This window comes from Phocoena phocoena, chromosome 2 (assembly GCF_963924675.1).
Source record: "Phocoena phocoena chromosome 2, mPhoPho1.1, whole genome shotgun sequence".
Classification (NCBI taxonomy): domain Eukaryota; kingdom Metazoa; phylum Chordata; class Mammalia; order Artiodactyla; family Phocoenidae; genus Phocoena; species Phocoena phocoena.
The window spans coordinates 73331980-73383580 of NC_089220.1; the positions used below are offsets into that span (position 1 = coordinate 73331980).

Here is a 51601-nt window from a genome sequence, read left to right on the forward strand (position 1 = left end):
CTAGCTGACCACAACACCCTGGGACTGGGTCTTGGTCTTGCCAGCAGACAAATCACTACCAAGGGCAGGAATGCAGACTGTTGGTTGCTTCACACCTACCCCAGCCACCTCCCCCACCAGCTGAAGCCTATGTGAAAATAGCAAAGCTTGATGGTTCAGAGCCAGGCTTGGAGGTCAGGTCCACACACGCTTGGGCCAGGTACTTACACTATCCGTGCTTCCGCTTCCTTACCTATAAAGAAGTAACAAAAGCAGTACCTATCTCCTTAGGGTTGATGTGAGAATTACGTAAGCTAATCCATATTATGTAACTCCTACACGGTGAGCTTTAGACACGTGTTAGCTGTGATCTTAAGGCAGCTGGGGGAGAGCGGAAGCTTAGGACCATAATGTCCTCCTCAGCACCATCTCCCCCAACCCTCACCGTCCCAGGCTTGGCGGTGGAGCTGGGAATCCGGTGGGATAAGGGTGAGACGCCAGCTTAGAAGGCGGTTGATTGTGGGTTCCTAGAAGGTGAGGACTCCTTCCGTGGCGCCCTGCATACCCAGTGACAAGGAACCTGGCCGTGGCACCCGAGGAACAGCGCTAGCTTCCCTTCGGCACCCCACCGGCACCCCCTCCCCCGAACCTGCCCCGGAGGGCGGGACTGCAGAGGCTTCCGTCAAAGAAGGAAGTGGTCCAGGCAGTGTAGAGAAAGCAACCCGGGAAGCGGAATCCGTGCGGTGGCCTGGAGACTGACCCCTCTCCCGGCCCCCAACCCCAGGGCACAGTGGGGCTCACGGGGGAGGCTGGAGATTGAACTGACCAACTCGAGCTGAGTCACGGGGCTTGGGGGGTGGGGCGGTGTGGGGAGCCGCGCGGCCTTGGGGCCCTGGCCGGCGGGTGATGAGGCCCCCTCTCTCAGGCACAGCGGTACCTCAGCCCCGCTGGTGCCCATCGAGGAAGTGGAGAACCCCGAGTTCATGGGCAAAGGCGGATTGGGCGCTGTCTTCCGGGCACAGCACAGGACTTGGGGGTTTGGAAGTGGCGGTGAAGATCGTGAACTCGTGAGTGCCCCGAGCCGCTTGGGGGCGGGTGTCTGGTCTGGGAAGCTGGGCGGAGGAGGAGGGGCCTCTGCGTGGCAGGGCCTGAGTGCGGAAGGGAAGGATCTTCCCAGGAGGGAGCTCGGCTCCAACCCGCGGCAGAGTGCCGGCCGGCGATATCCAGGGAGGTGAAGACCGTGGCAAGCCTGTGTAACAATCATGTGCTACCCCTGCTGGGGGTCACAAAGAAACTGGAGTGGGAGTACGTGTCTGCGCCGGCTCTGGTGACTCAATTCATGGAGAACGTTTCCTGGCGGTGCTGCTACAGCCCCAGTGCTCAAGGCCGGGGCCGCTCCTCGGCCGCCTGCTGCAGGACCTGGTGCTCGGGATGTGCTACCTGCACAGCCATTACCCCATGCTTCTACACCGGGACCTCAAGCCCCCCAACGTCCTATTGGACTCAGAGCTGCATGCCAAGGTCAGCGCATCCATTACGCAGCCCAACCCCTGGACGAGGTCCTGCCCCAGAGCTGCTCCAACCCCACCCACTGGACAGAGGACCTGCTGCAACCCTGTCTTCTGAATACCCTCAGCATCTCCCTCTGGACCCAGTGCTGCCCAAGTGTCAAGGCTCATCCAGGAGCTTTAGCCCCTGCCATACCAGGCGATAGAAGCCTTGGCCAACATGGTCAGTTCCATGGGTCCACCCCACGGGGCCCTCCAAAGACCCGTGGCTGACCTAGTCCAGGAGACTCAGACCTTGACCCAGCCCCATGGAGCGGGGACCCAGACCTCCAACCAGGAGCCTCACTGGTCCTACCATTCCGCTAACCCTCCACACCCCCTTTACAAGGCTGGGACCAAAATATCTGCGCAGCCACAGAAGGGCCTGCGCCTTCTGTGGGGGAGAGGAAAGGATTCTGCAGGCTGCTAGGCCCTGTCCATCTCCTATCTCCTCCTCCTTATCTCCTTCTGCAGCTGGAAGATTTGGGCCTGTCCACGTTTCTGGGAGTCTCACAGACAGGGGCAGGATCTGGGGAGTCAGGGAGCACCCCAGCTTACTTGGCCCCAGAACTGTTGGCTGATATAAACTGGAAGGCCTCCATGGCCAGTGATGTCTACAGGTAAGGTACTCCAAACATACATCCCCAATTTCTACACCTCTCTGGGTCCTTCTAAGGGATGGTATATGGAAAGGAGTCTTGTCAGCAGTTGGGTCAGGCCTCAGCTTTATGTCTTCTGCAGCTTCGGTATCCTAATGTGGGCAGTGCTAGCCAGAAGAGAAGCTGAGAGTAAAACTCTAGGCAGACTCTGGGATCCTTCACCTCAGGTGCCCCCTCCCCAAAACCCCCAATCCCCAAGCCCTCCTCTTCCTGTTTACCTGCTCAGACGGCCCTACTCCCTCCTCACATCTCCTACACTCCCTGCCCCTTTCCGTGATGGCTCAGGTGGCCTTCATACTCTGAATGTCTTCTCCTCACACCCACACCCCAGTAGTGGACCATAAATCACTGCAGCGGGAAGCAGTGTGTGAGAGGCAGATCCGGCCTGCATTGACTGAGCTGCCCCAGTCTGGCCCTGAGATCCTGGCTTGGAAGTACTGAAGGATTTAATGCAGCACTGCTGGAGCCATGAGGCCCAGAAGAGACCCTCCTTCCAAGGTGCGCTGGCCACTTAGCTGGCAGTTGAGGTAGGCCTGGATCTGTCAGCAGGGGCTTTTCACTGGAAAAGAAGTTTTGCTCACCTGCCACCCACTCTGCCTTCTCTCCAGAATGCCGACCAAACACCCAGAAAGCCCTCGATCTGGTAAAGAAAGGAGATGTCTGGTAAAAAGATGAATGCTGCAGTCTCCACAGTGAGTGCCCAATGCCCTCACCCCACCTAGGAGCTGGGCAGGATGGCACAACGTGGCTCCCTTGACCACCCAGTGACTCCCCACTGACCACTGTTCTCTAAGCTTTGTCTCTTGTCCCCAGTGTCCCCGCCCCATCCCTGAGTTCCCAGGCAACAGATATGAAGCAAGAGACTCCTCCCTTGGGTTTGCTCTGGCTCTCCCACCTCCATGCCCAGCCAGCTCCCCATCCTTGCAGGTAAAGGAGTTCCTGTCCGAGCACAGGGACAGCAGCAGGTAGTTGTCTGTCCTCAAGCCAGGCCCGGAAAGTACAGAAATGGATGGCCCTGGGGGAACCACAGGAAGCCATGATTCCATGGTCTCTGAAATGATGAACCTGAATCTGGAGGGGTACCCCAGGTCTGTTCCTGAAAAATGTACAAACCTTCCCGAGAGCATCAGGGCCCAGAGAGGGCAGGTTCAGCCTGCCCTGGACAGCAGAGACCTCTTCAGATTCAACAGCCCGACCTCCTCAAAATCCAGAGACCTTACCTGTCAGAAACCAGAAGCCCAGCCCCACCTCGGCTTGGACCCCAGGTCCTGGACCCCAAGGGTATCAGGTGAGACATTGGTAGGACTAGGGGATGCACTAGGACTCCTGTGAATCCTGTCCCCTTGTTAGGGGAGACTTGGGGTTGAGGGGGTCTGCAGTAGGGGAACAAGGCCCAGGACAGGGGCCCTGAGAGCCCTGTGTTGTTTGCAGGGGGCTGAGATACGTGACACCAACTGGCCTCCCAGGGCGCCAGGGCCAAATCCAGTACCAGGTACCCACTCCGCACTCCTTCCTCCTTCCTTCCCCCTGCTCAATTCTTCCACCATCTTCTTCCTCAAGACCAAATATAGATCCAGGGTACTTGGGGAGGGGAATGAGAAAGGGCCAGAGGCCACCTAACCCAACTTTCTCATTTTATAAATGAAGAAACTGACATCCACTGAGGTCACACAGCAAAGCCTGGATTTGCCCCTGAGCCTTCTGACTTTCCCCAACACCAGCTCTGTGAACCCCTGAATTCCATTCCATTGTTGCCATGTATGCCCAGAGGGTTTCCCATCAGAAAAGACCCAACCATCAGAGTCTCAGATGTTAGTTGCCACTCCTCTTGAGTTTCTGCAAACCCAATTCTGAAGGTGCAGCCTGAAGAGGAAGGCTGAAGACACACCTTGACCCAGTCACTGGCAGGCCCGGAGACCCCACACCTGCATTTCCCCAGGGTGAACACGAGGTGCCACTGCCTCTCCACCCTGCCGCTCCTCCTCACTTTGAGTCTCCAGAGCGCTTAACCCTCCCACCGTCATCACTCTTTCTCTTACAGGGCCACGGTTTCCTACCGTACTTCATAGCCAAGGGGTACGGATTGGAAACAACAACCATATGATTATACAAGGAAGAACTGCCTCATCCGTGCAGGGCCTGGCACCTCGGGGCATGGATAGGGGCCCCCAGCTCACCCCCCAAGGAATAGGTTCGAAAGAAGGACGGCAAGAACCCGAAGCCTGGAGTGGGCCACAGGGCTAGTATCATAATAGCAGGAATCGAAGCAGCTTCTAAACTGCCTCCTGCACTTGAGGCAGCTAGCCTAGACTTTCTCTGAGGGCCATCAGGCCTGCACCCGAACTGTCTTTGTGACCCCAGGAGTCAATGAATGTGGTGGAATTTTAACCAAAGCACCACCGCGACGAGGCTAAAGCTTCAGCCAGGGGCGGGAAGGGACGTGGATGAGAGGCGGGGGAGCTGACATGGAGGGAGTAGAAGGCACTTCCGTGTCTGGCTAGGGCGGGAAGGGGGATGCTGAGGGCTGTAGGTGGGCAGAGTTGTGGCACACAAGGTCAGGGCCCAGCTGGCGGCGGCAGGAAGGAATCCTGGAGGTCTGGCTCCTGGGCAGCTCTAATCTCAGGGCAGAGCACTTCCTGTAGAGCAGGCCCAGACCCCACCCTAAACCAAACCCTGAGGACAGAGGCTGTGGTCCTGCCACCACCTTTTCCCTGGGCTGTGGAGACTTGGCAGTGGAGTCCTGGGGAAGGGGGCTCGCCATGGGAATTCGCAGACCCCAGCACATCTTTGCCCTGCGTGGTGCCCCTAGTCTCTCGTACGTCGGCCCCCATACTACCACCTCCCTCCGCTGCATGCACACATTGCATCCGTGGAGGCACTGGAACCCTTTGATTCTCAGCTGCTGTCTGGGAGTGGACAGCGACGGCTCCACAAAGCTACACGCAGATGTGCCCCTCCCCTGGAGCTGGACACCACTGGAGTATGGACCACTCAGATACGGCCACACCGCTGCCATCTAGGCTGGAGGAGCAGGGAATGACCGCCTCCCATCCTAACCTAGAACCTAGCCCCCGTATGGCACCATGTTCTTCTTCCCTGCATCCTTACCAGCCTTGGCTCCAGCCCGCCCTCAGTCTCCCCACATCCAAGGTTCTGAACCCATTTTGACATTTGACGCTTGGCTCAGCCCACCCCACCCCTTGCGTCTCCCCCACGGTCCGCATTCCTCTCCCTTGAAGGGGCAGATGTGGGGAGGCTGTGGAGTTAGGAGAGACAATCAGAGTGGGGGAGGAGGTCTGCGGAGTCCGGCTAGGGCACAGGAAGGGCCGGGCTGTCCCACCGGGGAAGTGGGAGGGCGCCGAGCCGCCGGGAGGGAAGTGCCTGTTGCCCGGGGCTCAGAGCTAATAGCCTAGCAGCCAGTGTGACTCCGAAACCTGCCCTGGGGTTAGCCCGTTCAGCTGCGGCAGTGAGTTGGGGGAAAGGAAGTAGCCGGGGCTCCTTTGCTTCAACCCTAAATCCTGTGCCCCTGGCTTTTGCTAGAGCACCTCTGCAGTCTGGGTTTGAGGAAGGAGGAGCAAAGCATTGAGCAGTCCCTTCACTGCCAACTGGGAGAAGGCAAGGAGGTCACAGGGAGTGCCCTGGGAGGAGGTGGGATAGCGAGGTCGGGAGGTCCGGGCGCAAGTGGCTTGGACCTGGTGAGAACGGCACAGCTGGGGCTAGCTGGGGCCTCAGACAGTAACCCACCCTGGCCCTCCTCAGCCCCAGGGGTCACCCCAAGGCGGTATAGCTCTGGGCAGGAGAGACCATGGCCCGCCTCTTCAGTCCCCGGCCGCCTCCCAGCGAAGACCTCTTCTACGAGACCTACTACAGCCTGAGCCAGCAGTACCCACTGCTGCTACTGCTGCTGGTGATCGTGCTCGTCGGGCTCCTGGCGCTGCTCGCTGTTGCCTGGGCCAGCGGCAGGGTGAGTGGCGGGGGAGGTGCAGCGAGTGGGGCTCTGGTGCAGGGTGCCTCCTCAGGGACAGCGGGAGGGTCATTGCCTCAGGGGCATTTTCAGGGTTGGAACTTGTGGGTCTTCTTTTCTTTTGTTTCGGCCGCGCCTTGCAGCTTGTGGGATCTTAGTTCCCAACCAGGGATCAAACCCACGGTCCCTGCACTGGTAGCACGGAGTCTTAACCACTGGACACCACCGGGGTGGTCCCACGTGGATCTTCTTTTCGATGTGCTTTCTTGGCTGGGACCCGGGAAACCAGTGCTAGACCTTGCTAGGAACTGCAGTGACCCTGCACAAGTCACTCTGCCTCTCTGGGCCACAGTCTCCGGGTCCACACAAGGAGATAGCTGAGCCCTCGATGCTTCTAATTTCCCTGCGGGTACTGACAGACCTCAGACCTTACAAGCTTCTGTGATCTACTGGTCCTAGAATAAATCCAACACCGGAATTTCCAGTTTTCCGGCGGTGGGCTGGGGGTGGGGGGTGGGGTGGGAATTACACTGGGCCCCGTGGGAATCTGCTTCCTGGTTTTCTTTCCCTTTTAGGGGCCGTAGGGCAGTTGTACCCACAGAGTCCCAGAAGACACTTTACATCCCACTCTCATTTAGTTCCAAAATGAACCCGTTTCCAGTTTCTTTTGTGGGGGGAAAGGGGATCTTCAGTTCCACTTCTGGAAGTATCCTGCGTCAAGTTTTCTTTTCACATTTCGGAGGCAAGGTGGGAAAACCACTGGATGTGACCAATCCTTGCCCGTCCTCCTCCAAGTCCAGGAAGAGGTGGGGACAAACGGTGGAGACCGGGGTGGGAGTGGGGGGCTTCTACGCCTTGAGGTGATGGTGAGATCCAGCTCCCAGGCAGGCGAGGGAGGTTCTGGGCGCCCCCCTGCCCAAGCTCTGCTTGAGGGTGGGGTGGGGTGGGGTGGGGGGCGGGCGGGGCCCGAAACTCTGAACCTTGGCCCCGGGCAGGGAATCTCCCCAGCAAATTGGCCAGATTTGGATACACTCATGCCTAAGTGCCTTCTGTGAGCTGGAATTTCTCGCTTGCTTTGGGATCCCGGGTGGGGGTGGGAGGGGTGCTTTAGTTCCGAGAAAACTGAGTCTCAGAAAGCTCCTGGATTCACAAATGGCCAATATGCGGTTGGAGCCAGGTCTTCTGGGTAGATGGCCCAAGGTTCAGTCCCCCTGCAGCATGCCAGTGAGATAGTAGGTTGAATCACAGGAGACTGCTGGCTCTCATAGCACAGGGAGATCAGGTCGGTGCTTTGTGACCACCTAGAAGGGTGGGATAGGGAAGGTGGGAGGGAGGGAGACACAAGAGGGAGGGGATATGGGGATATACGTATGCATATAGCTGACTCAGTTATACAGCAGAAACTAACACAGCATTGTAAAGCAGTTATACTCCAATAAAGATGTTAAAAAAGAAAAAAGAGAGAGAGGGAGAAGGCAGCATCTTAAACTCAAAAAAAAAAAAAAAAACAGATTATCAGCAATTTCATGTGGTTCAACCTAATATGAATGGCAAGTGAAGGTGCCCTGCCTGCTTTTCTTACTTGGGTTTGAAACAGTTTTCAGAACGGGTCTGAGGGACTGCCCACTCCTCCTCTCCTTGGACAAGCTCCCCAAACTCCACACGCCAATCTTGCCTCATGTACCCCCTCCCCCGCAGGAGCTGGCCTCAGACCCGGGCTTCCTGACCACTATGCTGTGCGGGCTGGGCGGCTTCTCGCTGCTGCTGGGCCTGGCTTCCCGCGAGCAGCGACTGCAGCGCTGGACGCGTCCCCTGTCGGGCCTCGTGTGGGCAGCGCTGCTCGCGCTAGGCCTCGGCTTCCTCTTCACCGGGGGCGTGGTGAGCGCCTGGGACCAGGTGAGGCAGGCCGAGCAGTGGGGAGGGGACTCCCGGGCCTCCGACGCGCACTCAGGCCCCGAGGAGCAGCGCAGCAGTGTAAGCGTGCAACTTCCCGCGCCCGTCTCCCCCAGGTGTCCTTTTTCCTTTTTGTCATCTTCACCGTGTACGCCATGTTGCCCTTGGGCATGCGGGACGCCGCCGCCGCGGGTCTCGCCTCTTCACTCTCACACCTGCTGGTCCTCGGGCTGTATCTTGGGCCTCAGCCGGACTCACAGCCCGCGCTGCTGCCGCAGGTGAGCACGCGCGGAGCACAGGCTGCGTCCGAGGCTGGCTCCGCTGGGCGCTACTTGCTACCTCTGGGCATTCACCAACCGTTTTGATGAGCTGTGACTCCAAGGCACTGCGCAACGCTGGGCGCAGGGTACAAACACAGACCCCGACCGTGCCCTCGTGGAGCTGGTACAGAGCGCAGCGCCAGAAGAGGGCTCTGGGCCCACGGGGAAGGGAGCTCGCCAGAGGACTGGGGTGGTGGGGACAGATGTGGATGACGGAACCATCGCAGAGAATGTAAAAATTGGAGCTTGAGTAGTGCTGTGCTGCGGCGCGGGTGGGGATGGTGGAGTAGTATTCCCAGCAGAGGAAACGTACGTGCCAAGGTTTCTAGACCTAAGAGGCCGTGTTGGTGCAGCAGCCAAGAGTCTGCTTGGGGCGGGGGGAGGAGCAGTGCCCCCTATGGGTCCCACAGTGTGGCACCCGTTGCCTCGAAATACTTCGGTCTCTTAACTGCAGAGTTCTCCTCAGCCCTCTCAGAGACCAATCCAGCTACACACAATAGCCCGCCGACCCCGGGGTCCAGCGCCCTCTGAGGCTGACCCTTCCCCACAGCTGGCGGCAAACGCGGTGTTGTTCCTGTGCGGGAACGTGGCCGGAGCATACCACAAGGCGCTGATGGAGCGCGCGCTGCGCGCCACGTTCCGGGAGGCGCTTAGTTCCCTGCACTCCCGCCGGAGACTCGACACCGAGAAGAAGCACCAGGTCCGCTGGGCCCGGGAGGCCGGGAGGGACCGGGGCTCGGAGGGGGGAGTTGTTTAGATCGCACAACCGGGCTCTGGAAGCTGAATGACTTTGGGAGGGTCGCTTGACCTTCTGTTTCCTCCTTTGTAAAATGTGGCTATCACCCACCTTGGAAGGCCGCTGTGAGGCTCAAGCAAACTGAAGCTTGTGAAAGCATTTTAGAACGTTGTGATACTAAACAAAGGGCTCTAACTCCGGTATTGGTGCTGGAAGTTCAGTCCCTAAAGGTGATCAGTGCAGGGCAGGGGTGGAGCCAGGCTGTAGGTGGTGGGGGGAGGACCTGGGCCAGCGCCCTGGGAACACCTCTGGGGCTGGGGAAGTCTGTGGGCTCCTAAGGGTTTGGGGGGGCTGAGGCTCCTGGTTTTAGGGGTAGGAGTGTTGGTGCTTATAGTCACCTCCCCCAGGAACACCTTCTCTTGTCCATCCTTCCCGCCTACCTGGCCCGAGAGATGAAGGCGGAGATCATGGCACGGCTGCAGGCTGGACAGGGGTCACGGCCAGAGAGCACCAACAACTTCCACAGCCTCTATGTCAAGAGGCACCAGGGAGTGAGGTATAAGGAAGGATGGCAGATGGGAGGGGACGTGGGCTGAGACCCCAGCCCCACTGACGCAGTCTGCTCTGCCCAGCGTGCTGTATGCTGACATCGTGGGCTTCACGCGGCTGGCCAGTGAGTGCTCCCCTAAGGAGTTGGTGCTCATGCTAAACGAGCTCTTTGGCAAGTTCGACCAGATCGCCAAGGTCAGAGGGGGCTTCCTTCCCCACCTTCAAACTCCCCACCCTGGAGAGCCCCTTCCGAGGGAAAATCCTGCCTTATAAGATCCCAGTCCCACTTCCAAGTCCGTGTGGGCGCCCAGATACTCCACTGCAGGTAGGAAACCCTCTCACATCTCCCCAGGTATGGAACTGCTCACTGCACACTTCAAACCTGGAGAGACCTTTCAACATCCTCACAGATGCCCCAACCACAACACCCCCAAACAGGCTCTGAGCCCCAGCATAGGTGTCTCTGGACACTGCAACCAAATCTAGATAGATTTTTCTGATGCGCTACCATTAGGAGGCCCTTCCAAGGGAAACCTCTGCCCTCTGCATCCTCAGCCCAGCTATCTTCTCAGTCCCCAGGGATGCCCCTAAGCAACTTAATCTTGGGTGTCCCCCCAAAAAAACTCTCAATCCTGAGGTGACTTTCATGTGCTCAAATCTGGATACACGCTACACATGCCAAAGATGGAGAGAGCCACAGACATCCCAACCTTTCAGAAGCCCTTCTGAGAAAGACACCCACATAGGAGACCTCAGCCAGCCCCGTATCAAGTTAAGAGAGCCCCTAGATCTGACCTAGACAATCCCAACCTCAGAAGTTCTTCAGGAATGCCACATTTGCTCCCACTTTTCCCCAACTCCCTCCTGCCTCCTTTGACCACTAACCAGGTGACCCCCTCCCCCTGTACACCCTTCCCCCAGGAGCATGAATGCATGCGGATCAAGATCCTGGGAGACTGTTACTACTGTGTCTCCGGGCTGCCGCTCTCGCTGCCAGACCACGCCATCAACTGCGTGCGCATGGGGCTGGACATGTGCCGGGCCATCAGGTCAGCTCGGGTGGGCAGGATGGATGTGGGGTGGGGGCGGGTAGGGTAGTGGAAGTCATCCCAGAGAGAGGGAGGGGTGCTGCATGGGTAGGGCTGAAGGCAGCGCTCCGACTGGTCTCCACACACTCTGCTCAGGAAACTTCGGGCAGCCACCGGCGTGGATATCAACATGCGTGTGGGTGTGCACTCGGGCAGCGTGCTCTGCGGGGTCATCGGGCTGCAGAAGTGGCAGTATGATGTCTGGTCCCATGACGTCACTCTGGCCAACCACATGGAGGCGAGTGGAGTGCCAGGGTGAGAGCTGGGGCTCCAGCAGGCTATAGCAAGAGCCCAGTCAGGCCTCCCACATGCCTGGTTTTCATAGTTCTTTAAAATGGGCACGTTCCCAAGTGGGGCTCAGAGAGATCCTGGGGTACAGGGAGGGGAGCTGGGAGACACCTCCTGTAGCCCAGGGCCTTGCTTGAAGTCAGACCTCCAGGAACGATCCTCGAAAGAAATGAGAGATTTGGAAGCCCTCCCTTCTGATTCCCACTGCCCCCTCCTTCCAGACGAGTACATATCACAGGGGCTACGCTGGCACTGCTGGCAGGGGCTTATGCTGTGGAGGATGCAGCCATGGAACACGGGGACCCATACCTTCGGGAGCTAGGGGAGCCGACCTACCTTGTCATCGATCCCCGGGTAAGAGCCCAGCCTGGACCCCATGGGCTGGCCCACCCTAACCATCCACAGCCAACGGGCCTGATCTCTTCCATGCCAGAGACTGAGCTCCTATGTCCTGAAGTGTGTATCGTGGGGGAGGGGACACAAGCCTTTAAGGGGTGTGGGGAGAATGGGGAAGGGTCTGTGATCTTGACTCTCAGCCCTCATGTGCCCCAGGCTGAGGAGGAGGACGAGAAGGGCACTGCAGGCGGGTTGCTGTCCTCTCTTGAGGGCCCCAAGATGCGTCCATCACTGCTGATGACCCGCTACCTGGAGTCCTGGGGTGCAGCCAAGCCTTTCGCCCACCTGAGCCATGTGGAGAGCCCTGTGTCCACCTCCACCCCTCTCCCGGTACGTGCACCTCCTTCATGAGCCCAGCACTTACGTAAACCCGCCCCCATTGCCCACTTCCAGCCCCTCCCGCCCCCACCACTAGTGAGTCACTTGACGTCACGAGGTCCCGAACTTTCTGGTCACCCTCGTTACTGGTTCAGGACCTTCCTTGCCCTTCTTTCCGGAGAAAGGGCAAAGATGACTGCCCTCAGAGACGACCCAAGATCCCACAGACGCTATGTCCCTTGCTACCCAGCCTCTACTCAGGAAAGCCCCTTCCCCTGGTACCCTACTTCCTCCTCACTCTGAGGCCAGTGGTGCACACCTGTTCCCACCAGGAAGTGTCTCTGTTTAGCTCAGTCCTGCGACTGCACGCTCTCTTCTTCAGTCCCCTCCGGGACCCAGAAGGCGGGGCCAATCGCTTGTTGCCCCTACTCTCCAGCACTTGTACACAGATAAAATGAGGTGACAGTGAGAATCTCTCATGGCCTTGAAGAAGGAAATCACCATGAGTGGGCGGGAGGGGGGAGGGAGAGAGGGGAGCCGGCCTACCCCTCCTCTGGGGTAAGTTAGAGCAGGGCCAGTTACTGGCTGACCTATACATAGCACTTCAAGGTAGTCAGTGATTCATTCACCAGCTGCCGGAGGAGCCTGGATCTCCTCCACCAGCCGACTCTTGAGGTTGGTACTTGATGACAAGCGGCCAGAACCCCCTCATGCAGGGACCCAGGCCATGTCCCTAAAGGCTTGCCCTGGGATTACATTCCTCAGCCCGTTCTCCTCCATTTTACCCTATCTGCCCAAAACCTGTTCAGCATTCCCAACCACCTATCCACAGATCTTCCCAGCATCTTCTCTACTAGGTAGACCAGCTTGAATCTATGGGGTGACTACAGAGTACCCTTTCTGTGTCCCATCCCCACTCCTCTCCCATCCAGCAGGAAAGCAGGCCAGAGATCGGTGAACAGCGGGGAGCGGGGAGGGGGTGGACCTTGGCAGCAGTAGCTCGGCGGCTGAGTGCTTAATTTCAACCCTCAGCATGGGGAAGGGAGCTGTCAGAGGGCTAAGCTGGCAGGATGGAGAGGAAGGAAGAGCCCAAGACCCAGCTGACTGTTGCAGGATGAGACCTCCCAGTGGGGGTGGGGTAGAAAGGGGTTTGCCAGGAGCCCAGGGGCTGTAAGACAATATTGGGTACAATCCCCGAGGTGGGGAAGCCCCCCAGAACCCATGCCAGAACTCCCCAACCCCCCACTGGCATGCAGGCTAAGAAGTTCAGGGCAGAGTGGGAATCCCTTGCTCTAAGGTATCTCCTGAGGCAGGACCTCACCAACCCAGAGACTCCCTTCTCAGCCCCTGATATCCCAGGGTCTCATTCAAATGTTAGGGATCCTGAGAATCACACTTAGCCTACTATTAAACAAGGCGGAACTTTGGGGTGGTGGGGTGCTATTTGTGTGGTGGCTACCATCCATCCATTCCTTCCTTCCACAATCTTTGAGCACCTACTATGTTGCAGGCACTAGGTTAGTTCTTGAGAAGACAGAAATGAATAAGACGTTTTCCCTGCCTTCAGATAACTTATAGGCATGGGGCCCGGGAAGGGGGGCGCAGGTAGGTAGTCTGATAAAAGTGAGGATCAGGCATAGATGGCCCCACGCCTAGAACATACCTCTCAATCGCTCTCCGTCTCTCCCTCTCTGCTCCTCTCACATACACAAGGTTTTGGTTTGGGGGATGATGTGGCCCCCTGTGACCCTGCTTCCTTCACATGAGCCAGGCGAGTGGGGAAGGACGGTCACCACACATCCTCACCCCCTTCCTCGGCGCTTGTCTTCACCTGCTCGTGTGCTCCTTCTCACGTCTCTGCACACGTTGCGTATTCCTTTCGGTGCAGAAGAGACTGACTGTAACCAGGTTTGTTTCTCTTCCTCTTTCCCTTTCTTCTCCATTTTCGTTTCCCTCTCTCACCGCCTCCCAGCTCAGCCTGACCATCACGAAAGGTCAGAGGAGATTCAGAGTGTCCTGCGTTGCCATTCCAGTTTCAACTAACAGGGATTTTGGGGCATGGGGTGATGGGCAAGTCACTGCCTTTGGAATCTGTTGCGGTCCTTAGGGAAGATGAGACAAGGAATCAACAGCCACTCGTGCCTACAGAGGATCCAGGGTTGCCTCCTAAGTGATAGAAACTATGAGGAAATCAGAGAGTATAGAGACTCTGGGAGTCTGAAGAGTCAGGAGGGAGCTTGAAGAAGTAAATATGGTTCGAACCTTCCCTTGAGGGTAGGTGGGATTTGGTAGAGACAGAGGTGGAGATGGAGGTAGAAATGGAGATATACAGGGAGAGATAGAGATAGAGAGAGTTCATTAGAGGCAAGGGAAGCAGCCAGGTCAAATGCTCAAGTGAAGGCCGGGTGTAGGTAATGGAATGCCTCACTGCAGAGAGGCTCCACCACGGTGGAGGACGCTCACCATCTTCCATCTTCCCCCATCCCTGTGTTCTCCCTGCAGTCAAGGCCGGGTGTAGGTAATGGAATGCCTCACTGCAGAGAGGCTCCACCATGGTGGAGGACGCTCACCATCTTTCATCTTCCCCCATCCCTGTGTTCTCCCTGCAGGAGAAGGCCCTGTCTTCCTTCAGCCCCCAGTGGAGCCTGGACCGGTGAGGAGGCCTGAACAACTTTGACAGTGGGGCTGTCCCAGTGACCTACCTCCATCCTCCCTGGGGGGGCTTCTCCTGCTTTGCCCAGATGCTTTTGAGGATCTCCCTGGTGACAGGCTGGGCTCTCACTGTGCAGGAGCCGTACCCCCCGGGGACTGGATGATGAACTAGACACCGGGGATGCCAAGTTCTTCCAAGTCATCGAACAGCTCAACTCTCAGAAGTACGGAGAGCGGGAGAGGGCTGGGAGGGCTGGAGGCCTGGGCTCATGTGGTAGAGGAGGGGTGGTAGGACCTGGAAGGAAGGGAGAGCCTTCCCAGCTCTAGCCCTTCCACTCACCGGACCACGCCCTCCTCCCTGCCCCTTCCTCTTCCGGGCTTACTGCCCCCACCCTCCACCAGACAGTGGAAACAATCAGAGGACTTCAACCCATTGACACTGTACTTCCGAGAGAAGGAGATGGAGAAAGAGGTAGACTGGGGGGATGTCACCATAGGACTTCCCAACCTCAGTTCCTGCACCCTGGGGAGGGAGCAGGCCCTGTGGTCCCACCTCCCCTCCCCAGGTCTGCCCAGTTTGTGACCCTGGTGGGTGAAGGGCTCATACCCATCTATTGAATTACTGGGTGGTGATGGGAGGGAGGAGGGCAGCTCCTTGGGGAACAGGTAGAGGCTACCTGGGGCAGAACTGGAGGGGGGACAGTGAGGCTGGGGACCCACTCCTTGCCTGGGACTGACACTGATGGGCAGCACTGGTGCCCTGTCTCCACCGACCCCCGCCCTTCCAGTATCGGCTCTCTGCACTCCCCGCCTTCAAATACTATGCAGCCTGCACCTTCCTGGTCTTTTTCTCCAACTTCATCATCCAGATGCTGGTGACAAACAGGTGAGGGACACCGAGGCAAGGGAAGCCCTGATTCTCAAGAACAGAACCCCTGGCTCTTCCAGACCCCTGGCCCACACTTTCTTCCCTTGCCCACTTCCCCTCGGCTCAGGGCACTGAGCCACAGAGGAAATGGAAACATGTGGTCTGGGGAACTGGTCATCGTAGCCCTCATCTTACTATCTTACATCCTGTGGACTTTCTGTGTACCCCAAGCATTTTCACATACCCGTCTTTCAATTCTAGCAACAGTCCCATGAAGGAGGTTTTGTTCCCATTGAGAAGTCCAAATCTCACAGCAAATGAGCTTAGAGAGTAGGTCCTCACTCCCAGTTCACTGCTAGGAGGGGTGAGGACTCATTCAAAACTCAGCCAGATGAAAGAGCTTTGGCCTGAAAGCGCAGAGACCAGTCTGATGCAGCCTCGGCCACTCCTGTGAGTCCCCTGTCCCCTTCCAGTATTGCCCCTACATTATCCCAGTACTGTCCTTGACCCCCTCAGCTTTCCCAGATCATCAGCATGTAATGCCTTTCATCAGCCTAGACCTCGTCGGCAGCCGGTTCAGATCCCCAGGACCACTTTTCCCCATGTCTCCCAACCAGACTGAACGGCACCCTCCTAGCGCCCAGAGAACCTCTTCTGGTTCTTAAAGGCCTCGCTCTTGTCTCTCTTTAGGCCCCCAGCTCTGACCATCACCTATAGCATCACCTTCCTCCTCTTCTTCCTCCTCCTCTTCGTCTGCTTCTCAGAGCACCTGACGGTGAGGTGGGCTTGGGGGCAGAGTGGCGAGCTGGGGCCCTGACCACGACTTGGCCTGCAGTGGGTGCCCCAGCCCCACGGCTAAGACTCCCATGCTCCCTCCACAGAAGTGTGTCTTGAAAGGCCCCAAGATGCTGCACTGGCTGCCCACACTGTCTGTCCTAGTGGCCACACGGCCTGGACTGCGAGTTGCCCTGGGCACCGCTACCATCCTGCTCGTCTTCTCCATGGCCATTACCAGCCTGGTGAGAGAGACGGGGCCCTATGCGCCCCCATTAGGGCATGCCGGACCTGCCAGAGGCTGAAAGAGGACCCCTGGATTTGGGAGGACTGCTGGACTAAAGCCAGGGGATGCTGGAAATGTTGGACAAGTATAAAAGAAAATTATAGTCGCCCACGACCTACCACCTGGGCATAATCATTGTTAATAACACTTTGGTGGATATCCTTCCTATCTTTTTTCTATGTATGCAGACCTTCCTTCCTTACCTTACTCACTATGATTTTGTAAGCTGAGTTTGGCTGATTTTTCAGAACTTAGCATCGTTCCTAGAATTCTATCCCTGAAAAGCACCTTAGGAATCATTCCCCATCCAAGTTACAGAAGCAGAAGCTGGGGCCCAGAGAGGTTAAGTGGCTGGCAAAAGATCACACAGTGGATCCATGACAGACTAGAGCTCAGGACACCCTCTCCCCCAATCCCTGCCCCCCCCGCCCCCGCCAGCGAGGACCCCAGTGCTGAGGCTCCCTCACCAACCAGAGATAGCAGGCTCCACCCCTTTGGAGGAGTCTGGCCACGACTCATCCCTGGGTCAGCTGCAACCCGGCACAAGCCACCACTGTGCCCAAGGAACTGCCTGCCCGCCTCAGCTCCTTGTCTCCTTCTGCAGGTCTTCTTACCGGCAGCATCAAACTGCCCTTTCTGGGCTTCCAATGTGTCCTTCACAGCTTCCAACCTCTCCTGGGAGCTCCCTGAGTCCCTGCCTCTCATCAGCGTCCCCGTGAGTATCCCTCACAGCCCTGAATCTCCTTCTCCAGAGCCTTCCTCCGCCCCTCCCCCACCCCTTAGTTGAAGAGCACTTCATCCTGTGGACCGGGACAGATATAAGTCACACTTGGCGTGTGTGTGTGTGTGTGTGTGTGTGTGTGTGTGTGTGTGTGTGTGTGGCCGACACCCTCTACCCTCCCGTTAGGACTGGACCCTGGGAGGGGCAGGACAGGAGGAGCCCTGGGGCGGCCCCCGCCCCTGCGCCTGCCCGAGGGACATGCCCCACCTCCTGACTGCCTTGCCCGGGCCCCCAGTACTCCGTGCACTGCTGCGTGCTGGGGTTCCTCTCCTGCTCCCTCTTCCTGCACATGAGCTTCGAGCTGAAGCTGCTGCTGCTGCTGCTGTGGCTGGCGGCCTGCTGCTCCCTCTTCCTGCACTCCCACGCCTGGCTGTCCGACTGTCTCATCGCCCGCCTCTATCTGGGTGCCTTGGACTCCAGGTGCGCACGGCCGCTGCACAGTGGGGCACGGGCTGCGACGGGACAGAGCAGAAGTGTTTTCATCTCTTTGTCTGAGCCACCCACAGGGCAAAAGGAGAGGGAGGCCGAGGGCTACGTGGGCACGGGTGCGGGAGGTGGCGGGGAGAGGCCATCGAGAAGGGGCAAGGCAAAGGGAAGCCCTGATCTGTAGCCTCCTCAGGCCAGGGGTGCTGAAGGAGCCTAAACTGATGGGAGCAATCTCCTTCTTCATCTTCTTCTTCACCCTCCTGGTCCTGGCTCGGCAGGTAAGTCTCCCAGCTCAGCCCTCCAGGGCCTCCCTAGGAAGGGTGAGGCGGAGTCCCCATAGGTGTGACTTCATCTTCCCCTTATTCTCTTACTGCCTTTCCCTTATTCTCACCTCTTCAGGGTGGAGCCCAAATGGTGTGTCCATTAGAAGCTTCTAAGTGAACCTTCCTGCTCCCTTTCTTTCTCCTTCACTCCCCGAGGGGAGCACCCTCAAATTCTCCCCTCCCCTCCTCCCTCCCACCCCAATCTAGGAGAATTCATGCTTAAGAAAAAATCTGCTGCCGCTACTGTCCTCGCTAGTTTGAATCTAGATTCAAGGCAGTCTCCCCAGGGATAGTTGCACCTTAAGCCTTTTCTCTAAACTGGGGGTGTGGGATGGTTTTAAGCGTCACGGAGTGAGGGGCGAACACTCAGGAGCTGGGGTTCCCCCTGTACTGTCTCTTCCCATGGCCCCCTGGTGACCCTCCCCAGAATGAGTATTACTGCCGCCTGGACTTCCTGTGGAAGAAGAAGCTGAGGCAAGAGCAGGAGGAGACAGAGACGATGGAAAACCTGACTCGGCTGCTCTTGGAGAATGTGCTCCCCGCGCACGTAGCCCCCCAGTTCATCGGCCAGAATCGGCGCAACGAGGTGACTCCCCACCCCCAGCTCCTGAGCCCCAGACGATGAAAGTCTTGGCTTGACCCATCCTCTCTGGACTCCTGTACCATGGGTTGGGTGGCTGCCCGAGCCCCGGTGCCCGTCAGGTGCCTCCATTTTCACAAGAGCTTAGGCTCTGTCTTTGGCGAGCACGGAATCTCCGGCTCCCAGGTTCTTACTTGGAAGGCGCGTCCTCTCTAATGGCCACCCTCTCCACTTCAGAAGCCTCATTGCGTGTCGATGGGAACTGTGTGAAGGGCACAGTCCACCCATCTCTCTAGCCCTGCATTATCCAGTATGGTAGCCGTTAGCCTGGCGTGGCCATTTAAATTTAAATTAATGACAATAGAAAATTCACTTCCTCGGTCACGCTGGCCACATTTCAAGTGTTCGACAGCTTCTCGTGGCTAGTGGCTGCCATATTGGGCAGCACGTAGAATAGGCGTTTCCATCGCCACAGAAACTTCGGTTGCGTGATGCTGCTCTAGATCCTCAGGTATCTTGCTACAGTCAGAGGGTCAGAGGTCACTCACATATCCGCAGCGTCTTCCCTGTACCACCACCACCTCGCACTGTCTGCTGTGGAAACGCTCTTGGCCCGTATCGAGAGGGTGTTAAAGAAATGGCTCAGGGGCTATGTCGCAGCCTTGTGCCTCATCTCCGCTCTCGAGATCAGTAGTAGCTCTGCTTCTCCTGGTTTCTTCTCTTATAGACCCTGGACATCTGGTAACTGATCCTGTTTCTGTCTTCTCATTGGCTACTAGAAAGCTCAGAGCCAGAATCTGGGATTAATGAGATCCCCCCTTTCCCTACCATTGCTCTTTTTTTTTTTTTTTTTTGAGTTTGAACAGCAAAATCCTTTTCTCAAAGCTCTGGAGGTTATTATTGCTTCATTTTATCTTCCAAACTGTAGCTATCTTTGTAAGCTGACTTAACACTTTTCAGCAATAAGATAGGATATACAGAGAATTCCCGTGGACGTGATCCCAGTTCCAAAAGAGACTCCCTTCACATTGCTGTGAGGTGATCTTGACTCTGAACCTCTGTCTCTCCTGGAATTGCAATGAGACCCAATCTTTAACTCTTGAGTCACATCCCTGGGGTAACCTGGCCCTACCCCTCTCGTTCCTTCCCGATCCTTCTTAAACCAAGGCGGTGGAGTGTGGACACGGGGAGGAGGACCCATGTAGACCCAGAAGGGGGAAGAATGTGGCATAGCCCCTTAGCCCAACCTCTTGCCCTCCCAGGACCTCTACCACCAGTCCTACGAGTGTGTTTGTGTCCTCTTCGCCTCAGTCCCAGACTTCAAGGAGTTTTACTCTGAATCCAGCATCAACCATGAGGGGCTAGAGTGTCTGCGGCTGCTCAATGAGATAATTGCTGATTTTGATGAGGTGACAACTTGAAAGGTCCCCCCAGACCCTATGACCCGGATTCTAGAATTTCCCACCAGTCCCTCCTTCCACTTCGCTCTCCCGGCCATAAGGCCCATCCTCCCTCCCCAGTCCTCCTGCTTCTCCTCTGATCCCCCAGCTCTGCCCTCCCCAGCGACTCTGCCCACTACCAACTCTCCTCCTGCCACCATCCCTGGCCCCACAACTGGTCCTTTAGCTTCCAAAATCCTGGGGCTGGGCTTCTGGGAGAGAGCAAGAGAGACTGGGGACACAGCCTCCTTTCCGTACAGCTGCTCTCCAAGCCCAAGTTCAGTGGGGTGGAGAAAATCAAAACGATCTGCAGCACCTACATGGCAGCTACAGGCTTGAACGCCACCTCTGGACAGGACGCACAGCAGGTACAGCGTCCCTTCATTTCGTGCTGACCCTCGCCCGGGCTCTCGTTGGTGGGCCCATCAGTGGGTCTTATCCCTGTGACCTCATTGATCCATCCTGGTGGGCCGGCCTTTTGCCAGGATGCTGAGCAAAGCTGCAGCCACCTTGGCACCATGGTAGAGTTTGCCGTGGCCCTTGGGTCTAAGCTGGACGTCATCAACAAGCACTCATTCAACAACTTCCGCTTGCGTGTGGGTGAGGACCCTCCCTTGCTGGGACAGTCTGGGACCTCCTCCTCACTTTCCCAAGCTCTCCCTCTCCCGAATCCTTTGTTAGCTGCTCCGCAGCTCACCCCGGGAGCCCCCTCCAGACTCACCCCTTGGGATGGAGCATGAAGCTGCTGGGCCAGAAGCTATGAGATCCATCCAATTCTTTCCCTAAGCCGCACACCTCCAGCCCCTCCTCCTTTCCTCCAAGGCCCCTAGGCCCTTCACCCTAGTTCCTTGAGCTTCATCTTCCCCACCACTTCCTCGAAATCCCCCCCTCAGGGCCCCTCTTTACCGTACCTCTTGTCAGGGTTAAACCACGGACCTGTAGTGGCCGGAGTGATTGGGGCCCAGAAACCACAATATGACATCTGGGGCAACACGGTGAACGTGGCCAGCCGGATGGAGAGTACAGGCGTCCTGGGCAAGATCCAAGTGAGGGAGCCACATTGGAGGCATGGGGGCGGGGCGATAGGTAGGGCCACTCCCACATTCCCTCACCCCTCCTCCAATTGCAGGTGACGGAAGAGACAGCCTGCGCCCTGCAGTCCTTAGGCTACACCTGCTACAGCCGGGGCATCATCAAGGTCAAAGGCAAAGGGCAGCTCTGCACCTACTTCCTGAACACAGATTTGACACGAACTGGACCTCCCTCGGCCACCCTAGGCTGAGAACCCCACCCCCTCCTCCCACCTATAAGATCCTCAATAAAGATACTCTGGTATGTCTGGGTTAGAATTGATGTCAGAAGCTACTAGTGTATCTGGGGAGCATCTTCTCCTCGCCTCTCAGTAGTATGGCTTCTTCTCAGGCCAAACTGAGTGTGTGTGTGTGTGAAGTGTGAGCATGAGTGTGTTAAAAAGGAGTGATTCTTTCTCACAAGCTCAGCAAGACGACTGCCTCAGCCTTCCTGCCTGCCTGCCAACATGATTCCAGTGTTTTGTACCCTTGGAAGCAGAAAGGATTTTATCCACATGACTCAAAACAAAGACTTGTCCTTTCCTGCTCCCCATCCACATATACTGGAAAGAATCCCCAGTAAAATGTCATTTGATCTTTATTCATTCAACAAACACTAAATAAGCACCTGTTATGTGCTTACTATGTAGCATGGGCGGGAGGCCTGGGAAATAATCTATTAGGTCCCTCCCTGTTTTGACTGCTGTTCTCAAACGGACCCACCATGCTTTCTAGCAAGGACGTGTAGACCGTTTGAGGGTCTCCTGTTCTCAGGTCCCTCAGATTCCCCCCTGCTTCCTTTTGCATCCTTCTGCACAGTTGCCGATATTACGTGGGTCTTGAAGCATCCAGGGCTCATTCCTACTTGCTCATACTTTGGGGTCCATGGGAGATGTCTTGACACCCTAAGTTTGTGGCAGGTGTTGCACGTGGATTTGGGGGTTTTCTCCTAGTTGTCTTTTTTTATAGGAGACATTCAAAAAGTACACTGCCGCTACCATCTTTTTTTTTTAAACGAATATCGTGTATTTTTATTTTATTTATTTATTTTTAATTTTTGGCTGCATTGGGTCTTCAGTGCTGCGCGCGGGCTTTCTCTAGTTGTGGCGAGCGGGGGCTACTCTTTGTTGCAGTGCGCGGGCTTCTCATTGCGGTGGCTTCTCTTGTTGTGGAGCACGGGATCTAGGCGCACAGGCTTCAGAACGTGTGGCACACGGGCTCAGTAGTTGTGGCTCACGGGCTGTAGAGCACAGGCTCAGTAGTTGTGGCACACGGGCTTAGTTGCTCCGCAGCATGTGGGATCTTCCTGGACCAGGGCTCGAACCCGTATCCCCTGCACTGGCAGGCGGATTCTTAACCACTGTGCCACCAGGGAAGCCCCTACCATCTTATTAAAACGCTGTCGGAACAGAGCCAGTCCCAGACTCTCCAAGGCAACAGTCATCCCTAGGAAAGAATGACTCAACCTTCTCACTTCTGCAAATCTTCATTTCCTAAGGGTAACCACATCACAGAGGGCCCTCAGCTCCAGCCTGCACCAGAGCCTTTTAGGGGTTGGCAGAATGCTGATTTGCAGAATTCTAGGGGATAAGATCTGATGACTTGGTTCTCAAGTGAGGCCTCCTTGGGAGACACAGGGAAGGAAAGCAATCCCCTAGGACACCTCCCACTGAGAGGACAAAGATTACTGGTAGGAAGTTGGAGTCCTGCTAATAAAGATACCCATCACAGCCTCCAGGGCAGACACCTCACAGCAGTGCTAAGTGTTCTCAGAAGGTCTGCTGAGTCGGGGAGTCTGGAGTGATGAGCCCACGTGGGTGGTCTTCCTTGGCCAGCTCCTTCAGGGGTCTGCAGCCCTGTGTTGTTCTCAGTATGATCTGCAGACCACCTGCCTCAGAGGCAGGGAGGGAAGAAGGTCTGATTTCTATGTCTGTGTCTCTTCCAAAGCTGAAAATCATGGGAAACTAAAGGATGTGCCTCTCAGCTATTGAGAAGGACACCCATAAGAGCAACCAGGAGCACCCCAGTCCGCCATAATACACATGCCCCACACACAGGGTTGACCCAGTTTCAGACTTCAGTTTTCATTGCAAAGCTGCCCATGGGGGCCAGGCTCCCACTCTGCCCTGACTTGCTCTTCCCCTCCCTCTCATCCACTCCACCCGCCACCTGGGTAAGAGGAGGTTGAAGAATTGGGTCAGGCCAGCGTGGGCGTATTCCCCCAGGAGGAAAGCGAGCAGCCTTCCCGCCACCACCCCGCAGGCCTAGCTGACTTCGCTTCGCTCGAGAGGGTTGGTGGGGGCAGTGAGGCTCTCGGCGGGGCCAGGTTCGGGAGAGGCGGGTGCACCCCTCACCGTCTGGGCCAGGGTGCCCCCGCGGCGGCTGCTGGACGCCTCGGAGCCGGTGCCCTCCAACAGCTTGGCGACGAAGGCCGTGCCAGCCGAGCGCTGCGGGCCGCCGGCAGCGCATGCGCACAGCACGGGGTTCACGCTGCTGCTCAGGAAGGCCAGCGTTCTGAGCGCTTGCGGGTCAGGTGCAGCCGCTGACTCTCAGGCCGGGACCCCAGTGTCTTGCCCGCCAGCGCTCGGACCCCCTCGGCCAGGTTCACCACGTGGTAGGGCAGCCAGAAGGCAGCGAAGGCCAGGATGATAAAGGCCAGCAGGCGGCCGCTGCAGAGGCTGCGGCGGAAGCGCCGGACCCGCAGCCGGCGCCGGATGTCGGAGTAGCTGGCCACCACGGCCAGGAAGGGCAGCAGGAAGCCGGTGACCACCTCGAAGAACAGATGGAAAGCCCTATGTGCTTCGCTGGGGTACTTCGGGAAGCAGACCAGGCTCCTGTTGTCCGGACCCAACGTCACTTTGCGGTACAAGATGACGGGTGTGGCCAGCAGGACAGACACCACCCAGATGCCTGCTAGCGCCCGCCAGGCAACTGTCTTGGTGCGAGTTTCTGGGACACAGAGGGGAGGGCCACCACCAGCGAGCGGTCCAGGCTCATGGCCGTGATAAGCAGGATGCTGGCATACATGCTGACTCCGCAGACATAGTGGAACAGGCGGCAGTCAGCCAGTCCAAAAGTCCAGGTGCCTTGGGCCGTGTAGTAGAGGAAAAAGGGGGCAGTGAGCAATACGGCCAAGTCGGCCAGGGCCAAGTGTAGCACCAGCGGGGCAGTGACAGAGCGCTTCCGCATCTCTACCAGGATGCTCCACACCACAAAGCTGTTGCCGGGCAGCCCCACAGCCAGTGCTACTGACAGTACGATGATAACCAGCAGAGAGATGAACATGACACCTGGTGACGAGGGTGCTTCAGGAGATGTAGCGTTCGTGGCCATTGCAAGGACCTGGAGAGCGAGGGCGGACACGCACATGAGGGAAGGGACAAGGGTTTCCTGATACCCTGGACACACCTAGCCTGCGTATTCTACTCTGTCTCCAAGGTCAGCAGCATCAGTTGCACCTCCGCAGTATACTGCCCTCATCACTGCCACCTGACCTGTCTTAAGGGGATCTGGCTGAGGAGAAAGACTTAATTTCCCAACTGGGCCACAGGGCCCCTTCCTGCCCACAGACCCAATTGCAAAATATATAGCAACAGCAGAAGCAGTATTTCCAGACCCTTCAGCCTCCTTCCCTCAGGAGACCCTGAAACCCAGAACCAAAGTGGGGACTTTCCTTACCAATGCCGCACCCCTCAAAAGGCTAGCTCCTTTTCCCCCCGCCAGGCCCTCGGCCCTTCATTCCCACTGACTTCTTCCAACCACCTACCCACTCGCCCCAGAGATTCCCGGGGCCCATCAAGAATAACAGGGATGGGAAGGATTTCGTGGATAGGAGACAAGACTAAGTCCTCCCAAGTCATTTTACCACTGGTCAGGCTTTCTTTGGAAATTCCTTTGGACCTTCTCTTATGGTTTCACCACCCCCCACACTCCCCTACTCCCAGGAAACTTACTTAAGGCTTTGCCGAGCACTGGTTAGAAGCTGGTGTCAATCCCAGGGTGAGAACAGAGTGGTGTAGCCTATCCCCAGATCTGTCCCAGGGCCAGGGGCCTGGCCTGGGGTCCAGGTTCTATCAGCTAAGTCAGCCAGAGAGGAAGTACCACAGAGCAGGGGAGGGAGAAGACACATCTTCCTGAGGGTGGGGTGAGAACTCCTACCCCCTCCCTTCACTAGATGAGGTGGAATATTCTTCATGTTCCAGAAGAGCCCAGCTGGGAGGAGGACTCCTCAGGGGTGGGGCGAGAAGAGAAGAGCCCCAGAAGGGGCAGTGAGAGAGGAAAGAGGGGTGAGGGGGTGAGTAGGCTGGGGTGTGGCCTCAGATGCAGGTCTAGACCAAAGCATTGAACAGAGTAATCAACTGCGTCATACAGGAGAAGGAGGGAAGGAAGCCAGAGAGGGGAAACGGACTCAGATTGAGAGGTCAGAATGTTGGATATCTTTATATTTTCTGTGAGCGATGTCAATTTTTAGATTAATAGGAAGTATAGGTTGACGCTGTGGCTAGGTTCTGGGTTTGGGTCAGGTGACGTCAAAGAGGACGGCATTGTGTGTTTGGCTTGGATTCAAGCCATGACCGGTATTTGGGGGAGAGGACCCTCTTCTAGCACCCCTATCCCTCTCCTCACTTAAAAGAACTAGTTCCATTCTAGGTCAATCTCCATTCTCTTTGGGAGAAGCCAAAGTCCAAATGGTCTCTCTAGTATCACACAGAATGACAATTTCTTCCCCTTCCCGAACCACTTGCCTTGTGTTTGCCCATGTGGCTACCCTGCCACATGAATTTGGACCCAGTATCTGGGCACTGGGCAAGGAAGTCAGCACCGCCTCTTTCCTACCTTCCCACAGCTGACTGTTCTGTCCCACCTTAGACACACAGAGAGAGCAGAGGTGAGCACAGGGGAGCAGACATGAGGGAGTGAGGGCAGCGATGCCTTATGCCTGCCCTGCCAAGAGGGGAAACCAGGAGGCTGGAAAGGGAAACAGCCCCCAGAAGGGTCACTCTTCCGTCTCCCTGGAAGGAGGACAGTCTCGTCTTCTTGAACTCTCCTGCGAAGCTAAGAACCAAAAAGTCTTATCTTCCATCTGACCATGAGCCTTCCTGCTTCCCTTCCAGCTCTGCCTCTTCTCAGGAAAGATGCACAGTGTAATGGTGGTCACTGAGGTCCCTTATCCTCTGTAGTGCCCCTACCTTTCCTGCTGTGGGAAAAGCCGGAGCAGAGTTGACCCAGCAGTTATCAGGCAGAGGATATGGCGAAAAGAAATGGGCTGAAACCGCAGCAAGAACTGAAGACAGAGTTGACGAAGGGCTTTCTGACCACTGAGGGTGTGTGAGAAGGGGAGTGTGTAACAGAAGTTGGGGAGCCTCTGCCCCGGTGCACGAGGACAGGAAGAAGCCCGTGAAGTTGGTGTTTGGGGATAGAAGCTTTCGGCTCAGAGCTCCAGGGTCAACCAGAGGTCCCTTCTGACAGGAACTGGGGTGTCTTTGCCCCCTCTCCCAAACTGCTCCCCACCTCCATTTCTCTCAATGGCTTGTCTTCCTCTGCCCTAGACTAGACACTCTGGGCATACTCTCCGTCCCCCAGGTCCAGAGCTCCATCCCAACCCGTTTTGGTGGCCCTGATGTGACCCTGAGAACTGGATTTCCTTTGCTGTCTCTCTTGGCCTCTGCCTGGGTGGTGTGAACAGTCACTAAAGCAGAACCGGGGTGATGGTTAGGGTGACCTCTCAGGTAAACAACCATCTAAGTTTGCCAGAGACTGAGGAGGCTGGGACAAGAGACTCAGTGCTAAAACTGAGAAAGTCCTGGGCAAACGGGGATGGGTTGGTCACCATGGTGACCACACGTGTGTGCACACGGACATCCCTTAAAAAGGACCCCATCCTACATCTCCAAACTCAAAAGTGTCAGGATCCAGAAAAATTTTGAGACCTAGAGATAGAAAGATTCCAAAAGATGGGGGCTGAGAAGTACTGGGGGAGATTAGGAACAGCTAGCAGTCTTGGGGGGAGTCAAGACTTGGCAGAGAGGAAAAAGAGAGAGAGGGGAGGTGGCACCTCCCTGAAAAATTCCTCCTGTCTTCCAGATATCCACACCACTCCCCATACCCCTCAACCCCAGCCCCCAGAGGGTCCCTGTGTGAGTGAACGCCTGTTCCCGGGCTCCTTTTTGAGTCAGGTGACCTTTGCAGGGAGAGTTAGATTCAAAGAAGGTAAGTCTCAGATTCCCACGGCCCCTCCCCCACTGTACCAACCACAAGACAGACAAGAAAACTTTCCTTTCAAACCCCACAGATTGATTTTCCCCTTCCACAGCCAGTTTCCTCTCCACTCGGCTCTAACAGACCCCAAAGAATGGATCGCATCACCACCCCTCATCCAAGCACTCATACCTTTCCTTCCTCTTTCTCTCTTTATTTCCAGAGCGGTTCTATGGGTTGGCTTGGGGGAACCAGGCCACCTGGGCTGGGGAGGACAAGTCATGATGCCACCAAAGGCTGGCATTGCCCAGCCTTGGCCCGACCCAGCAGGCAACTAGGTGACTTCGGTATCACTCAGGTATGATGAACCACTGGAGGGAGCATGCTTAAGCCATCGCGTAATTGTTGCCAAAATCTTGGCTCCCTGTCCACCAATGCCGAATAGAAATACGGAGACAAAGTCTGGAGAAAATAGAAAAGAGTGGCTTTATTCCTTTGGCCAGGCAAGAGGGAAACACAGCAGGCTAGCACCTCAAGAACTGTGCCCTCCCTCTCCTGGGGGATTACAGAGGGTCTTATAGGTAGAACTTGCAGTCCAGGGTAAGTGATAAGGATCAAAGTGGTGAAGGTTTTGCATTCTTCTTCTTCTTGCAATATTTTAAAACGGCCACAGCTAGCAAAAGGCAACCGGCTCTGGTGTCCCTGAAGTTATCGTCCCGTGACCTTCTTTTAATGCTGCGAGAGAGCGTAGGGGGGAGAAGAATGCCAGGTGCAGAGTATAATTCCTATGGAATCAGAGAGTAATTAGCTTTGTTTAGCTTTGTGAAGGACAAGTCTAGCTACAAGTGTTTGTTAGTAGTAACAGCTAAAGAGTAACCAAGATTGCTTAACTCTTTCAGGCCTGTTTATGCTGTTTCCCCAGCCTGTTCATTGTTTGCTTATTTTCCTTGCTTATCAGAAAAGTCTCATTTCTATTTTTGCTGAAACATAATGACCACCCAGTGTATTTCACAATAGCTATCGGCAACAAGTAAGCAGCTCTGGCACCTGGGCACGTGCCAACCTGCAAGTACATGATACCCCTTAACACTGACCATCACCACTCAAAGTCCCTCAGTCTGAGGAACCTGGGCCTGCCCCAGATGGATGATAATTCTGCCCAGACAGGTCAAAACTATGGTCAGAGAAGGATCCCCAAACCGTCCACAGTGGTTCCCTGAGTTCTGGGAGGCGATGTAAGGGGATAGGGGAGAGCAGGCCCGGTTGTAGGGTTTGACGTCAAGGATCTCATCCCTGACTGTCCCTCTCCGCCCCGCCCCCAGGGTCTCCATTGCCACGGCCCTGCCCCAGCACTTTGAGCCGAGGGCTAGCTCGGAGCTCCATGGCCCCCACCCTAGACTGGACGCCCCATCGGGCCTCTCCGGAGCCCTCGAAGAGCCGCGTGAGGAAGCGGGGACCCGCCCGGGGCAGTAGATCCCCGGCGGTGAAGAGGTAGAGCAGCGGGTTGACGCTGGAGCTGAAGAAGGCCAGAGCCGTGGTTCCGGCTCGCGCCGCCTGGCCCGCCCCGCCCAGGCTCGCCAAGGCTCCTTCGGGCGGAGCCAGCGCGGCGAGCGCCTGCAGCACGTTGACAGCGTGGTAGGGGGCCCAGAGCAAGCCAAAGGCCAGCACGATGGCGCCCACCAGCCGGCCCACCCGCGCCCCGTGCCGCCTGGCGCCCCAGCGGGTGCCCCGCAGCCGCACCAGCGTCACGCCGTAGCAACCGAGCACCAGCCCGAAGGGCAGCACGAAGGCGGTCAGGGTCTCCAGGCTCAGGTGGGCGGCGGCGTGGGCGGGCGACGGGTGGCACAGCTGGCACACGCGGTCCGCCCAGAGGTGGCGGTACACGGCGGCCGGGCTGGCGAGCACCAGGGCGGCCAGCCAGACGGCCAGCAGCAGGCGGCGGGCCAGGACCGGGCTGCGCAGCCGGGGCGCCAGGAAGGGGCGGGTGACGGCGAGGCAGCGCTGCAGGCTGAGCAGGCCGGTGAGCAGCACGCTGGCGTACATGCTGAGCGCGCACACGTAGTACACGGCCTTGCAGCCCGCCTGGCCCAGCGGCCAGGCCTGCCGGGTCAGGAAGGTCACGAAGAGCGGCGTGAGCAGCAGCACCGAGCCGTCGGCCAGCGCCAGGTGCAGCACGAGCGTGGCCGCCAGCGGTCGCCCCCGTGCGGGCCGCCAGCCCGCCAAGCTCCACACCACGAAGCCGTTGCCAGGCAGCCCCAGCAGCGCCGCCAGCAGCAGGAAGGCCGTGCCTGTGACCCGCGAGGTCTTCCAGCTCAGCAGCGTCTCGTTCCCCGGGGGACCGTAGCAGACCGACATCCCTAGGCGCCTACGGGAGGCTGGAAAGAGCCATGGAGCGCTTTCAGGTAGGGCAAAAGCCCACGTTACGTCTGATGCCGGTGAGAAGGGACTGTGCCTTCCTCACTCCTCTGCAGCCTGCCTCTCTTCTGTCTGGGAGCTTCTGTCTCTTCCTCCAGGACCCCAGACCCAGCTCAAACACTGCTTCCTGGAACCCAAATCCCCTGCTCTGGGTCAGCCGACCTCCCCAGTCCTGACTCCCAGGCTGTCACTGCCTCCACCTTCCACCCTCCTAACCTGGCCTCTCCTTCTTCGTCCAGCCCCGTTGCCTATACCTCAGGGCAAAAGTGAGTGGAAGGGAGTATGGTCTCATGGGCAGAACTACTTACCCAGCTGGGAGCGAGCAGGGTTGGGGGCCCTCCAGGGGCCTGGGGAAGCCCAAAGGCAAAGGGGCAGTGGGCCAGGTGCCTAATCCTGTCCTGTGCCTGTCAGGTTGTCAGAGGGTGAGGCGAAAACAGGGAGGGACAAGGTGGGGCTCCTCTCGGGCCTTTCCTGGGGCCCCTCCCTCACCCTGCTGCTTCCCATCACTAACACGTCCAGGCATGTGAGAGCCCGCCTCCCCAGGAAACAGTATAAGCTGAAGGGGTGCAGATAAGGTTCCCTGGTCGTGTGGGTGAGTAGGGACACTGCCAGATCCTGCCCCTGGGTCCTGCTTCAGCGCTCATCCCTCCCCACCCCCTGCCCCCCACCCTCTGGTCCCAATCCTCCCACCCTGCAGCTCTTATGCTGTCTGGCCGCTCTTGCCTGCACTCAGCAGAGAAGGTGACCCAACTCCTCATTCCCCCAGCTGCTCTACCTTTGCCTGTTTTCAGACTCCTGACCCTGAGACTCAGACTCCTGAGCCCCCTTTTTCCTCAGCTTCCTACCTACCCCTCTCACCTCTTGCCTTGGACCCTGCCCCAGTCATTCTGCCCTCACACCTCTCAGTGGGCTATCAATGGCAGCTTTCAGTGTAAAGCATAGGTTAAGTTCCAGGCGGAATGGGAAGATGCATGGAGGTGTGAGGGGCTTATAGCCTGGTTGAGGAGTCCTAACTGACAACCATGAAGAGGCCACACTGCCAGGCTGCACCAGGATACAACGCAAGGAAAAAGGAAAGGGCGCAGTGTAGAGACTTACTTCTCTAGGTCGTGAGGTTGGGCAAAGCTTGGAAAGGAAGAAATTTGGTAGATTGATGAAATTTAGGGAAAGGGAAAAAAGGCTTCTGCCCAGTCAACAGCCAGAAGGGGTTTCCTTGGGAGCCAGGACACCAGTCTTGTCTCAGTTTGGGTTCCCTCCAGAGCAGAGCCTGAGTCGAGGACATGGGTAATCTGGTATTTGGGGAGTCAGGTCGGGAAGCAGGAGGGAGAGAGCAGGGGAAGAGAGGGAAGAGGAAAACCAGTAAGAGTGTATTATTGAATTCCAATATTCAGTGGGCATCAGGAACCTCTGAGTGCACAAAATAACTTCCAGAAAGAGAGAAGATGGGCGTTTATGGCCAGCTCACATTCCCCATTGTTTGAGGGTTGTCCTAGAGGCATTGATGCCCTTATACACGCTTGCAGCCTGTACTTGTCAGGGGGCTGAGTGGGCTGCTACAGCTTCAGATAAGACTCCTGGGCAAGAAATCAAGGAGACTTATGCTCATGTGAGGGATTCACTGACAGTGGGAGTCTGAGCTTCCTCATAACTGTTCATCACAACGGCAGCTGAAATCAGAGATGGGACAAGGGGCACCGAATGCTAAAGTCCTGATGTCATCAAAGGACCCATCCCCTCTCCGCCTTCCGCATCTCCTTCATGCCTATAAAGTGGCCGATGGAGAAAGGTGAGAGAATGACTAACCCAGTGCAGCTGAAGCCGGCAGTTCTTCTGAAGAGAAGTGTTGAGCCAGCCCCTCCCCTAGCCCACAGAGGGAAGAGCGTGAAAGAGGAAGGCCAGGGTCCTAGAGTCCCAGACAGGATCCTGGTGATTCTCGATCCGTGGATCAGGACCCATCCTCCCCTCGCACCCCACCCAGGCACACTGCCTGGAGGTGTCCTATTTTCTCCAAGCCCTGCCCATCCTCAGCACGGCCTCCCTGTTCCTAAAGCTGCAGTTCATGGCTTTTTCAGTAGGTGGCAGCACGTACAGAGCAAATCACATAACCAGCTTCACCCAGATTGGGAGCCAGAAGAAATTGGCCCTAGAAATTACCTCAGTATAAAGAAACACACCGGATATCACATTCCATCCAATTACATAGTTCCCATGTACCCTCACATCACACACTGCCACCAGAGACACACACACAAACTTCCATGGCTTTTGCTGGACGTATCTGGGCCTCAATCCTTCCTCCACCACCCCACTTGGCCCTTCCCCTCCTCCCTCCCCTTGGACTTTGCCCTTCTCACTGGCCAGGCAGGGGGGCCAGAGTCCGGGCTTGACTCAAACCCCACCTCGCTGGGGCTAAGATCCCAGCTCCGTAACAGAAAACACCACCACTTCAGCTCCAACCCCGCCGAGAACCACCGAGCCCAGAACTCCCGGGAGAGGCAACTCTCCTGCTCCTTCCCTCCACCATGGAGTACCTCTCTGCCCTGGACCCCAGCGGCCTGCTCAGGTGATTTCTAACCCTTCTCTCCACTCTCCAGCTCTGGGGATATAGGCAGGGTGACAAAGCTGATTTCAGACCCTGGAAAACTTTCGAATTTGTACCCCTTCCCCTCCCTGCCCCTTTTCACAGTGGGCTTGTCCAGCTCCTGAACCGCCACCCCCCTCCCTCCTCCCCGCGCCCAGTCCGTGGTCTCTCCCTCTCTCCCCGAGCTACTTTAATCCGCACACCTAGATCCCTCCCTCCCAACTTCCCTAAAGCTCCAGCTACCCCAGGCCCATCACCCGCCGCTGCACTCACCAAATCCCTCACTCCTTCTTGACCTTTCTTCCCACCTACCAGGTCAGTAACCAGTATGAGCTCCGATTTGGGCCGTAAGGTTTGGACCTCGGCTCCACCACCCCCGCGACCTTTCCGCGTCTGTGATCACAAGCGGGCCACCCGGAAAGGCCTTACAGCTGCCACCCGCCAGCAACTGCTAGACAAGGTGTGTGGGCCACGTCCCTGGGTTCCAAGAGCAGGGGCAGCCAAGGGGCTAGGGAAGAGTGTGAACTTGGAATAATGAGCAGGAAGGGCCGCGGCTACATGGCTGCCCCTCCCTCTGAGGGCTAAAAGCAGGGGGGTGAGCCCAGTGGCTTCTGCTGCATTTGAGTCAATTCACTTTTTTTTTTTCCAAGGAGTGGGCTTTTCTTTGGGGGCGGGAAAGGAGTAGACAGGGTTGGAGGGATAGATTACAGAACTCAGTATGGAACGGCAATTTGTATGACAGATCAGATTCAAATCCTGATTCTGCCGCTTCCTAGTGTCAAAACTTGGGAAGTTACTCAGCCTATCAAAACCTCAGTTTCGGGCTTCCCTGGTGGCGCAGTGGTTGAGAGTCCGCCGGCCGATGCAGGGGACACGGGTTCGTGCCCCGGTCCGAGAAGATCCCACATGCCGCGGAGCGGCTGGGCCCGTGAGCCATGGCCACTGAGCCTGCGCGTCCGGAGCCTGTGCCCTGCAACGGGAGAGGCCACAGCCGTGACAGGCCCGCGCACCGCAAAAAAAAAAAAAAAAAAAAAAAACCCCTCAGTTTCTTCATCTGTAAAAAGGGTACAACAATACAACTACCTCCTAGGGCTGCTGAAAGGAGTAAAAGAGAATAATGTATGTAAAGTGCTACATAGATACTTGACACTAGTGAAGACTCAAAAAGGTTAAAAGTCATTATTACTGAAAATAGTTCTGAAGAACTCTGTGAGGGTCGCGGAGAGTGAGGTGGGACACTGGAGATAAGACCCCGTCGTGCCAGGCCCCATCAGCATAGTGCCTATACCCATTCAAGAGAAACTGGCTAGCTTTTCAATTCCTAACCAGTAGACATGGCTTGGAGGGAAGCTGAGAGATGACAGTGACATGGTAGGAGCAAAGCAGAAACACATAGGAAAAGGACAGCCCCTAGTGAGGGTCCCCCAACAACTAAAGAACACTGTGAGCTAGAGCCATTAGAAGGGATGGCAAAGCACCAGGAAGGAGAGTTGGGATATCAGTCAGCATCTAGGGTCAACCGTTGGGTGCTGGGCAGCTGGACAGGGAAGGGGCATGGGATAAGCTCTGCCCCTTCCCTCCTACTTCTTGCCACTGGGCAGGCACAGGAGACTCTGACGCTGAGTGGAGTGCTAACACTGGTGCTGGAGGAGGATGGGACCACAGTGGAGAGCGAGGACTTCTTCCAGCTGTTGGAGGATGACACATGCCTGATGGTGCTGGAGTTGGGACAGAGCTGGAGCCCCAGCAGGGTGAGAGGCCCACACTGGGGCTGCTTAGGCCACTGATCCTTTCTGTCTCTCCCAAGCCTCTTCTGCTACCTAACCCTGATCTTGGGGGCAGAGGCGACGGGAGAGGTGAGGAGTTGTCGAGGACTCCTTATAGTGGACCAACAGTCCAGGCAAGGGTGGGTCTGTCCCAGTGCTGACAGGGATTAGTGGTGAGTGTCAGTATGTGAGGGTCCATTGCACCGATGTGGGGGGCCCCTACAGAGTGGGGTGCTGTCGTATGGCCTGGGCCGGGAGAAGCCCAAGCACAGCAAGGACATCGCCCGCATCACCTTCGACGTATACAAGCAAAACCCTCGAGACCTCTTTGGCAGCCTGAACATCAAAGCCACGTTCTACGGGCTCTACTCCATGAGCTGCGACATTCAAGGACTCGGCCCAAAGAAAATACTCAGGTCAGAGACCAACATGTCACACTTCCCCACCCCTACGGCTGCACTCCCCTACCCTGTCAGCTAAAACCCCCAGACCCCACCCCGTGACTTCCTCTTGTCTCTGCCCTTCAGGGAGCTCCTCCGATGGGCCTCCGCACTGCTGCAAGGCCTGGGCCACATGCTGCTGGGAATTTCCTCCACCCTTCGCCATGCAATGGAAGGGACTGAGCGGTGGCAGCGGCAGGGTCGCCTCCAACCCTACTGAGAAGGGGCTCTGAGCTTCTGCCCCTAGACTCATTCCAAGAGACAGACTGTAAGGACTGTGACAGCATCAAGTTTGGGGCCTACACACAGTGCAGGCTCACTAGCCCGCCTGTTTTCCCCAGTCTTCTGATCCCATAGTGACAGGCCCATCAGCCTAACGCCTTCCACCCCAGCCTATACCCATTGCTGAAGAATACTATCCATTCCTAGCCATCTTTGCAGCCTCCCACTTACCCTGAAAGGCCACACAGCCTGTCCACAGGCATCTGGATCCCACCCTGATTGCTGCTCCATCTAGAGGTCCTTACCACTCCCCTCCTGTCCCTAAGCTCCCCAGTGCCCTGAAGAAAGCCCTCTCTGACTTTACCTTGAGATCTCTATTTCTTTGTACCCTTCCCCCACAAAATAACAAAGGTGTTTCCAGTAAAAATATAAAAATGTTTATCAATAAGACTTTTGACTCCAGTTTAAACTAGGAACAGGACAGGATAGATACTCCGTTTCCCCGTGCCCCATGAACACCCAGTCCCAGATCCAAAGGCCTTAGTCTTCAAGTATTGAATTCAAGGCCCGCCTCCGCTTGGCCACCGTCCCCTGCTGCTGTTCCCAAGCCTCTCGCCGCTTCAAAAAGGTAGTCAGGGCCACGTTTCGAGCTACATGGTGGCCAAAAGGGTCCCTTATCAGCTCCTGGTTCCGCGCCCCTGCAAAGGGAACCATTCATGTTCAGTATCACCATGCAGTCACCCACCCATCCTTGAAGAGACTCTACTTGGGGTGAAAGTCCCTCCATTTTTTTGGAACCCTGGGCCTGCCTCAGGATAGAGTTAACACCTCACTGTCCAAAGAAGAGAAGTCAGGAGGAGGGGTGGGAGCACAGTCCACAGAGGGGCAGGGGAGAACAGACTGCCAAGAACCCGTGGCCAAGACCACCCTTTGGAACTGAAGTCTCTGCTTAATTTAGGTCCATTCCCAGCCACCCAGCTCTTTAGAGTGAGGAAAGGGGACATTTGGAAAGGTCAAAGATCGGTGCTGGTACTCACCCAGCTCAGCAGCAATTTCCTTCCGGGCCCCCAAGGCTGCCCCACTCCAGATGGCATCAAGCACACGGCTGCCGTGGCGACTACAGGCCAGAGCCACATACTGTCCCTGCATTGAGACAAGCAAGGTAGGGCCCTCTAGGGCAGTCTACAGAAGTGTGTTGGGTGGGGGTGGGCATGAGGGCTGAAGTTCAGAGGCTGAGTTGAAGCAGTCTAGGAACTACACATCCTCTCTGTGACTCCGAAGCACAGTCCTGGGGGAAGCTCACATTCTCTAAATGGAGGATGGCAGAGGAATCAAAGCAGAAGCCAGAAATCTAACCTTTAGGGTCTTCAGCACCCGGCGGCACTGCTTGCGTGTCACGGAGGGGCTGGTCAGGACAGCATCAAGCACATGGGAACCAGCAGGGCTTTGGGCCAGAGTCAGAAGCTGTGGTCCTGTCAAGGCACCCAAACTTCGAAGTATAATACCAGGACTGGAGAAGTGCAGCAAATGCTGGAGCAGTAGAGACCCAAGGACTGTCACTTCCCCCAGGTCCCTGGCGGTGGCCATTTCTACCTGGAAGGACAGAGACAGGGAATTAGGAGGCAGCCACCAAACTGCCACCTTCACTTGGATGAAGCCAGAGATCTCACCACCCTCACCTCAGTGGTGAGGGGCTTCCTAAGCCCTGGGAGGCCTGGTCCCCAGTTAGTCACAGGTTTGTCCTCTCCCCTACCTCACCTGGTGCTCTGCGGGCACTGCCCCCTCCTCCTCTGCCAGTCCATAGTACACCTCATAAGTCATCAAAGTGGCAAAGAGAGGCACACAGGCCACTTGCCGGGAAGAGGGCTCTGCACAGTGGAACGCCTAGAAAGGAAGACAAAACATGAAACTGAGAACTAACCTCAAGTAATTCATCCCTAACCTCAACTTCCCAGACAGGGGATAGCATTCAGGACAGATGAGAATGCCTAACTCCACAAGAACATAAGCTGCATGCGGACAGGATCTCATCTGCCTTGCTGTATCCACAGCCTCCATATATGTAACGGTCTGAATAAATATTTATTCCTTAAAACTTCTCTCTCTGTCCTGGGAGACTATTTTCATTCCAGGGCCATGAGATGGTTTTGGCTTCATTTCCCCCTGTATCTGTGAACTCCCTGGGCACTAGACCTCTTGGGTTCACAGATACAACGACTGAAGATTAGCTAAGTCCTAGCAGGTAGAATTTGAACTGAGGGCATAAATGGGTTGCGGGTAACCACCACTCACCTCCAACAACAGCTGTAGGACCTGGGCTTGGTGGATCCCAACTCTGTGGCAGGCCCCGACCAGGGCAATGACTACCCCTGAGTGACCCTGAGCCAGCACAGCTTCCAGGGCAGGGCTTAGCTCCTCAAACACGGGGGACAGCTGAGGGGAGACATGGGTTAAAGAATCTGGCATTCTGGTAACAGTGGGCTGAGTTATTGAGAGAAATCTTCCTGCCAAAAACAACTAAAAATGCTAGATAAAACATAAAAGCATTGCCAACAACAGGACTTTGGTTTGGATGGATAAGGAAGGTCCAGAACAAAGGGGCAATCTTAGAGGTGCGGCCTCCCATGGGGAGGGGATTGTAAATGGCCATACTCTCAGGATAAGGGAGGACTAGAATTAAACCTCCCCTTCTACCCTAGATCTCAACCCATGAGATCCCAGGGAAACATGCCTTGGCACTAAGCAGCAAAGGAAATGAGAAGCTAGGACAGCCGCTCCAGTGCTCATATGGATTTGTAGCCCAGTACCCAGAGACTGCGCGAGCCACGGAAACTCAGGCTGAGAACTTGAATTACGCCGGTCTCCTGCTGGCATTGGCACCTGAGAGAAGCCAAAGCAAATCCTTTCTGGGAAGAAGGCACCTTTACCCTAAGCTCTGGGAAGCCTCCAGGAATAACTTCTCAAGGGGAACGGCCAGTACACTGTTGAAAATACAGACGCAGGCATACAATAAAGCAAGTCCCAATGAACAAGAACTAAAAGGAACGGACTCAGCCAAGTTCCTGACTCACCAGCTCAGGAGTGGTGATAGCATCCAGGAAACGCTGCAAAGGGAAGTTAGCAATAGGATGTGCAGCCAGGGTCTGCAGCTGTCCTTGGAAGTGATCCTCAAAGAGGCTCTGGAGCCTTGGGGGCTCCGACACCAGCAGCACCTGCTCCAGGAGTCTGGAGCTCGTCTGATCGCGCAGAAATAGCAGTAGGGGACTGGGGACAAGGAGAGGGTGATCAGGTAGTCTTCACTTCATCCAAAATAACCACATCTTACCATGGTGATCATTTTGAAGTGTACTGAAATAGCAAATCATCACGTTGTGTGACAGGAACTAACACAGTGTTGTACGTCAATTATACTTCAAAAACAAACAAACTTATAGGAAAAGAGGTCAGATTTGTGTTTACCAGAGGCGGGGGCCCTGGGGGTAGGGGGAACTGGCAGAAAGCGATCAAAGGTACAAACGTCCAGTTACAAGATAAATACTAAGGATGTAATGTATAACATGATAAATATAACTGACACTAGTGTATGTTTTTACATGAAAGTTGTTAAGAGTTCCATCACAAGGAATAAAAAATTTTTTCCTATTTCTTTAATTTTGTATGTAAACGAGATGATGGATGTTCACTAAACTTATTGTGGTAATTGTTTTGTGAGGTAAGTCAGTCAAATCACGCTGCACACCTTAAACTTACGCAGTGCTATATGTCAATTATATCTCAATAAAACTGGACAAAAAAATAACACGGCTATATACATATATATCTCATATATACCTCATATATATATATCTCATATATATATTTCATATATATACATATGTACACACACACATACACAGAATGAAAACCTTTGTCTTTTAAAACAAACAAACAAAATACCCATATCATGTCATTCATTTCACACAGCCCACCACCTTGGTCAATCCTGAGGCCCTGTCCATACCTGCCATCTGCTGAGGAATTGCGGCTACTCAAGTAGCCCATCACAGCATTGCAGAGGTGGGCACAAAACTGGGGCAGCTTGCGGTGTAAGATCTGTAAGGCTACTTGAAGGCAGAAGCTGGAGATCTTGTCAGTGATAAACACTGTGGGGGAGGGCAGAAATAATAAAAGCGGCTTTCCCAAAATCCAGACAACCTATAAAACCTCAGATCTCAGGCAACAGGATTCAAGGGACTATGGACACAAATGGTCTACACAGGGCCTTTACAACATCAAACCAGATAAGATTTGAAAACAAGAGGGATATGACTGATCAAAATAAGAGCCTTGTTTGATGATCGTCACCTCCAAAAAAGATCCCAGATCTCCTCTTATTTCCCTCCTTACCAGCAATGTCCTTCAGAAAGCAGGAGCTCAGGTTCTGAAGACAATTCAAGAAGGTTTCAGGGACCTCGAAATCGGTTGCCTTACATTCCCGAGATGGGGCCCTTTGTGCTTCTGAAGGAAGATCAAGAACGTATGCAGTGGTGAGATCACAAACTGCCATCCAGGAGGAAGAATAATTCCATAGTTGAACAAGGATTTGGCTTGGAGATGCGGAACACATACAACTCAGTTGGTACAACTGAATGTCTCGTCTCGTCTGGATGACTGAACTGAGACTACATATCCGTTTTAATTTCTCTAAGAAACTTCAACCAGCTCCCCCATGGTCCATAGGAGATAGTCTAAACTCCTCAGTCAGGAGTTCAAGGTGTTCCAAAATCAGGCCTCACCTAAACTCACTGTCTTATTTCCCAGTGTTTTTCAAAATGTAGGTCTGCTGCCTATGAGTGTATTACGAAATCAATCTAGTGGGTCTCAACCACCTTTTTTTTTTTTTGGCCGCGCTGCGTGGCCTGCGGGATCTTATTTCTCCAACCAGGGATCGAACCCGCGCCCCCTGAAGTGAAAGCACAGATTCTTAATCACTGGACCGCCAGGGAAGTCTTAAGCATTTTTTAAATGTAACACACAAAATAAAATGAAAAAGGAGGGAACTCCCGGGCAGTCCAGTGGTTAGGGCTCCAAGCCTCCACTGCACGGGGTACAGGTTTGATTGGTCGAGGAACCACAAGCCGCGTGTGGATCAGCAAAAAAAAAAAAAAAAAAAAAAAGGGGGGGGGGAGAAAATATCAGAGTGGGTTGCATGCAGTAAGGGTATTGTTTCCTGACCTTTTGCTTGAATCCAATATGTGTATATATACACATATGTATGTCGAGTCATGTTTAAAAAACTTTTCCATACTGTGAGTTCTGGTTAAAAAAAAGTTTGAAACGCAATGCTCAAGTGAATCATCTCTTCCACTTGCCCCCATTCTTCTAACAGCTGTTCCCTAAACACACCTATGCATCCTCACCTCTGGGCCTCTACACACACTAATCTTTGGCCTGATATCCCTGACCTAATTTCTCTGCTAATTCTTTAAGGTCAGGAAGAAATCTTCTGCTTATTCTCTCCTTCTGAACTTCCTAAACTCTCCTTCCCTCTGGGTCCATATCCCTTTCTTGTAATACTTACCAGGTAACTGGGAGCCACGGTGCCTGGCTCTCTCAGACTCCAGAAGAGTCCCTCCCAATACCTGCAGCAAAGTTCTGACCACGAAGCTGCCATGTGTGTCTCCACAGTAGAAAAGAAAATCATCACACACCTCAGCGGCTAGTCCCAGGCCCAGTTCCTCCAGGGTCTCCAAAGGACCATCCTTCCCATCCTCCTCCTCCTCCTCCTCTGCAGGGTTCCCTAGCAATCGAGGCAGCTGCAGCAAAGCACTTTGCAATACATGGACCCCACATCGATGACAGGCCACAAAGCGCAAGTTGGGCCGCAGAGCAGCCCATACTCTACACAGCGGTTTCAGGGGACTGAACCCCAACAGTTCCTGCAGCATCTCACTACCAGCCCTGTTTGTGGCCAAGGCTAGGGCCTGAGCCTCCACTTCTTTCAAAACATTGTGCACCATCAGCTCTGGAAAAACAAGAAAAGAAATACATTAAAGAAAATGAGAGGAGGCTAAGGTTATGTTCCATCACTTAACCAAGGGGTGGGGAGGGAGGAAGGGGATACAGGAGATGAAACTAAGTCCTCACACCCTGGGGACCCACGAAAATGTCCTTACCGGTCCTGGATTTTATGCCCAACTAAGTGCCTCCCTTCATCCCACCCCAAAGTTGCTCCCTACCTCGTTCTTCTCCCGTCTCGGGGACCTCTTTCAGCGCGGATAGCGCCCGGCGGAAATACCCCAGAGCTTCTGGGCTCAGGTGAGGGTGCGCATCCGGAGCCGGCTCTGAGCGCCCATCCGGAGGCGGGCAGGGTTGTCGCTGGCGGCCTGGTGGGGGGCGCCCCGAGCCCTTGGCTCCGCGCCCTCTTTTGCCACCAGCGGGGAACCGGCGCCCCGCCTGGTGGGGGGAGCGCGGAACCAGCCCCATGAGCGCTTCCGCACCTCTCCGCCAGCAAAGGCTTCCTTAGCCGCAGCGGGAACCTCAACCACTCGCGTACGGGCCGGGGCCGGGCAGAGTTTAGTCACGCCCGCGCGCTCAGGGCGCAGCGTTACACGTCATAGCCCCGCGACTGCCGCTCCGCGCCGGGAGTGGCTGTTTCGGGATCGCCCAGCTCTCGCTTGCCAGTGCTGGCTCCTACCGGTCATTGCCCCGGGCCCGCGGGGTACTCTTTGATCCTCCCCTCCGCGTCGCCAGCGGAAACTGGGTCAGAACGCGGACTTCCACCCCAGCCTCGTACTCTGACCCCGTAGTTGTCACCTCGTCCCGCTCCCGCGGCCAGAATTAAAGTCCTCGACTTCGAGAACTTTGCGAACGAGGCGGCGCGAGAACTCCAGCAGTAGTACACGTGGCCGGTAAGGGGCGCCAGCGCCCTCCACTTCGGGCTCGGGGTCCCTTGGCCTCGCGCCTACCCCCGACCCGGAAGTCTCGCCTCCGGACCAGCGGCCAGTGCTCCAGAGAGCTCAGGACTCCGCGTGGACGCGCTGGGAGGGACCGCCCCGCTACAGTCTCCCCCCAGTTAGCCCCACTCAGTGAGTGGCCGTCCTGGACAGCCCCACTTCTTCACTCCTTGGCCTCCCAAAAGGGACAACCGGCCATGTCCTGGGGCCTGCACTAGTTATCCCCCTTCTTCAGTCCTTGGCCTCCCAAAAGGGACAACCAGCCTTGTCCTGGGCCCTGCACTGGTTATCCCCCTCTGAAACTTCTCTCCCATCAAAGGATCTCAGCCTTGGCTCCCCTTCCTATCATTGTCAAGGTCCCCCCTCTGCATATACACTCTGCAGGCTTCCCTCAGAGCAAGTCCTTGCTTCCACAGATTTAACCCCTTCGCTTGTGAGTCATGCCAGCTCCCATGAAGGGCCAGGTGTGCGTGGTTACTGGTGCTTCCAGGGGTATTGGCCGGGGCATCGCTTTGCAGCTCTGCCAAGCAGGTGCCACAGTTTACATCACTGGCCGCAATCTGGACACACTGCAGGCCACTGCTCAGGAGGTGAGTGCTTCTTCTGGGATCCCAGGGGCAGAAACCACCTCAGGGAGCCCTTCCCATTAACCACTCCTCTTAATCCCTTACCTGAAACCAAAATATTCCTCAGTAGACATGAACATTTTTACTCAAAGTGGGATAAGTAAACCCCATAAGTAACTTCAGATCAGGTCATATTTTGCCACCAAGTGAATTTTATGAAAAATCTTGCTGTTTGAGAGCTTCAGGGATTTTGGAGTTGCATCTTAAGAGTTGTGGACCTGTGCTTTTTCTCTGTTTTTGTTAAGACTTTATTGACTTGTACATTTTCACTAGAGTTTTCTACTGAATTTCAGTTAAATAAATACTGGGGTGTGTTTGATAGGCTAGGCACTGAGTGAAGCACTGGGGTTACCAAGATTAGTAAGACATAACTTCTGCTTTTAAAAGAGAGTCCAGCAGGAAGTCTAAGGCAGAAACGGATCATTTCAATGTAATGTGAATACAGTAAGTGATGAAAGTAATTAATATGAATATGGTAAGTGATAAGTGTGCCCAGAATGCACTGGGAATATGGGTGAGCAGTTAGGCAGGGAGGTCAGAGGGTGGGACCCAGAGCATGGATCTGGAGAATATGATGATGGTTCTTGAATAAGGTCTTCTTTCTCTGAAGTTAGAGGATGGGGGCACATTTGTAGAGGGTGAGGCAGAACAGGAAGTAGAGATAGTTCATGTCTGAGAGCTTTGATTTCTCATTTACCAGGCAGAAGTGTTGGTGGAGTGAGGGTAAGAGGGCTGTGATTTTAAGTTGGGATTCCACATGAGTGGTGAAGAGTGGGAGCTAAGGGCACGTGAAATGGAAATGACTAATAATGAGGAAAAAGATAGATACTCATTTCTCAAGGGCAGCCTCCAAGCCTAATTTGTCCCTCACCCTCCACATGCAGAGTACAATGCCTTGCTCATGGTAGGCCTCAGTAAATGTCTATAGATTTTAAACCTGGGATCCCCATCAACATTACTCTACAATGACAGGACCTAGCATTCCTGAAACTCCTCCAACAGGCACCAGAGGGCAGTATTGCCACCATGTTCCCTCAGCTGCTGGCTGTGAGTCCTATGATTGCCTTAGCTCCCACGCTGGCAGTTGAGGGGAGCTGTGTTGTGTCTCTTACTATGTTCGACAGGAAGCTCATATCCTCTCTAATCCTCTCCAGGCACAATCCCGAGGGGGCCGGTGTGTGCCCGTGGTGTGTGATTCAAGCCAGGAGAGTGAAGTGCGAAGCCTGTTTGAGCAGGTGGATCAAGAACAGCAGGGGCGTCTGGATGTGCTGGTCAACAACGCCTATGCTGGGGTCCAGGTGCTCTTTGAACTTTGACCCCAGCTCCACACTCCTGACCTTTCCCTCTGACCTGAGTCTTCATCCCCACTCATTATCCCTTCCATTATCCAGCCCCTTCCTGCCTTCAAAGCATCCTATTCACCACTCTCCCTGTCTTCCAGGCGATCCTGAACAACACTAAAAAGGCATTCTGGGAAAGCCCCGCCTCCATCTGGGATGACATCAACAACGTTGGACTCAGGTAGGTGCCTCCCCTGCCACCCCGCTAAGGGCCTGGGCTCCCCTCACTCAACCAGGCTGAGGGCCCAGACGTTTTCCCATGTGCCCTCTCCTTTTCCCTCTGATCTTGTCTCTCTTCTCCCTTCTGTCCCATTTGTCCACTAATCTCTAAAGAAGTTTAATCCAGGTGACTCTGTACCTAAGAATGTCAACTTTTGCCTTGTTTCTGTCAGTAATTTTCATCTGAATTTGCCCTTTCCCTCCCTCCTGCCTCATTTTCTTCCCATCCAAATGCATGACCCAGAAGGGAGCCTCTTTCCCTCAGTAAAGCATGCCACCTATAGTCAGTATTTCCGAAGATGGCTAGAGGAAGAAATTGTTTTGTTTTAGATCAGAAGAAGGTCAATAAGGAAGAGTGAGTGCCAGCTATCTTAGCCTTTCCCTCCTCACTCCAGACCCACAGGCAAGGGTACTCCCAAGTCCAAGTTGGGAGGGCAGGGGTGTCATGGGGTTACACATACATCTGGCAAAGGAGTGAGATGAAACACCGCATTAAGAGTTCACCTAGCATGACATACATCAGTTAGGTCTGTGTTAATTGTTGGAAAGAGGGTACCCTCTCAGAAACTACACTGCGTGGATGTGATCAGCCACCTGTGGGAGTCACCAAGAGATTATATGCAAATTTACTTCTGAAGCGTCTAAGGACACTCAGGGCTTCTAGTGGCAACCCCAGGGAAGCAGGATTAGAATCCACTTGTCATTTCCCAAGTGGAATAAAGGTTGTGAGGACAGAGGGGGATGGTCAGCCAACAATCAAGAAAAGAAAACCCGGGCTTCCCTGGCAGTCCAGTGGTTAAGACTCCACCCTTCCACTGCAGAGGGCATGGGTTCAATCCCTGGTTGGGGAACTAAGATCCCGCATGCCGCATGGTGTGGCCAAAAAAAAAAAAGAAAGAAAACCCAAAGAGCTAGAAATTGGCAACACCCATATCCTTAACCCTCCAAAGAGAGGGGCCTTCCACACTCTCATCTCCTGCTGGTCAGGGTTTTGAGCCTGTGAAGCAAAGGCCTGGACCCCGCCCTAGAGCTCTGATGAATTCTCCAAGGCGAAGGTCACTCTGTGAGCCTCCTGGAAGTGCACCAACATCTCCTTTCACCTCCCACACACACATTCACATTGACTGTGCCTTTCTTCTGCATTGCCTGAGGTCAGGCTTCCTTTTGATACCATACTCTACTTGTTTTCATTTGGAGGGTCCTGTTTCCCTTGCGATACTGGTTACCAAGTATGTGTGTGTTATTTTTTTAAAAATATACTGTGAAGACCAGTACAGTCTTATTCCCCTAGTCACCACTGCTTCCTCTTTTGCCTGAGATATAGCTACTGTTAATAGCCTAGTATATATTCTACCATTCATTTAAATATTCCACTAGGAAGAGATACCATAATTTATTTATCTAACCCCTTATTTGTTGCAACAGTGGAAAGTAATTAGGTCAAAAAATATAACTTCTTAAAGATTTTAGTAAGCATTATCAAACTGTCCTCTAAAAAGACCCCACCAATTTATAATCTCACAACAGTGAAGGAGGATATCTGTTTCCCCGTGTCCTCAATCATACTAGACAATATCAGGCCACGAGGTCAGGCAAGTTTCGCCATCTAATAGGCCAAAGATATCTGAAGGTGGTTTTTAATTTACACTTCTCTATTATTTGTGAAGTTGAGCTTTTCTTTTTCACTTTTTATTGGTTCTTGATTCTTTTGTGAGTTGTGTTACCAAGTTATTCTTTTCACATCAATTTATAAGAGATCTTTGTACAAGATCTTTAGATTCCTTTGATGTGTGTTTTACAAATATCTTTCTCAATTTATTACTCATTGCTTGCATGTATGCTCTCCTCAGCTATGTATACTTAATTGTGTACACATGTATGTATTTGTACATCTTTCTCTCTATATATATGTTTTACTGTTAAGAAGTCACATTTCTATCTAGGTGTGATACTGAGACAGGTTTTCCCTACCTCAAGTTTATGAACACATTGTCATGCTTTCTTTTAGTGCTTTTGTGCACTCATTTTTTTATATTTTGAGAATGCATTTTAAAACAATAAATGAGGTAGAGAACAAATCCCACCCACTAAATAACTGACCAGTTGTTCCAAATCCATTTATTGTTTGGTCCGTCTCGCCCTGTTGGTTTGAAATGTTCTGTTTGTAATTTGCTGAATTCTCCTTTACACTTGGATTAATTATTGAGTATTTTGTTTCATTGACTTACTTATGTATTATTATGCCAGTCCTGCATTTTTTTTAACTATTACTGTACTTTTTTTTTTTTTTTTTTTTTTTTTTTTTGGCGGTACGCGGGCCTCTCACTGCTGTGGCCTCTCCCGTTGCGGAGCACAGGCTCCGGACGCGCAGGCCCAGCAGCCATGGCTCACGGGCCCAGCCGCTCCGCGGCATGTGGGATCTTCCCAGACCGGGGCACGAACCCGTGTCCCTTGCATCAGCAGGCGGACTCTCAACCACTGCGCCACCAGGGAAGCCCCTCATTGTACATTTTAACGCAGGTTGGCTGGGTGAGGGGAGCATATCCCCCTCACCGACACGATGTTACTCTTCCTTCTACAGAATTTTCCTGGCTCTTCTTACACATCTGTTCTCACTGAGCTTTAGATTGTTCTGTTGATCTCTCCAGGAGTCTTACTGAGATATAACTCCCATTGACTGGACTTGTGCATTAGTTTAAGTAGAACTGATGTTTTACACGTTGATTCTTCAAAGCAAATTATGTCTGTACTTGTTCTTTTATATTAAGCAGAACTTTATAGTTTTTCCTTGTAGGTCCTATACATTTATTATGTTTTATCCCCTGAGCTATTTTAGCTTTGCTATTGCTGTCATGACAGAGTGCTTTTCTTCCATTACAGTCTTCTAAAGATTGCTGTTTCTTAACCTCCGGTGGTTAATATTACCCGTGTCCCTCTCAGAATGTGCCCTCAAGCCCTTGATTCACCAGGTTTGCGGCCTTCTCCTGGATCAGAAGCCATTAGGGGGCAGAAGAAACTTCCCGAGACAGCCCTGAATGTGGTTCATTCCTTCTTCTTTGCCCCACCTTCTAGAGGCCACTACTTATGCTCTGTGTATGGGGCACGGCTGATGGTACCAGCTGGCCGGGGGCTCATCGTGGTCATCTCCTCCATTGGTGGGCTGCAGTATTTCTTCAACGTCCCCTATGGCGTGGGCAAAGCTGCGGTGAGGACCCACTGGCACAGGGGTTGGGGACAGTCGTGGTACCCATAGCTCAGGAGAGACAGTCCCCGGTAGTCAGAGTGGTGAGGCTGACTGATCCTCACCTCTTCCTCTGCCCCTGCATGGATGGTTCCTTTGCCTGGGCTCCTCCCAGCTGGCCAGCCTAGGCAGTGCACTGGGGAAGGTGGACAGCTGAGACAGGGCTCCTGGGAAGGCTGGGGGGTTGGGGCATCCTTGGTGGAAGCAGGGAAGGCAGGGGAGGGACGTGACGTGACCAGGTGCCCTGGCTCCCACCTGGCCTTCTGTCCCTCTGCAGTGCGACAGGCTGGCTGCTGACTGTGCCCAGGAGCTGCGGCGCCATGGGGTCAGCTACGTGTCGCTTTGGCCAGGGTTGGTGCAGACAGAACTGCTGAAGGAGCACGTGATGAAGGAGGAGAACACTGCCGATCCCCTTGTTGAGCAGGTTGGCAAGGGGAGGGCGAGGGTGGCAGAAAATGTGGGGATCAGCCACTCCATCCCCACATCCTCCAACCACAAGACAGTAACAACAGAGTAAATACCCAGGTGCTTGTCGCAGCAGGCGCAGGGCTGAGCACTGACACACATTATGTCCTTTTCTCCTGTAAGTGAGACGGTGTCTCCATTTCCCAGACGGGGAAACTGAAACTCAGGGAGGCTAAGAAACTTGCTCAAGGTCACATGTGCCATAAGTGGAAAGATTATCCAGCTCCAAAGCCCATGCCCTTGACCTCTGCTCTGAACTAATCTAGAAGGCCCAGACATAATTGACAACCCTACATCCTTCCACTTAGGAAAGGCAGTTGGTCCTGGTCCTGGGGTACAGGGCTCACTGGATGTGGGGAGGAATGATTCCCGTACCTACTGAGATGCTGAGTCCTGCAGGTGCAGTGATGAGGGCCTCTGTCTCCTGGACAGAAGCTGAAAGCAGGGAAGGGACTTGGGCAGTGCTCTTGGAAATTAACCCTTCACTTCTCTGCCCCTGTGTTTCAGTTCAAATTTCGTTTCTCATCTGCGGAGACCACAGAAATGAGTGGCAAATGTGTGGTGGCCTTGGCAACAGGTGAAGAGGTTGGGGGCGGCTGGTAACAGGAAAGGGCGTGGAGGATCTTCAGGGTGGTGGCAGCCAGTTCAGGGTCCCGAGCCAGGAATATGCCCTTCTCTTCTCTGGCGTCTGGAGCCCCAAAGGGTCCGACGCCCAGTTTGAGGTGCGGGAGCCTCAGGAACTGGATCCTGGGAGACATGGCCAAGAGCCAGAGGCCCAGGAACCTTCCTAGAAACAGAGAGCAACAAGTCTGGGTCCCTAAGCCTGTCTCGGTAGTGCCCTGGGCCACACCCGGGCCGTCTCAGCTGTCTGTGTGCCCACAGACCCCAATATCCTGAGCCTAAGCGGGAAGGTGCTGCCATCCTGTGACCTGGCACGGCGCTATGGCCTGCAGGACGTTGATGGTAAGAGCTCTGGCCCAGCAGCCAGCCTGGACCTCTCTTCTTTCTCACCCGGCTCACCCCTTCTCCCACTCTCTCTCCCTGTTCCCTCCTCCCTCACCTTCCATTCAGTCTCCTCAGCCGGGGTGGGGGTGTCCGAGGAGTGGGAAGCAAGGGTCTAATCCTTTTTTTCCTGTGGTCCGCAGGCCGCCCCGTCCAGGACTATTTGTCTTTGAGCTCCGCTCTCTCCCATGTCTCCAGCCTGGGCTGGCTGGCCTCCTACTTGCCTGGCTTCCTCCGAGTGCCCAAGTGGGTTATGACCCTCTATGCTAGCAAGTTCTAACCCTCCTGGCCTGACACAGTTCTGCTCCCCTTTGGGCTGAGTGGTTGGCCTATCGCAGTGGAACAAGGCCGCCTTTCCCACCCACCTGCTGCATACCCTTGATCTGAAGAGAAGACCTCTGCCGTGTGCCCTGGTTGAGCCCTAGGGGCCTTTATAGGTCCTTCTTCAGGTCTTCCTTGCCCCTGCGTTTTACTTTTTGCCTTAATATTGAAAAATGTTTTGGGGGCTAATAAAGGTCTCGTTTCTCCTTCAGCTTCTTTTCAAGTGCCAATTCTATGCTCAGGAAGGTATTAAGTACTTGAGAGAGAGACCTAGTGGTATGCAAAATGTGTAGGTTCTCAAATCTCGATCCCCAGCACAAGCCCCTTTACTCCACGTCTGTTCCTCCTCTTGCCTGTAGAGCTGCCCATCTCAGGAGCACCTGCCCTTTGGCTCCCATGCCCCAGCTGGGGAGCAGGGTCCTCCACAGCCAGAAGCAGGCACACCCCAGTCCCTCACTGCTTTCCCACCCCCTCATTCCGCCATCTCTTCAGGGATGCCTGCTGCCTTCTAGCTGGGCCTGATCCCTGGTTGAGGCCCAATCCAGGAAGGGCAAGCTCCCTGGTGTTCACAATTTCCCGGAATTTGGGAGGAAAGTACTCTCCAGATCCACGTGAGAGGCAGAAGAATAGTTGATGACACCGGCACTTCACATCCTCCCTCCTGGGATGGCACCACCTGAACTGCTTTCGGAAGAACTGACTGCAAGAACCCTTTAGGGCTGCCTTTCCTGCTTGGGGGGGTGGGGGGTGGTCTGTCCCAGCCCGAGGCAAGGCAACAGGGTGTGTATTCCAAAGAGGAGCTGAGGGCCACTCTGAGGGCACCTTCCCACCAGCAGCCTCGATGGCCATCAAGGTAACTGGATGGCTGCTGTAAATCAGAGTGGCATAGATAATTTCTAAACTTCAAAAAAGGCAGGGTGTGAGCTGAGGCTTCCCAAGGCTCCCCATAGAGTCTGCAGAAGCTGTGATCTTCCTGTGGCTTTTGGGGGGCCGCCCCCGGTTACTATTCCAGTGGGTGCTGGGGTGGCCCACTGGCTGGTGAGAGCTGGTTGTGTGCATCTCTTCCAACCCTGCAGTCAGTGACTTGACAGTGGTCGCTTGAATTCAGCTATGGTGCGAGTATGTATGGCACAGGAGTCCACAGCTGCTGCCAATCAGGCCACTTTTTAAGAGAGAGCCAGCTTCTCAGCGTGTGACTAGAGCCGCGTACTTAAATTCCACCATTTACCCAGGCACCCCATTCAGATCGCAGTGATCAGATTTCCTCACCACCCACTCACTGCCTTCCACTCAGCACCCTAAATTCCCCTAAGATTGGTGAGGGGCAGCAGCAGTTGCCTGTATGCTTTAAGAAGAAGGACAAGCACCTCAGGATCTCCTCCAGCCTTCCGCACCCATCTTTAAAAAACATCACTGGAACAGATCCTTTCGTGAGGGCCTTGTTCCCTAAACGCCACAAGGTATCATGGGAAGAACATGGGCTTCAAAGTCATACAAATCTGTGCACAAATCCTAACTTCACCACTTTGGAAAGTAAGTGAAATAACATATGCACCAAGCAATGTGTAGCCACTAAAGTTGTCGATTCTTCCTCTTAACAAACATTTAAGAGTATGCTCTGCACCAGGCACCATTCTTGGCTTTGGGAGAGCAGAGAACAAGACAGACCAGGCTTCAACCCACAGAGGACTTTCATTCAGCCCTGGAAGACCTTAGAAGTCAGCTAGACCTTCGACTTACCTTAGGAAGTGAGTGAACTGGGTCCCCAAGAGTACATCAACGCAGAGTTCAGCCTCAGCCCTGGTTATCTCAAGAAGCCGGAGGGAGCAGTGTTCTTTAAGAGACACCACACTGCCTCCCTCCAACAAGACTTAATTAATCTTAGAAACATAAACAATGGAGTCGAGCTCTGAGAGACTGAAACGTGGACAGTGAGTGTTGATTGGAAGTAGAAGAGATTCAAGATCTGAGAAACCCAGTAGCAGAGTCTTAGGACATTTGGGGGATTAGTATTCATTCAGAAAACATTTATTTGACACCTGCATTCTGCCCAGCACCATACTAGGCACCAGGGAAGACTAGTTCAATTTGGTGAGATGGGTGCTATAGTAAGTTTACACAGTACCCTGACAGTACAGGAGGGAGCAACTGGCTCCATTAGGAGAGTGAAGGAAGTGATACTGACTAGAGACTTAAAGAATGGCAAGAGAGAAGGTGGGAGGGGGTTCATTTTTTCTAACTATAAAAAAAAAAAGGCAGGTACTGAGGCACCAAATGGTGCAGGACAGCTAGAAGTTGGTATGACGTAAGTGTAGATGTGGTATGGGATAAGTTTCCAGGGAGAAAGGAGATGAGTAAAGATCAGTGATTAAGATTTAAATTGTGGACAGTAGGTTTCCACCTGAGGGATTCATCTTAGATGCTGAGTGACTATTAAGGAAGTGCTCCCAGGGGAGCTGGGTGGAGGGGGAGAAGCCAAGCAAGAGCTCCAGTTCAGCCGTGGAGGGTGGCTTCCCTCAGAGCCCAGGGGAGAGCCCTGGAGTATAAGGCCTCAGGGTAGCCCTGCCTGGAACAAGGGAGCCAGGCTTTCATTCCCCACCACCACCATTGAGTAGTCACCAGTCACACTTTGGCCCAGGTGGGGCCAGGCAAGGCAAAGCAGCTCCAGGAGGTCATGGGCACCCTTCCAAGAGGAGCTGCAGGTGTCGACCTTGAAAACACGTTGAAGGGGGTGTCATGCACGAACATGGAAAGGGGCATCTGAGGGGATCTGGGCAGAGCATTAACACTGTAAGCTCCAGGGGGGTTTAAGCCAGAGAGGAGCGTGCACTGATCTGTACTTGAGGAAGCTCACCGGGGCTGAGGTGTGGGGAGGATGAACCAGAGGGAGGACA

The 51601-nt window shown here is 54.6% G+C and overlaps 7 protein-coding genes across 9 annotated transcripts; 4 read left to right on the forward strand and 3 right to left on the reverse strand.

Moving 5' to 3' along the window:
• The first annotated feature begins 389 nt into the window (after positions 1–389).
• On the forward strand, positions 390–4462 carry RIPK3 (receptor interacting serine/threonine kinase 3). The gene is given in 15 exon segments (XM_065871688.1): positions 390–457; positions 905–1013; positions 1015–1050; positions 1187–1325; positions 1328–1500; positions 2001–2146; positions 2268–2314; positions 2517–2603; positions 2606–2683; positions 2794–2848; positions 2850–2877; positions 3113–3343; positions 3345–3473; positions 3617–3677; positions 4227–4462. Coding segments are annotated over 15 exon segments (1623 nt in total).
• Positions 4463–5944: 1482 nt separating this feature from the next.
• Positions 5945–21321, forward strand: ADCY4 (adenylate cyclase 4). 2 transcript variants are annotated; one of them, XM_065872582.1, is made up of 25 exons: positions 5945–6137; positions 7848–8045; positions 8159–8320; positions 8913–9062; positions 9506–9654; positions 9731–9842; positions 10569–10696; positions 10832–10990; positions 11245–11377; positions 11576–11749; positions 14347–14390; positions 14527–14613; positions 14792–14861; positions 15178–15275; positions 15948–16032; positions 16139–16276; positions 16922–17032; positions 17334–17518; positions 17718–17802; positions 18275–18433; positions 19690–19836; positions 20127–20234; positions 20352–20466; positions 20788–20912; positions 20996–21321. In XM_065872582.1, exons 1-25 carry the CDS (start codon positions 5991–5993, stop codon positions 21146–21148), a joined length of 3222 nt encoding a protein of 1073 aa, XP_065728654.1. In that variant the 5' UTR covers positions 5945–5990; the 3' UTR covers positions 21149–21321. The 2 variants fall into 2 exon arrangements, with proteins under 2 accessions (XP_065728654.1, XP_065728653.1); XM_065872581.1 differs by having other exon boundaries at positions 5991–6149; positions 20996–21148.
• A 1879-nt stretch (positions 21322–23200) lies between these two features.
• LTB4R (leukotriene B4 receptor) lies at positions 23201–24269 on the reverse strand. Its single transcript, XM_065872555.1, is given in 3 exon segments — positions 23201–23460; positions 23463–23882; positions 23885–24269. Coding segments are annotated over 3 exon segments (1065 nt in total).
• A 4152-nt stretch (positions 24270–28421) lies between these two features.
• Positions 28422–29489, reverse strand: LTB4R2 (leukotriene B4 receptor 2). The gene has a single exon (XM_065872659.1). The coding sequence runs from the start codon at positions 29487–29489 to the stop codon at positions 28422–28424; it is 1068 nt and encodes a 355-aa protein (XP_065728731.1).
• Positions 29490–31925: 2436 nt separating this feature from the next.
• Positions 31926–34999, forward strand: CIDEB (cell death inducing DFFA like effector b). 2 transcript variants are annotated; one of them, XM_065871114.1, is made up of 5 exons: positions 31926–32112; positions 32446–32590; positions 33732–33881; positions 34122–34312; positions 34424–34999. In XM_065871114.1, exons 1-5 carry the CDS (start codon positions 32072–32074, stop codon positions 34554–34556), a joined length of 660 nt encoding a protein of 219 aa, XP_065727186.1. In that variant the 5' UTR covers positions 31926–32071; the 3' UTR covers positions 34557–34999. The 2 variants fall into 2 exon arrangements, with proteins under 2 accessions (XP_065727186.1, XP_065727187.1); XM_065871115.1 differs by lacking the exon at positions 33732–33881 and having other exon boundaries at positions 32072–32112; positions 34424–34556.
• On the reverse strand, positions 34982–41115 carry NOP9 (NOP9 nucleolar protein). Its single transcript, XM_065871113.1, has 10 exons — positions 40777–41115; positions 40119–40562; positions 38945–39055; positions 38559–38700; positions 37630–37822; positions 36851–36991; positions 36317–36442; positions 35915–36151; positions 35596–35701; positions 34982–35256 (listed from the first exon to the last, which is right to left on the reverse strand). Exons 1-10 carry the CDS (start codon positions 41021–41023, stop codon positions 35099–35101), a joined length of 1905 nt encoding a protein of 634 aa, XP_065727185.1. The 5' UTR covers positions 41024–41115; the 3' UTR covers positions 34982–35098.
• A 794-nt stretch (positions 41116–41909) lies between these two features.
• Positions 41910–48920, forward strand: DHRS1 (dehydrogenase/reductase 1). The gene is made up of 8 exons (XM_065871432.1): positions 41910–42083; positions 43274–43417; positions 43561–43640; positions 46751–46883; positions 47197–47343; positions 47892–47961; positions 48267–48347; positions 48530–48920. The coding sequence occupies exons 1-8, from the start codon at positions 41934–41936 to the stop codon at positions 48664–48666; spliced, it is 942 nt and encodes a 313-aa protein (XP_065727504.1). The 5' UTR covers positions 41910–41933; the 3' UTR covers positions 48667–48920.
• The last annotated feature ends 2681 nt before the right edge of the window (positions 48921–51601 follow it).

Excerpts from the sequence above, each read along its gene's own strand:
- LTB4R2 (XM_065872659.1), bottom strand. The coding sequence starts at position 29,489 with ATGTCGGTCTGCTACGGTCCCCCGGGGAACGAGACGCTGCTGAGCTGG.
- CIDEB (XM_065871114.1), top strand. The coding sequence starts at position 32,072 with ATGGAGTACCTCTCTGCCCTGGACCCCAGCGGCCTGCTCAG. Across the intron at positions 32,591-33,731 it reads GCCAGCAACTGCTAGACAAG|GCACAGGAGACTCTGACGCT; the intron begins GTGTGTGGGCCA and ends GCCACTGGGCAG. Across the intron at positions 33,882-34,121 it reads AGAGCTGGAGCCCCAGCAGG|AGTGGGGTGCTGTCGTATGG; the intron begins GTGAGAGGCCCA and ends GGGCCCCTACAG.
- NOP9 (XM_065871113.1), bottom strand. The coding sequence starts at position 41,023 with ATGGGGCTGGTTCCGCGCTCCCCCCACCAGGCGGGGCGCCGGTTCCCC. Across the intron at positions 38,701-38,944 it reads CTTTCTGAAGGACATTGCTG|TGTTTATCACTGACAAGATC; the intron begins GTAAGGAGGGAA and ends CCTCCCCCACAG. Across the intron at positions 35,257-35,595 it reads GGAAATTGCTGCTGAGCTGG|GGGCGCGGAACCAGGAGCTG; the intron begins GTGAGTACCAGC and ends TTCCCTTTGCAG.
- ADCY4 (XM_065872581.1), top strand. The coding sequence starts at position 5,991 with ATGGCCCGCCTCTTCAGTCCCCGGCCGCCTCCCAGCGAAGACCTCTTC. Across the intron at positions 16,033-16,138 it reads GCTTCTCAGAGCACCTGACG|AAGTGTGTCTTGAAAGGCCC; the intron begins GTGAGGTGGGCT and ends CTCCCTCCACAG. Across the intron at positions 17,803-18,274 it reads TCCTGGTCCTGGCTCGGCAG|AATGAGTATTACTGCCGCCT; the intron begins GTAAGTCTCCCA and ends GACCCTCCCCAG.
- DHRS1 (XM_065871432.1), top strand. The coding sequence starts at position 41,934 with ATGCCAGCTCCCATGAAGGGCCAGGTGTGCGTGGTTACTGGTGCTTCC. Across the intron at positions 43,641-46,750 it reads ATCAACAACGTTGGACTCAG|AGGCCACTACTTATGCTCTG; the intron begins GTAGGTGCCTCC and ends CCCACCTTCTAG. Across the intron at positions 47,344-47,891 it reads CCGATCCCCTTGTTGAGCAG|TTCAAATTTCGTTTCTCATC; the intron begins GTTGGCAAGGGG and ends CCTGTGTTTCAG.